At 48.8% G+C, this 70,721-nt stretch overlaps 2 protein-coding genes and 1 long non-coding RNA gene across 3 annotated transcripts in view; 2 read left to right on the top strand and 1 right to left on the bottom strand.

Annotated features, from left to right (window-relative positions):
* The first annotated feature begins 25,796 nt into the window (after window positions 1-25,796).
* On the top strand, window positions 25,797-48,439 carry SLC26A9 (solute carrier family 26 member 9). The gene is made up of 20 exons (XM_081492061.1): window positions 25,797-25,921; window positions 29,550-29,689; window positions 29,796-29,906; window positions 30,549-30,724; window positions 32,270-32,434; window positions 33,225-33,377; window positions 33,705-33,787; window positions 34,771-34,918; window positions 35,172-35,285; window positions 35,481-35,558; window positions 36,101-36,196; window positions 38,335-38,441; window positions 39,182-39,251; window positions 39,370-39,462; window positions 39,601-39,714; window positions 40,374-40,643; window positions 41,694-41,748; window positions 43,426-43,571; window positions 44,961-45,032; window positions 46,205-48,439. Exons 1-20 carry the CDS (start codon window positions 25,797-25,799, stop codon window positions 46,250-46,252), a joined length of 2,364 nt encoding a protein of 787 aa, XP_081348187.1. The 3' UTR covers window positions 46,253-48,439.
* On the bottom strand, window positions 28,100-41,505 carry LOC145506742 (uncharacterized). Its single transcript, XR_014054271.1, has 2 exons — window positions 41,067-41,505; window positions 28,100-32,901 (listed from the first exon to the last, which is right to left on the bottom strand). It is a non-coding gene; the product is annotated as an uncharacterized LOC145506742 (long non-coding RNA).
* A 13,812-nt stretch (window positions 48,440-62,251) lies between the features above and the next one.
* The window catches only part of PM20D1 (peptidase M20 domain containing 1), a 21,446-nt gene continuing 12,976 nt past the window's right edge, over window positions 62,252-70,721 (top strand). The window contains exons 1-8 of the mRNA XM_081492062.1: window positions 62,252-62,517; window positions 64,823-64,909; window positions 66,438-66,670; window positions 67,342-67,428; window positions 68,552-68,685; window positions 69,081-69,200; window positions 70,006-70,081; window positions 70,447-70,508. Of these exons, the coding sequence (XP_081348188.1) occupies window positions 62,349-62,517; window positions 64,823-64,909; window positions 66,438-66,670; window positions 67,342-67,428; window positions 68,552-68,685; window positions 69,081-69,200; window positions 70,006-70,081; window positions 70,447-70,508 (968 nt within the window). The 5' untranslated portion in view covers window positions 62,252-62,348. The remainder of the gene's footprint in view (window positions 62,518-64,822; window positions 64,910-66,437; window positions 66,671-67,341; window positions 67,429-68,551; window positions 68,686-69,080; window positions 69,201-70,005; window positions 70,082-70,446; window positions 70,509-70,721) is intronic.

Below are 70,721 nucleotides of genomic sequence, written 5' to 3' on the forward strand. Positions count from 1 at the left end.
TGGGCATCCTGGTTGATTTAGAGTTGAGCAAGGGCAGCCTCCAGGCATTTCTGAGCCCCAGTTTCTTCATTTGTAAAGTGGGGCTAATAATCCCACCTCCAGAGTGCCCTTGAGGCTGCTATGAATGCTTGATCAGTCAAACGCATGTACTGTTGACTCAATATCCCTGTCTCAGCTGGCCTGGCCATGTCCTCAGCTGGCTTGTCCTCAGACACCCTGTCCTCCACATCACCCCCACATGTTCCCTCTACACACCCAAACCCTGATCATCTCTCTAAGCCCACAGACTTCAGCCTGCTCCCCGCATCAGGGCCACTTGTCAGTCTTCTCTCATCACCTAGACCCCATGCACCCCAAGAGCAAACTCTACAATTTACCTGTTTGATCCCAGCCTTAAATAATCAGGTTCCAAAGTAGCCAAATGTCATAAAAGACACATCACACACACCATTCCCAAATCCATCCCTCTCTAGGAACTTGGAGACTAGCTGAGGATTTTCTAGTACCAGGTGATATCATGGTGGCCCAGCACAGAGATTCAGGGTTGGGGGCATTCCAGTTAATGGTCTGCCAATCAGTGTTCACCAGATCGAACCGGGGTCTCCTGCATTGCAGGCAGATTCTTTCCCAGCTGAGCTACCAGGGAAGCCCTTCAAAATTCCTATTCAGGCACTTTGGTGAAAGAAAGAGACCCTCCCTGGCCGTGCTGGCCACCGGCAGAGACCTTTGTGCTCACATCCAAATGGCGGCATGAGGACCCAGGGCATTTGACTTTTCAGAGCATATAGAGTTCTAGAGTTGGAAGCGGTCTTAGGGACCATCTGGTCCCATGCCCCTTCCCACCTGCACATCACAGAAAGTCCCAACGTCACCTCAGGAGACAAGGACAGAGCTAAAAATTCTCGATTTCCTAGCACTCTGATCTTACTCTGAACTCCACTGGGAGGGATAAAGGCTAAAGAGCTACAAAATGTACAAGGCACTCTAACATTCATATTTCATTTCGTCTCCTCTAACCTTTGAGATAGAGCTTCCCAGGTGGTGCTAGTGGTAAAGAATCCACCTGCCAATACAGGAGACATGAGAGATACAGATTCAATCTCTGGGTGGGGACGATCCCCTGGAGGAGGGCATGGTAACCCACCCCAGTATTCTTGCCTGGAGAATCCCGTGGACAGAGGAGCCTGGTGGGCTACAGTACACGGGGTTCCAAAGAGTCAGACACGACTGAAATGACTTAGTATGCACGCGTGCAACCTGTGAGGTAGGTATAATTAGTAGCATTCTAATTTTAATATTGTGGAGAGAGGCTCAGAGGGATTAGGGTACTTGCCTGAGGGCATACAGCTGACACATCTGGAGCTCTGGCCTTGGAGCCCATCACACCAGGCTCTGTTAGAGACCCAAGCTCTCTGTGTCTCATTGGGCTTAAGGGAAAAGGGCCCTTGGCCTCCTAAGTGGGAGTCAGAGAGTGGCCACTGTAGGCGGTGGGAGGAAACCTCACTCCTTGAATTTGTAACCCTCACAATATCTTGAGAAGACTGTTTCTAGAGTTATACAACCACTGTAAACTAGTGGTAGCTCTTGGAAGCAGGCAACATAGAGATCTGCTGTACTTGGCTGGTTTCTGCAGGCTTCCACCTGTGCATAAAAGTCCCAAGGTGAGGACAGCTGCTCTGACCCAGAACCACTGATTCATTCACTCACTTATTCAACAAACAACTACTGAGCACCAACCACAGGCCAGGCAGGGTGCTAGGCACTGAGGCTGCTTGAGCGACAAGGGCAATTAGCAGAGCCAAAAGGGACAGGGCTGCTAGTGGGGCTAGGGTCCTCCCTGGCCTTCCCCTCTTGGCCACTAACCTGTATAACCTATATTCTGGTTTGGGGGTGGGGGGCGGGGAATAGACACATCAACTAGGACTCGAATATTCACCATGGTAGGTGCTCTGATAAGGCTCGCAGGGGCACCCAGGTAGGGGCAGCTGGTCCAGGCTAGGGGATGACAGGTGAAGAAAGCGGGCTGAGTTCAGAAGTATGTACAGAGGTGGCCTGGTAAGAGAGAAGAAAGGGCGCTCTGGGAAGCAGGTGTAGACAGCATGAGCAAAGGTGTGGAAACATGATAGCACAGAGTGTGTAAGCTGTTTGTACACGCTCAGAGAAAGATCTGGAAGGGTGTACCCTCAGCTGCTAGGCTGGTTATCTCAGAAAATTAGATTATGGAAGCTTTTGCTTTCTTATTTGCACATTGTTTCACTTGAAATTTTTACAATGAGGAGGAATTATTTTCATTAGCAGAAAAAAGAATAATACACAAAGCGAGAATGTTTTGTGTATGACAGAACTGAAAAAGCATAATGTTTGACGAGTGTAAAACTGAAGGAGAAATGCAAGGAGCTCTCAAAAGTCCCCAGGCCTGGAGCAGTAGAGGGTTTGACTCTAGCCCGCAGGCAGTGGCTGGAGTGCTCAGTCATTGGGCGAGTCCTTTCCTGGGAAGGCTCAGGGCAGCTGGAGCTGATGCCTTCCAGCTAGAGCTCCTTGGGGCTAAGTTAAAGCTCCCACTTTCCTTTAGGCTGGGAACCGTGCTGAGGTCAGGCAGAGAGGTGATTCCGCTAGCAGCATCAGGGGGTTCTAGTAGTTGGGGTATTTCTCTTGGCTCCCATCTCTGTTCCACTACCTCACTCCCTAGCCTGGAACTGGGCTAGACCAGTGAAGGACAAAATGCCTGAAGCTCCTTAAACAAGGTCGTTTACAAAAAAAATATTTTGATCTTATTGACCTTTCGAAGGAGTTCTCTATAGACGTCATTTTTTTTTTTAACAATCTCAGTATTAGTAGGCTCTTTCTCTATTTGTCCTTTGCCAGAGAAGGAGGAAGTAGCTTGCAAGCTGTAACATTTAAACACACACACACACACACACACTTACTTTGTTCATCCATTCAGCAGGACCTATAGGAAGTGGCTGCAACAACGAGTCCAATCCAATCCAATCCAATCTCCTTCACTCGTGTTTGGAATTTTATTTTAGAGTTAGACACTGCTCATCCTCTTCCTAAAGCTTCTATCTTCCCCCGCCCCCCACTACAAATGCTAGGATCAGGTTAGAGCTCAAAAATTTAATGCAGGTTTGTTGGTGGTGCATATTTTTCTCAGCAGAGATTTCAGATCAAATTGGTATTATTGGTTCCACTATTTAGAAAGCTCAGAAAGGGGACAGTGCCTGGGAACAAATCGGGGGTATGTTCTTGGTGTGCCTTATCCATGCCCTCCTCCCACTGGGGACTGTGAAGAGTCTCCCAAGAAAAGAACGGGAGAAGGCGGCTTTCAGAGGAGGAGCTTGGTTCAGAGCCAATCCCCAGTCTGACCACTTCTCTTCTGGTTAGAACTAGGTGGAACCGCTCTCTCTCCCCTGAGGGAGGTGTGCCTTCCCAGCCTCAGCAGATGAGGAACCCTCCAGAAGAAAGGGACGTGTCTCATTCAGTGATACTGCTGGTGGCAGAGGTGACAGGTGTCAGTACCAGGATGGAAGCCGCACAGGAGACAGAGGGACATTTCAGAGAATTGTTCATTTTAAAAGTGATGATGTGAAAGATCATCAATGACGGACCAAAATCACATTGTTTGTGCCAGGAAACAAAACACATATTTGGGAATCTAGGGAGGGAAGAAGGCAGGGTTAGGGGTATGGTGGGGCTTCCCTTAACTAGCTGAGTATTTAAATAGTTTACAGAATACTCATGACCAGGTCCCTGGAAACACAGTGAATCGGAGTATCTAGGGACAAGGCCTAAGAATCTATACATCTATTTTTTGAACCCTCCAGGTGTTTCTAAAGTATAGACAAGTTCAGTTCAGTTCAGTTCAGTCACTCAGTCGTGTCTGACTCTTTGTGACCCCACGCAGCACGCCATGCTTACCTGTCCATCACCAACTCCCGGAGTTGACTCAAACTCACAGACAAGTTGGAGAAACCTAACTGTGGTTAAGATGAGGATGGAGGCTGGGGGAAAGAACCACTGTGCTAGGGCAGGAGGGGGCAGGGAGCCCAGCTCTGAGAAGGGAAGAACTGGAGGGAAGGTGTTCTGTGCCCATTCTGAGGTGGCCTCCTGACGCTGAGAGCCTGTCAAGAATGAACCAGACTTGTTTCAAAAAGAAGCACCCACAGCTCACTCAGTCTCCCCAGAAGCAGAGGCTCTGGCAGGGAGGGGTGGGGATGGGAGCAGGGTTTGCAGAGAGGGCTCCAGCCCACTTAGCACCCTCTCCCATAACCAGTGTCCTGCTAAAAGAGACAACTTGGATTTCCCTTTGGTGGCCAGCAGAATGGACTTAGAGTGGTTTTCCAGGTCCCTCAGATCCCATTTCCCAGCAGTGCCTAAAATGCCTTTGCACAAGTCTCATCTCCAGGTCCTGCTGGTGGGGGTGGGGGAGTCAGAGAACCCCCCAGGCAAGGGGAAAACTTGGCAGATCCTAGAACTTCGGTTTACGCAGAGACCCCACAAGGTGTTAGCGGGGCATGGGAAGGGTGGGGGTCATATTAAAAACAAACCCAGACCCAGTGGGTAGTGGGATGCCTCACACACATGCACTTGTGAGAAGATGATTCTTCAGTGACATTTCTCCTGAAACTGTTCGGGTCCCCACTGTCCCCTTTCCTAGTTTTTTTTTTTATTCTGAGTCTTTGGGCAGCCGCCTTTGGATCTCTCAATATGTTTAAACCTTTATTTATTATGATTATTTTTGTGTGTCATCTCTGGATGGTGACCCATCGCCCCCCAGGGAAGAACGCGGGACTGGCCCCCCCAGACAGACCATTCCGCCCCTCCTCTGCCTCCCAGCACAGCGTTGCCTGCATGTCATCACAGCGTTGAGCCTCCTGTGCTGTACCTGTGACTGATTCCAAGAATGACTAAAAACCCATGACGTCAGAGCACAGCAGCTAGGTGGGGGCCGTGGGGCTGCCTGTCCTTAGGGAGCCTCGGTGGAAGTCAGAGAGGCACAGAGCCGGGAGTCTGTTGGCCACGTTGGGAGATAAAAGAGGGAACAAGTCAATACCGGTAGAGGCAGCACCTCGGTGGAAGGCGGTCCAGTTACAGTGTAACCGGACTATCAGTTATCTAGTGTAAATGACTGGTTATCAGATCCTCCTGGTGGGGGTTAGGGAGGAGGGGGGGGCGAGAAGACAGAATTCTCAGTGCCCGGAGTGGGGACAAGATATAAGGGCTGGGGGACCCCGAAAGGCTAGCTCAGTTCGCAGCAGCAGGAGTAGGCTGGGGGTTCAGAAATCTTGCTAGCCTTCCGCCAGCCCCTCACAGATCTCTGGAGCCAGTGGGAGCAGCCCTGTTTACCTTTAGCTGGTCAAGGACACACAGAATGGGCACTGAGATGTTGATCATGCCTTTGTAAATACAGTGTCCCTGCTTGTAATGAAGATTAGATATGGGGACATGTTTTCTGGTGGTTTAAAAAAAAAGTCTAACTTTGGATAAAACAGACTCTTTTCCAAAGAATGCAGGATCCACTATGTCAAGGGAGAGAAGCCTTCCTAAGAAATCCTATTGTATGATTTCATTTATGTGAATAAAGTTACAGAAAGGCCAAACTAATCCATGGGAGAAAGAAATAAATCAGAAGAGATTTTTTTTGGAGGGTGGGACTTCTTAGGAAGAGGTCTGAGGGGACTTTCTGAAGTCATCACCATGTTCTGTAGCTTGATGGGGGTTGAGTTGCACAGGTGTATATGCTTGTCAGAACTCATCCCTGGCACATGAGATTTGTGTGTTTCATTGTGTGTAAAACTTATCACACACACACACAAAATAACTGCAACAAATATTGACCAAGAGGTCAATATATGATATGATGCTGACGTCCTGGCCTAAATGGGTACTGATGACTGCACCTCACTTTTTAAAATTCTATGTTATATTAAACTATAGTAGATTTCCAATATTGTGTTAGTTTCAGGCATGCACCTTGAGATTCTTTTCTATTATAGGTTATTAAGTACAAGATTTAGAATATAGTTCCCTGTGCTATACAATGTGCATCTATTAATCCCAAACTCCTAATTTATGCCTCCCCCTCCCCTTCCCCCTTTGCTAATCATAAATTTGTTTTCTCTGTGAGTCTGTTTTGTAATCGAGTTGTATTATTTTTTTTAGATTCTACATATGGTATTTGTCTTTCTTTGCATGACTTACTTCACTTAGTATGATAATCTCTAGGTCCATCCATGTTACTGCAAATGTCAATATTTCATTCTTTTTAATGACTAATATTTTATTATCTATATCATATATATGATATGTATACATATATCACATTTTCTTTATTCTTCATTTGTTGATAGATGCTTAGGTTGCTTCCATGTCTTGGCTGTTGTGAATATTGCTGCTGTGAACATTGGGGTGAAGGTCTCTTTTTGAATTTGAATTTTTATCTTTTTCAGATATTTGCTCAGGAGTGGGATTGCTGTATCATTGGTAACTCTATTTTTAGTTTTTTAAGGAAACTTCAGACTGTTTTCCATAGCTGTTGTACCAATTTCTATTCCTACCAACAGTGTAGGAGTGTTCCCTTTTCTGCACACTATCTCCAGCATTTATTGTTTGTAGATTTTTTGATAGTGGTCGTTCTGACCGGTGTGAGCTGATTGTAGCTTCAGTTTGCATTTAATAATTAACATTTTTTCAGGGCCTGCACCTCACTTTAAAATGCATCCAGAAATTTGATGGATAGAGGGATGGATAATGGGACATGTGATAAAGCACATATAGCAAATGTTAATGGTGGAATCTAGGTGGTGGGTATATGGTGTTCAATGGAGAAGTCTTTCAACCTTTCTGTATGTTTAAAATCTTTCATAATAAAATGTGGAAATAAAAATAATTAGAGTATCCAGGAATCATCCTACCTCCTTAGGTCCTTCTGAGCCCCTGTCACAGGTCTTGGTTGGTTTGGGTCAGTAGAGCCTGACTGAGTGAGCGGAGGGCCCAGCAACCCTTCTCTAACCCTCCTGGACCCTTTCCTACTTGTTCTGCTCCTTGAATGCACATGCGCAGGCCGATCTGATGACAACTCCAGATGTCCCTGGCCTCCTGAACACAGGGAAATATTCCTTCTCACAGACTCCTCAACATTTCCCTGTTCTAAGGACCAAAGAGTCCTTCTTCTTTGAAAACTTTCTGTCCAGCAGTCAAGCAGTGCCCCCACTGCAGTATTCCAAGCCCCAAATTTCCTCCGTCTCCCATTCCCAGGTACAGAAATAAGCAAGGGGGAGAGTTCTATGCACCTCTTTACTTTGTTCTTTTATTGTTTCTCCTTCTGCCTGGGCTTCAAGGTGTTCACCAGTAGGGCCTGGACATCTTATTCATCTGGTTGTCTCTGGGCAAGTCCAATTTAAGTGTGTCCCTCACCCCTACCCTCACCCCAACAATCAGAGAGATAAACATTTCTTTTCACATTTATAGAGACTCTCAAGCTTCCTTCAGAAGATTCCACACTCCCCAGTCTCTGATCTAATACCCTCACTCCAGGAAGTCCTCCTTTGTGTCTAACTTAAATCCTGCATGCTGCTTTACTATAGAAGCCAGTGGGGCCTGAACCTGGGGTCTGTGGTTCTAGACATGTGGGTGTGCTCATGTTGGGTGCTCAGGACTGTTTGTGTAGTTGGTAGGGCAGCAAAATCAGGAACACTGGGGTCAAACCAACCTTTCTTCTCCACTGGCCTTTACCCTGCACTCCGCCCAAGCACCTGGTGTGGCTGAGCCACTGGAGGTGAAAGAGCGATCCCCGCTCCCCTCCCCCTGAGTCTTCCTAGGCTGAGGACTCTCTCAGTTGACACTTTCCAGGAGCAGCCTAGTGGGATTCACCCCACTGGGACATCTCTCCCCCCTGCCCAGACCCCACCTTCCCCATACAAGCCTAGACCTGCAGACCACTTTGCCTTGCAGTCTTGGAGTAAGGACAGGAATTGGATGGGGACAGGATGTGAGGGAAAAACAACAAACCCTTTATTTGGTCTGGGAACTTCAGGGAAGTCCTGGGGCTTCACGGTGCTCACCAGTAGGGACTGTACATCCTATTCAACTGTTTGTCTCTAGACAAGTCCAGTTTAAGTGTCTCCCTTGCCCCTACCTTCACATCAAGGAAGTCCTTCCCCTTTCAGAAGAAATGCAGGCCTCATACTTTCTGAGCATAAGTCAAAACATATCATTTTTTCAGCCTGGCAGGGTGGAGACATGAGAGCACAAAGCTAGAGAGTCGGGAACCCTGGGATCTGATGCAAGCTTGGGCATTTCCCAGGCTTGGGTAACTTATCCTTAGTTTCCACATATGCAAACAGTGATGAATAGCCCCTGCCCGTGCCACAGGGCTGTGGCCAACAATTAGATGAGATGGTGCATGTGGAAAGCACCCTATAAATTGTAAGTGCTCTACAAATACAAAGCACCATTTTTCCTTAACCTCAGTTAGTAACACAACTCCACTTTTCATCTACTTGCTAATCCCAGGGAGACCCTAGCAGACTAGAAACCACCAATTCATGAAGTTCTTTCCCAACCCTAAGACCCCCAGCCCTTCCAGTATCTTTTCATTCTAAGCAGGAGACAGAGGTGAACTAAGCAGGAGGGTAGAGCCCTCATCCAGGAAGGCTCACCTTAACCGGGGGCATCAATTATAAAGATTTTGCTGTTGGAGACAGAGAACAGACTTCCGGTTGCCAAGGAGTCAGGGTAGGGGAAGGAAGGATTGGGAGTTTGAAATTAGCAAATACAAGCTACTTTATATAAAACTGATAAACAGCAAGTTCTTACTGTATAGCACAGAGAATTACATTCAATATCTCGCAATAAGCCAAAATAGAAAAGAAAATGAAAAATGTATATATATATATATATAGAGAGAGAGAGAGAGAGAGAACTGAATCACTTTGCTGTACAGCAGAAATTAACACAACATTATAAGTCAATAATTCAATAAAATCTTTTTTAAAAAAGAGAGAAAGGGAATGGAAAAAAAAATTATTCTGCTGTTGGAGAAGCACAGGGCTAGGAGTCCCAGCTGACCCAAATTGGGATCCAGAGACTGGGTGTGTCTGATAAGCCGGTGAATCAGAGGTCCTCCAGGCTTCTATTTACAGGAGAGGACGAGTTCCTGTGGTCAAGTCTCTGGGGCAGAGAAGGAGAACCCAGGAAATGGGCGTCTACATTCTCTCTCCCGAGCCAAGCCATGGTGACTACAAGCAAAAGCTGAAGGGGCAGTGTTCTCATCATACTCAGGGCCCATGTGTGGGTTAAAGACTAAACTGCAATGGAGAGAACCCCAGCACAGTGGGCTGCAGAATAAAGTTGTTCTTTTTTCCTACAGCAGTCTCAAGGCTACTGGAGCCCTCGGCTTCATAAGGTCATTCACGCGTTCAGAGCCTTTCCATTTATTGTTTCCTATTTGCCAGGGCATTGTCGTTGTGCACGGTTGATGCTGGGTCATCAGCATGGCAGAAGGGGGAAAGAGTGTGGAGACCACGCAGCATCTCGAGGCCCAGACCTGGAAGGGGCTCCCCTGGCTCTGCGTTGCATTAGTGAGCACTCAGTCACACAGTAAGGGAGGCTGGCACAGCTTGCCACCATGTGCCCCACAGTAATGCTATCGCTGGTGGTAGAGAGCCAGCAGTCTGCAGCATGGCATCTCCAGGGCTGGGCCACCACAGTGTCACACAGCCTGGAGAGAAGCTCCCAGTGTGCTCCTGTGGGACGCACCGAGTGGCTGCTGGTCACAGGCTGCACTCAGACACTGGACCCTCGAGGGCGGGAGCTCCAGGAGGCAGCAGAGCAGAACTCCCCAGTGGGGCCCTTTCTCCATGGCCGGCGGGCAATAGAGAGCAAGAATGAGCTAAGAGCAGAAAAACCCACCCAGGGATGCCCAGAGGCTCCCAAGCCTATCCACAGGAACCACAGCCCTGGAGGGGAAGTGGGTCTTCAGTCAGAAGAATGGGGCACAAGCAGGCAAAATGGGGGTCAGTCGTGACCCTCGACTGGGTCTCATCAGCTGCTGGGATGTGGCTGCAAATGAAGCACCTTCTGGAAAGCTTGGACCCTCACAGAGCAAGGCTGAAATCACAATAAACGATGGTTCTTCTATAATCGCCCTGAGGCAGGACCCAGGATGGGCTCTCAGTCGGTAGGTAAGCACTCGTGTTAATAAGCTTAGGACATTTTGGAGGACACAATAGAAGCAAAACACCCAAATCCTATGATCCAGGAAGGGAGTCCCTTGTAAACCATTAAAGCCAAATTCCTAAGAGCACATGATCGAGTGTCTAGTTGCGGTTATCACCTGAGAGAACTACAGGAATCTGAATGCAGTCAGAGCAAACAGGGCTGGCTTCACGGAGAACATGCGGCTTGAGCTGAAGGACTTGGAGAACTGGGAAGGAAGGGAGAGCATTTCAAGCTGGATGGGGACAGGGTAGAAGAGAAAGGACAAGGTGGGTGGGGTGGGCCCCCTGGAAACTGCCAGATCTTGTGATAAATGTTTTTCATGAATTGTTGTTGTTCAGTTGCTAAGGTGTGTCTGAGCTGACTCTGTGACCTCTTGGACTGCAGCACACCAGGCTTCCCTGTCCTTCACTATCTCCCTGAGTTTGCTCAAACTCACATCCATTGAGTCATGGGTGCCATCCTACCATCTCATCCTCTGTCGTCCCCTTCTCCTGCATTTAATCTTTCCCAGCATCAGGGTCTTTTTCAATGAGTCGGCTCTTCACATCAGGTGGCCAAAGTATTGGAGTTTCACCATCAGTCCTTCCAATGAATATTCAGGGTTGATTTCCTTGAGGGTTGACTGGTTTGATATCCTTGCTGCCCAAGGGTTTCATGAATTACCTCATTTAATCTTCCTAATATCACTCTGAGGTAGGTGTTGTTATCACTCTTCTTTTGGAGATGAGGAAACCGAGAGCTCAGAGCGGTTCAGTAACTTGCCCATAATCACACAGCTTGCTCCTTGGGAGCCAGAGCCAGTCGCAGGACACGCTGGCAGTGGAGTCTGCTCTCAGCCTCCTTGCAGGGCCAGCAGTGGCATCAGAACTTCCCAGGCAGACTTACCACTGCCCTTGGCAAACAGTCCCAAGGATCACATTGAAGGCTGGTGAGCGTCCCTTCTCCCAGCTCCCGGCTCAACGGAGCAGTCCGGGTCCTGCCCGCAAGCCTGGCTCCCTGCCTGCCTCTGAAGATGTCCTCAGTGGGAATCACAGCCAACGAATGTACCAGCAGGACGAGATGAACTAAACACTCGAGAGGTTCCTGGGGAACAATGCGGCTCTATGAGCGGCCCGGGCCGGAGCTCAGCCCTGGACAGCTGACAGGAACTAGCCCCAGCCGACCGAGTTGTCCTGAGGACTCCTCCAAAGCTGTCCGTGCTGTGGCCTGCTCCCTGCACTCTGGAGTTAGGACATGTGCTTCTCGAGCCTTGGCCCCCAGAGCCTAGCAGCCAGCCTCCATCATACCCTCCTCTGCCTGCTGTGCCAGGAGACCCAGAGAAGCGGCCCCAGCTGAGGACCCAGCACCGTGGCCTAGGTCCCCTCCTGCACCATCCGTCATGCTGGGACCACATTCTCCCACATTCTCGGGGGATTCCATGCATATCTTACGCCCCCACCTCCCAACTCCCAGAGGGAGAATGTGCTGGTCAGGACTGAGGAGCTCTGAGTGTGTCCCGGACTGAAGCCTTGAGCTGGCCCCAGTCCCCTCCCAAGAGTGGACAGCCTCTTCTCTGGGGCTGAAAACATACCCCAGCATGCTCCCTCCTCTGCCTGAGCCTGTGATGGCTGCTTCTGGGTAGGGAGAGGGCAGAATCAGGATGCTAGGTGACCTGACCTTGGGGGGTTGAGAAAACACAGCAAGGAAGGCTTATGTGGGGAATAACTTTCTGGACTTATGGCCCAAACACAGCCCCTGGGGGAAAACTTGGGGAGACACCTTCCCCTCCACCATCCCTCTCTCCGGCATAAGCCGAGGGGAGTCCCAGCTGCGAGGCTCTGTTCTTGCAAGGGCTGCCCACACAGAGTGCAGGTTCAGCTCTCAAGAGTCTGGTGTGTTCCTCAGGCAGCAGGGCACCAGGACCCAGAGGGTGAAGGGACTCACCCCAGCCCACCAGCCCACAGGCTGCAGGGCAAGGCAAAGACCACAGGCAGAAAGTCACTGGGGAGCTCGTGAGGTGTGTTGTGGGGAGCAAAATTAGGGGTGTACACATGCCCTGAGCCCCACTCCCTTTTAGAAAAGCAACTTGTTCAGCACCCACATCGTGCACATGCACACCGACATTCATGCTCATACCCTCTCTGCTTGGCACCTCCCAGAGGTAAGAGGGGAAGGCGGGTAGGGGCTCCAAGGCCCAGGTGTGACTAATGCCCTGATGTTTTGTTGCAGCAACTCAGGAGGAGAGCCTTCTTGAACCCAGTCTGCCACTTGGCTGCATCCCTGGGAGGCCGGGAGGGCAAGGCCTGCGAGTGGGAGCCCGACACTCCTGACTCCTGAGACGAGGGAGCAGGGTCATTGAGGTGCAGGGTGGCAAAGGGTGTCACTGGCTGGGGTGTGGCTGAAGGGCTGAGGGTAGCAGGTATCAGAGAGGTGATGGGCAAAAGGCTAGGCGGTCATGCCCCAAGGAAAGGAACTTGCCTTACAAAAGCATTTCCTTTTTGCCATGTGCCCCCTTTTACAGATGAACAAACTGAGCCTCAAAAATGAACAAACTGGCCCAAGAGCACGTGACCAGCAAAGCCAGAGCCAGAGTCTAGCCTGAAGTCTTTATTCTTCCCACTATGTCCTGAGGCCTCTCACTACCTGGGACATAGTCACTGATTGCATAGAGCTGTTGGGGAGACAGTAACTACAAGACCCAGAACACCTTGCCTTTGGCCAGTCGGGGTTCAGAGAGCACAGCTGTCAACACTCAGAGGAGAGAGGCCTGTGTGGTCAGCAGTGATGGGAAGGAAGAGTTGGGAGGACTTGACTGGCTGGTGAGTGATAGATCCCTTCCAGTTTTATTCTTTCCTGGAAAATGTGGATAAGAAAGGGGAGATGGGGAGGTATCATTTCCATTTTTTTGCTGGGTCAAGTCCATCTTGTGATCAAATTCTCTCACTGCCAAGCTAGACCCTGGAACCATGATTGTCAATGCCTTGTTTCTCCAGCTATCTCAGTTCTCCTAGAATTGGGAGGGGTCTAGGTCCTCTTGCCTGGAGAATTCCAAGGAGGGAGGAGCCTGGTGGCCTACAGTCCATGGGGTCGCAAAGAGTCAGACATGACTGAGCGACTTCACTTTCTTTCTTTCTATAGTTCCTTTTGGAGAAGGAAATGGCAACCCACTCGAGTGTTCTTGCCTGGATAATCCCATGGATGGAGGGGCCTGGTGGGCTGCAGTCCATGGGGTCGCAAAGAGTCGAACACAACTAAGCAATTAACATACACACACACACACACACACACACACAGGTCCTCTTATACCCCAACTTCTCTATCCCTCTTGGAGGCAGCCCCTATACCAGGTTAATACACGCTTGGCTTAAGGGCCCATAGCCAGAATTGTGGTCAATGTGACCAGACTTGGAAATCACCCCCTCCTCACCTCCAGCCTCATTTGCAGGGTTCCCAGGGCAGTGTGAAGTGCCTGGTACACCCTCACCCAGTCCACCAACGTCTGGCCCTGAGCAGAATCATTTCTTCTGTCTGGAAGCTGTACGACCAGCTCACCTTGGAGCCACATTCCCTGGGCTCCCAGGCCCGATGCTGTAAACTTGCTTGTCCCAACCCTCATGACAAAGTGTTTGGGGCCCACAAGCAGGAGAGTCCTCTGCAGCCAGCACTCTGGATACCCAGTGTCTCTGGAGAGCCCCTGGGTGATGCGGAGAAGAGAGGGAGGGTCACAAAGTCACCTCCCTCCCCCTTTGTGGAGAGAAAGGCCAGGCTGGAGGGCCAGGTTGGGGTTCTTGGTCATGTCCAGCCTGGGCTCTGACATGGACTCTCTGGGTGACCGTGGGCAGGTCCCTCCCATCTCTAGAGACTCAGGTCTCTCACCTGTAAACTGAGACCCATTCTTCTGCTCCTCATCCAAGGGTTCAGCGACATTCCCCTTCCTCTGGCCCCAGACGCTTGGGGGTCTTGGCTAGCGCTGATCCGACTCTCTCCAGACGGACCCTGTCCTCACTCAACACCCTTCAGAGCCCCCCTTAGCTTCCTTCCAGCATACTGCCCGCCAGCCCTGGGGCTGTGTGCTCTAGAAAGCCTCCCTCTGCCTGCTCTTCAGGGTCTTGGCCTCACGGGGACTGGCTGTTATCAGTCTCAGTCACCAGCACCTAGCACAGTGCCAGGTGCACAGCAGAAGCTCCGGTTCCCTGAGTTAAAAGACTGGACACAGGTTGACGTCCCTGCCGCTCGCCTTGCCTCCCCTGTCCCCTGACCCAGCTCAGATGCCCACCATACTGTGATCTGGCTTCCCTGGGGAGAGAGGTGAGAGCTGGCTTCTCTGTGGGTACCCCCGCAGACCTGCCAGCTCCCAGGAACTCAGGAAACTGGAGCCCGCAGGGCCAGGTCAGATCCTGCCACCACAGGGCAAGGTGCTGAAGATTTTTCTGACTCCAGCCTTGAGGTGTTTGCTTAAGTCACTGGGCTGCTCTGCCCAAAACATGATCTTGCCTGCACGCTTGGCCCAGGCCCCACACAGGGCACAGGTACAAGAAGCCAGCAGGTGCAGACAAAGCTAGAGGTGGCAGGATTCGTCTCTTTCTTGAGGTCTAGCCTCAGTTTACTAGTGTGGAAACTAGCTGCTCCTTAGCTGGACCAGCTCCAAGGTGACATCGTCAGAAGGGTACTTTGTGACTACTTTGGCTTTACCTCCATAACTCAGTAAATCCCCCAAATCTGTTTGGTATAAGCTAAGCGTATGTGTGTCTGTACACGCACGGCTCTAAGATGTGCTGAAGAATAGAGTGGAAAATAGGGTCAGATGGAAACTCAGGGATAGGCTTTAAAGGGAGAACCTGGGATGGAATCGGGGGTCAGAGGCTTGGAGACACGCTGGGACCCCTGCCCTATGAAAACAGTGCTTCCAGGACAGTCCCTGTCCCCCTTCCTCCTGGGAGTGGCCACCTGGGCTTTAAACCTCAAGTCCTAAGCTCTGGCCATGATAGGCCCTTCTGTGTCCCCTCCTGGGGAAAGCCTTTCCCAACCACCCCCCATCATCCCCACAGCCTCTCCTCCGCATGGCCATGGCACTGTGATTGCATGTGATGAAGGTCTCTTCACCTCACTGTCTTCCCCCCAGAGTAAGATCTTCTCAGGGCAGGGGGTGGGCCTTATGGATCTCAGTATCCCCAGCGCAGCATCCTGGCATTGGGTAATGGTTAAGTTAAGTGAATGAATGGATGGATGAATGAATACAGTTTTCAACTCTAGCAGTAAGATTGTTACCAAAGGAGAATCTGTATGCTCCAGGAAAGTACATGGTTGACACTGAAATGCTTTCACCATAAAAAACAGAAAAAAAAAAACAAAAAACAGACACTGATTTAACAAAAATCAGGACCGTGGGCTGCTGGGATGTTGATGTGCTTGCTCTTTGCCCCTTGCTCTTGGTTTCTGAGTTTGCCTCTTCTCTATGTTGTCATTTCTGCCATCTGTCTCTCCCCACCTTTTTTTTCTCTCTACCTACCTTCTGTCCCACAATTTAACTCTATCCAAGATACCCCCAAGATGTCCTTTTGAGCCGTCTGCCTCTCCCTCCTGTTCTCTGCTTCTCTAGCCTTTGGTCTGGCTTTCCCCAGATTCTGAGGGCCCCGTCTATCTCCTTTGGTGACTTCAGAGAACCCTCTAGGCTCTATGCTTACTGTCACTATTATACTAGATCAGCCTTCCCAGAATTTTGCTAAGATGTTTGGAGAGGGATTAGGGAGGAACATCAACAAGTTGCCAGCCCCATTCTGTAGGCCCCAGACATCTTTATCGAAGTTATCTTGGAAGATATACCTGATGGGGAAGCTGCAAGTGTGTAAAAGGTGGAGTCTTAAAAGGTGGATGTCATCCTTTGCTTTGTAGGTCAACGATTAAAGTGATAAAATGGACTAAGCATAGAATTTGAAGCCATAATATCCAAATTAGATTTCTGCCTCTTCCATCCAAGCCTTTGTGGCTTTGAGCAAGTTATTTCACTTCAGTCAACTTCAGTTTACTCCTCTTAAAAGTGAAAGTAACATGCCCACATCACATGGTTGCTATGAGAATTAAACCAGATAACCTGTGTGAAAGCCCAGTGTCACTATCTAAAGTCAATCAGATTCAGGAGAGACTGACTCACATTAACAAAACTCACACTAGATCAATCAATAGACCAAAATGTCTGTGGGTCATTTAAAAAAGAGAAATGTACCCGCAGGCAGTCCTAGATGCTCCAGACAATTGGACAGTACATTCTCTGCACTAAAAGAACCAAAGTACAACTGAAAGATTTCCCTTGCAGGCATGGTATCCTAGCAAGGGAACTTAACTGTTTGATCTTGGTACTCACTGTCACCTGGCTATAGGGAGAATCTGATAAGGTGGCCCAGACTGAAAAGAATCTGCCTACAATGCAGGAGACCTGGGTTCAATCCCTGGGCCAGGAAGATCCCCTGGAGAAGGGAATGGCTACACACTTTAGTATTCTTGCCTGGAGAATTCCATGGACAGAGGAGCCTGGTAGGCTATAGTCCATGGGGTCTCAGTTGGACACAACTGAGCGACTAACACTGATAACTCATCTGCCCAAAGTTTAGACCAGGTCATGCTACCCATGCCTCTGGGCAATACTGGAGATGCATGCGCCAGTTCTGGACCTCTGGCTCTACTTTGTTTGGAGATTTCATCATACAGTCATTCACTCATTGCACAAATCTATACTGAACTTTTCTAAGTGGAAGGCACTGAGTTACACAGTAGGGTGCAGGAGTGAATGAAACAGGCACTGCCCTACCCTCCTCATGGAGTTCACAGTCCTTGGAGAAAGACTAGTAACTGAACACATAATTTCCATCCATTGTGACCAGTGTATCGTTATTATGATGAAGCAAAGAGAGCTACAGGAACATGACAGCTAAGCCTGTGCAGGGGCCTGGGGAAGGGCTGCTGGAGGAAGTGTTCATGCACATACCCTGCCTTCGGCAAGTGGCAGGGCATACTCGGGCCAGCTTTGTTCAGGCCCCTGGCTACACCCTGACAACTCTGAGTGACCTTGGGTGTTACCCTCATCCCCACGAGCAATGCATCTGCAAACTCTCCCTTGGGCTGGGCTTGCAAACAACTCATTCTTTCATTCATCCAACAAATATTTATTGTGGGACTTCCCTGGCAGTCCAGTGGTTAAGACTCTGTGCTTCCAATGCAGGGGGCATGGGTTCGATTCCCGGTCAAGGAACTAAGATCCCACATGCTGCACAGCAAAAAAACCAAATTTTTTATTGAATCTTTATTATGTGCTGAAGCTAGCTCATTTCACCGTCTCAGTGGGAGTTTCTCCTTAGCTTCCAGGGGGACTTACTGAAACCCCCTGTACTGATTCCAAGCCATCTCAGAGCCTCTGTTGTCTTCTGGAGAGATGAGAGGGCAATTCAGACTAACACAGTACCACCCCAGATATGCAAAAGAAGGGGCTTCTGGCACCAGCTGGGAACTCCCTCTCTCAGGAAATATGTCAAGAAACTCCCCTAACCCAACGTTCTGCCCTTTCTGAGGTTCTCCAACAATGTTCAGTGGGCATGGAGTGGGTAGGCAGCTCTAACCCAAAAGGCACATGGCAACATGACCCGAGCCATGACCGATGGGCATTCATTGATTGAAGTGACAGAGGCCTATGACGGAGATGTGCAAGCCTTCAGGTCACCTTACCTATAATTGCTGTCATTCCAGTTCCTTGAGTGCCTTTACCATATCCCAAACTCCCATGCACCCCGCACACCCTACCTGGGAAGTTAGGAGGGTATCAGTCAAGACACAGAATTACGAGTGACTTAAGGTTGGGGACGGACCTGAGAACCAGGTCTCCACCACTGCCCCAAACCTCTCAAGGGCACTCAGACCTCCCCAAAACACCCTGTGGCCTTCCTCAGGGGTTTTTAGAGCTCTACCATCCCCCTGCAACACCCCGAGTCTCCAACCTTCAAAGCAAGAAGCCCTAGGCCCCCTCCCCTTGGGTGGCCTCAATGCGTCCCCTTGTCCAAGAGGCCATGTGGCTTGACCCCAGAAGCAGCAGGACAGCAAGCTCAGAGAGGGGTCTGCTTCAACCCCTCCTCAGCCACGGCTGGCTGGCCCAGGGGAGCTTGTGGGGCCGGGGCTGCTGAATGTGACCTATTGTCTCTGGGGTGGATTTAGGAAGTGCCAAGCTCCCATCAAACAGCCCTGCTCCTCTGGCAAAACAAAAAAAGGGCTGTTCATTTGGGACCTTTCTTCCCTTATCTCCTTTTCCTATCTCCCCAGGCTTAGCTATGGTGTAGTGTTCAAAACCACTTCCCCTCCGAGCCAATCGGAAGCCGGGGCTCACCCCGCGGCCCTGAGGTAAAGTTATTTATAAACGCCTCCCTGGATTATTTGAGCAGAGCCCTTTCGCACACCTCTGGAACACCTTTCGGCTGCCCGCTCCCCGGACACGCCTGCAGCCCTGCCCAAACGGCTCTGCTCACCCACCGGTAAGCACCAGCCAGGCGCCCCCCTGGGCTGGGGGTCATCCCTGGAGGAGGGCAGGGGCGGGGGTCCATGAGGGGAGGGATGACAGGGACCAGCCGGTCACGGGGCGGCTGTTTGCCAACCTGAGCACCAGAGGGGAGCAGGCTCCGGCCACCCAGGGTCTGAGAACAGCGCCCAGCCCTTCACCCCTGAGAAGCCCATGGGGTCCTCACTTCCATGTGAGGGTCTCAGCTGCAGGGCCGGGGGCCAAGGAAGTGTGCAGGACAAAAGCTCCAGCGGAGAGACCTGCCAGACCCCCAGATGGGGTGAGGAGAAACAGCCGGCTCTTTTGCACGGGTTTCTTTCCTTTGCAGAGGAACAAACAAAAATATTGGACCTTCCTTGGGGCACTGGCCGCCGAGGCTGATGGCTGTACCTCTCCCTTTCTTTGCAAGTCTTGAAAGCAACAAGTTCTTAATGCTTGGCTCTCTGGTCTCTGTGCAACTGTCTCCCTGTCCTTCTGCCCCGAGATGTTCTCTCTCACTTGTTTGCTTCTCCACCTGCTCAAGGCACCTGCACCCTGTCCCCTGTGTCCCCTGAGTCCTGAGAGGTTGGAGGAGGTTGGAGGGCTAAGTGAGGCTTAGACACAGCAAGCAGGGCTCCATCAGGCAGGCAGGCAGCAGCAGGACCCGGTGACCTGACTCCCTGGTGAATGCTTCACTCAGGAGGGTTGGACCAGCTCCTAACTCCTCATCCAACAGCTCGGAGGGGTCCCAAATCACTCTCAGGCAGGACCCCCAGTCCTCATAGCAAGCCCACAGGGTCCTCAGGCTTGGCCAAGCTGATCTGTCATTCGAACACAAGCTCCTCCACTTACACTCGACCACACTGAGTCTGAGGACCAGGAGAAAGACCAGCTTTAAGGTCGTGCCCCTTGGGGAGGCACAGCATGCCAAGTAGGGCAAACCAAGAAAGGCCTCCCCCCGATGGCATCACTCCCACTGACACCCCTCTGGCATGGCCCTCCCAGGCTCCCTCGGCCCTGGCATTCAGAACCTGGCAAGACCCTCCCTGGACAGCACCAGGGCCGACACACACAGCTCCTTCAACACCAGGATGGTCTCTGTGGGCACCTCCCAGAGCCTGGTTGACTGTCCTGAAGGCTCATTTGTATGACAGCCTGGGGGACAGAAGAGGATTCATTTTTATCTCTTGGTGTCCAGAGTCTTTCAAGGGATGGTCACAAAGCAGGTATTTAGTGAATGCATGTTGAGCTAAAAATCAAACAACCCACATCTGATCCCAGGGAAGTCCCCGAGGGAATGAGTGACCAGCTCAGCACTGAGGAAGCTCCAGATTTCTTAAACCAGAGCAGTGGGCCCCTCACTGGAGTCCTTGGACACACAGCTGCTTCCAAGAGGTGCACAAGACTAACCCCAGTCTCCATACAGACCTTCAGGAGCCTGACCTGAAGGGTTTCAGGCACCTATGACCTTGGTCAGGTCTCACTGCTGGGAAGTGCCTTCCTGCTGGAGCTGATTCCTCAGCCCAGCAGCTGTCTCGGGCAGAGAAAGCAGAGAGGGGGCTCGCGGGCTTAGAGATAAACAGTGGGATGGGGGCGGGTAGCAGGGATTTTCCCCCGCCAGGGATGCCAGGCCCTAGAACAGCCAGAGAGCAAGAAGACAATGCAGGGAGATTTCATGCTCTCCTCTCACATTACCAGTGAGGGAATTGGACTGGGGTTAAGAGGGGGCAGGAAATTTGCCCAAGAAACATGGAGGCAGTAGCGATAAAAAGAGTGTTGATAAAAGGTCTTGGAAACTCAGAGGCCTCTCCACATTCACTCCTCCATGCCAGAGACGCGGTCACCAGCTGAGACCCCAGCCCTCCTCTCCCGTCCCCACCTCCCACCCCACACCCCGGCACTCACCCTTTGCCTCTGGCTCCCACCCTGGATGAGACGGGGAGGAACCAGCAGCTAGAGCAAAGGGGAAGCCTGAAAGTGACCTTTCCTCTGCCCAGGACACAGTGATCGCCCGGGTAGGGACCAGTGATAAGAAGACCGAGGTGGGTTGGCTGAGCCGGGGTTGCTCCCGTGCCTGGCACGTGTGCACATCAAAGGACTCCCCCCACAGTCTCACACACACACAGCAGGGCTGAGGATGAAGTCAGCCTGGGCCACAATGACGGGATCACCCCCAGACCACTGACACCCCACAGACGGACTCTGCAGCTCTCTGCTCCCCAGGTGTCCTGCCCCTTCTGAAATGACTTCTCATTCCTCCTCTCACCAGTCCTGGAAACTTTTGGAGGAACAAGGGCATGGGGAAGGGTGGGTGGGAGGCAAGTAAGAGCAGAGTGGAAAAAGAAGCCCAAGAAAGGCAGAATGACCTGCCCAAGGTTACAAAGGAGCGATGAAGAGACCCCTTCTAGGGTAATCGGAGTAATAATAATCACAGTGCAAATTTGTTGCTCACATACCGTGGCCAGGCACCATTCCAAGCCTTTCTATGCATTCACTTGGGCACAATGCCCGAGCCCATCTTTGCCCACAATATTCTCATGGGCATTGCAGACAGACCTTGTCAGAAATACAACTGGGAGGAGATTGCAGTGGGCTTTCTTTCGAATGAGCTCACTGCGGGGGGGATTAAGATTCTGACGAAGAACCCCAGAGGAGTGTCTCCTCTTGTCTGCACCCTCCCCACGGAGTCCATTTCCCCCTGTCCCCACCCCCAGCTCCTTAGCTTTGCAAAACCCCTGGCCTCCCCTCCCCCAGATGTGACCCCAGTCCCCTGCCAAGACTTGGGGACTGTCCAGACACCCACCTCTCCTGCCCTCTCCCTTCTCTTCTCACCTTCCGCTGCCCTTAAACCCCACGCCCCCGCTCTAGGTCTCTCCAGCAACTCAGGACCTGCCCTCCTTGCCTCCACACTGGGGGAGGGGTGGGGCACCCTTTTGTTCCTCCATGTTGTCACATGGCACCTGCTGTTTGTCCCTGATCCAGTGGGGGATGGGGGCTCTGGAGGGGCCCACACCGTTTGATGGGAGGCAGGCTGGGTGATACACGCCTATGGCAATAGAGCACTTGACTTTTTTCAGCCATGCTGACATCATTTGGCAGGGCTGTGTGTTTGTTTAACCAGGGATCAAGTCTTCGTGCTCACTACACTCCTCCCTTTCTTGCTCCCTCTTTCACCTTCGCACCCCTAACAGGGCATTGTAGGAGCCCTTTCTGGGGGTCCCTGGGAGGCCCTGGCCTCTCTGAGAACCCCGGGAGCCATCTAGGAGAGGCAGTGCCTCCCACCACGCTGCCAGCTCACCCGTTTTCCGCTTCTCCCTCCCATCCCCCTCTCCTCCAGGCCTGAAGGACTGGCTGGGGATGAAGTAACCTCCCCTCTGAAGCCCCACCCAGCCTCAACCCCTAGTCTTGGAATTAGGAAATATGACCGGGGCACCTCCTCACCGGGAGCTGGGGCAGCTCGTGTGGTTGCAGGTTTGTCACTCTGTCCGTCCCTGTCCTGGGAAAGTCCAGGCCCGGGGAGGAACCAGAACCTCCCATAGAACCCTCAGGAGGAAAAGCAGAACCTGGACATCCTGTATCAGTGGCTGGCATGGAAGGTCACAGGGTGTCCGATGCCACTCAGGGATGCCAGAGAGCAGAAGCAGAGTCATCTCTGGGAGGTCTGGGACCTTTTCAACAGGAGCCCTTGAGTTGGAGTCAAAGGCCAGGCTCGAATTCCCGCCTCTGAGACTCAGTTTCCTCGTCCACAAAATGAGAGATTTGGACCTGCCTGGTCCTCAGGTTCCCTTCTGAACAAAGCTTTCTGAGGCTGAGGGGCTTCTGGGCTCTCACTTTTATACATAGTGCACACTCAGGATTGGGAAAGCTCCCAGAACCTTCTTCTCTTCAACACCCATGTCTAGAATAAGACAGGCAACTTATGGGGAGAGAGACAGATTTTACATTCCAGTGGAGGGAGGGATCTTTTCTCCTCTGTCAGTGGGAACTCCCCTAGCATCTAAGCCCCATCTGTATAAAGCCTGCCCACAAGGGCAGAAACAGTCCCGTGTCATCCAAATTCATCTGTGTTCTCAAAAGGATTTCCAGCACCATTGCCCCCTTTCCTGTCTCCCTTTGCCAGAAGCCAACAGTGGTATGCAGGCTGGAGAGGTCCAAAGAAAGGAGTTGTGAGGAGAAAGAGATCCCAGGCCAGGGTGATCAGGAAAGGCATCAGAGAAAAGGAGGAGGAGGGCAGGGAGAAGGAAGAGAGGGAGAAGGAGGAACCTAGCAGGTCTTAAGACTGGGCAGGGCTGAGTGAGGGCAGAATGAGTCAGGGCATCTCAGGTAAGGTGGAAAGTATGGACAGAGCCCCAGAGGGAAAACTGAGGAAACTTGCTCAGGGAGGGTGAGTGGACAGCCCGGATACAGAGGGCAGATGCAACCTACAGATCTACTGAGTCTACCAAAACAGGGTCTGGTGGTGCAAGGACAAACATGCTAAAATAAGGAGTCTGGACTTGATCCTCTCCTGGACACGAGGAAGCTGAGAGTTTCTGAGCTGGGGGTGTGGGCTAGGGAATCGGTCAGAAAGCTAATGCAATAGTCCAGGTGTGAGATAAGACCTGGAAGTGACACCAGAAGGAACTAGCAATGGGATTTGATGGACTGCTGAATGTGGAGGCTGCAGGAAGGAAAGGGCAGGGATAAGTTTGCTGGGTAGCAAAAGGTGCCACTGAGGACATGAGGGAGCCAAGCAGGGGAGCCGGGTTAGTTGGTTCTGTAGGATCAGACATAGACCACCCTCTCCCCTCGCCACACACCCATACCCCTAGAATGCAGAGCCTCTGGTATCGCTGCGTGCTGCTTGGCATGGAAACACAATCTTCCATTGCCTCCTCTTCCCTCTCCTGGTGCAGCCCCCTTGAAAATCCCGGCTATTCCTTTATAAGTGGTCCGGTTGGTAGCCAGGCATAGATTCCCCAAGTCCATGAGTCTTCCTCTGAAGCCAGGCTGGAGTTTGGGGTCCCTCCAGAGGGTCATGATCCCCACTCATTTCTCCCATAGAGCCCACCAGGCAAAGCACTGGGAAGGTCGGACCCTTCCAGACCCAATGAGAGGGTGGGGCAGGGAAGGGGGAGCGAGGCCACCCTGCCTCATTGGAGGTGAAGGGCTGGAAGCCTCTGAACAGTCTCTCCCAAGAGGAAGGGAGCACCCTCCCACCTTAATCATAGTAATCATCGCCGTTACCATTCACTGGGTGTCCGTGGAAGACCAGACTTCACACTCATGATCTCATTTAGTCCTCATGGAAAATGCCTGGGACTGTTATTATCCCCATTTATAGATGAAGAAACCGACTCTTTGAACCCAGGTCATCCTGGCTCCAAACCCTGTGCTGTTTTCCTTATGCCACTCAGTCTCTCACTTGTCCCACTGAAATGTCTTACAGGCCTTTACTCTTATTCAATTCAACGCATGTGTTCTCCAAAAAGAACATTGATTGATTCACTCAACAAGCATTTGTTGGGTGCGCACTAAGCACCAGGTAAAGGACTGGGTGGGCCCAGGCACTGTGGACAGGCTCACCCCACAACTGCCCTGCCAGCTGAGTAGCATCTGGGGGGTTTTGCGGGGAACCATGCTTACAGGTCCCGGTGGAACTCAGGGCCCTGTGACCCGGTGAATGGGACGCACCAGCCTGACCTTCATCTACCTGGAGGCAGTCTTATCCACAATAGCAACTTACATTTATATCACTCTTACATTTTACACAAGCCTTTCTTGTCCATTTACTCATCTTATCCTCAAACAACCTTGTGAGGTATCTGTGGTCCCCCAGTTTTGCTGATGAGGAATCTGAGGTTCAGAAAGGAATGTTGCCCCTTCCACCTCACCAATAAAGCCAGCATTAGAACCCAAGTTTCTGGGCCCTTAGTTAACGCATTTCCCTCCTCTCCCCCAGGGTGCTCTTCCACAAAAAGCATCAACCAGCCTGCTCCCCTCTGACAGCCGGCCACTCACCCAGGTTCTCCTGTAGGAAGCCTGTGGATGAGCATCTTGAGTCCCCCATGTGGTTTCTCACTTTAAACTCTTCTCTCGAATCTTTTGCCAGACTGGCTACAGCCATCCCACACTCTCCACCTGGGAGACATCATCTCCCTCTAAGCTTATCCCATCTCTTTCCTCTCTCTCCTTCTTCCTCTGAGGTCCTCCAGGCAGGCTTCTCCCAGCTCGGGGAGGCGGGGGAGGGGGGGGGGCGGCGGCGGACAGGACGATGGACCAGCAGTTGGAGGATGGGAGAGAAAAGATCTCTACTGGGAGGTCCTCTGGGCTTCGGGGGCCCTGGCACTTAGCTCTGCCCTGCTCAGTTCCTGGAACGTGAGCAAGTTTGCGCAAAAAGCAAGGAGGAGAGAAACATCAGTATACAGGGTGGGGGAAAGGTTAGACACAGGAAGCCGTGGGAGAGCCAGCCAGCGCAGACCATCTTGATTTCCCCAAACACCACTGTCCCCCTGGGAAAACCTGTTGGTGAAGTCCTAGGCGGCTCCTTTAAGAAGGGTCCTCCCAAGGTCACCTTGGCCATCCCCCTGCCTCCAGGCAGCCTGCTTTCTTTCTTCCAAGCTGACTGACAGGATGGTATGAGCCTTTCTGCCAGGGAAACTGAGGTCTGGGGGGGGAAAGGAGCTTGCGAGGATACCAGGGGCCAGCGTGGGTTGGGCGGAGGATGGCAAGGAAAGGAGGGAGTGGATCAACCCACTGAATCCCAGCTGTGACTCCTGCCCTTGCACTCCCGCCTACTTGTTGCCTGGTGTTCAGCAGGGGTGACAGTGATATCATAGATGCGGAGTGCCAGCCATGTGCTGAGTGCCAAGCAAAACAGCCAGGGCAAGTATATGCATCACCTGTGCCTGGGAAGGAAGGCCACCAGAAGCAGTGAGTCTGGAAAGAGGGAAGGGAGGCACCTTGCTGGCTGGGGGCGGGGAAGACAGCATAAAACCCTGCTGAGCTAGGACCAGAGAGAGATGGCCCAGGCCGGCACTGAGAAGGGATGCCCCTCATCCTCCCTACTCTGTTTCTTCCAAAGCTCGTAAATGCCCCAGACATGAGCCAGCCCAGGCCCCGCTACGTGGTAGACAGAGCCGCATACTCCCTCACCCTCTTCGATGACGAGTTTGAGAAGAAGGACCGGACGTACTCACTGGGAGAGAAACTTTGCAACACTTTCAGGTAACATGGCTGGAAGCCCAGACTCCCCTCTCCTCTGCTCCCCACCAATCCTTCCCTGCACCAGGGCATGTCTCCTATACTGGTGTCCCTCAGACAGGGCTTGGGAAGCCTTGGGGAGGTAAGGTTCTGAACCCTGAATCTGAGATTCTACACTTCATCTTTACTGAGACCCTCGAGGAAATGGGGAACGGGAACAAGGACCACTCATGGGTCCAGAGGAGCTGGCGGGCATCCTCAACTCCTGCATGAGGTCTCACCATGCTCTCAGCCCACGCGAGTCCCTCCTGGGTTCTCAAGTGTGCTGGGGATGGGAGCATCGTCACAGCAGGTCAGAGCCCTTACTTCTGCTGTCCCTTCTCCTGTCCTTTCCTCATCAAGGAAAATCTGAAGCCTCTCCCACCCCATGTACTTTGTCCTCTTTCTCTCCTGGATGCTCTTTCCCTTCCCAGGTCCAGACAATGCTCAAAGGTAGCCCCTAAATTCCTGGGCTCCCCTAAAGAATACTTACCAGAACGTGGTCTCACCAGCTTGTTCCACTCTCAGATCCCTGGAACTGTTCTGGTGGGCAGTGAAACCACACCTATAAGGAGGGAACTCTGCGAGGTGACCTATACCCACACTCCAAGAGCCTGAGGCTATGAGCTTTACCTTCCCCCTTCACAGACATCTGGTAGACCTCCCTCAGGCCTCACTGTGGTCCGTGGCAGAAGTCACTTCCCCACTCCCCTGGGGAAACAGCTGATTCAGTTACCTGAATTGAGGTCACTGTCAATGGCTGAAGTGGAGATGCAGGTGGAACTGGTTCAGGCTGGGGGATCACCCACTTGAGTATTCACTAAAAGCACCAGCCCAACCCTACCTCTCCTGGGAGGCTCCGTCTCTACCTGGTTATATAAAGACCTTGACAGCATTTGTGCCAAGGAGTTTAAATCTGTGTTGTTTCTATACTGGAGGGATGAGGGTATCTGCTGTTGTCCAAAAGATGAGGATGACGGAAACCATAAAAAGATGTAGAAAGCTAACAATTCCCACGTGGCTGGCAGGAGAGCCTTGAACAGTGCCTGGCACACAGAAGGTACTCCAATAAATTTTTGTTTAATGAATGAATGAATGTCTAGAAAACTAATCCCTCTACCACTTCCCACTTGGCTTCTGGAACCTCTCTTAGCATCTGTTTCCAGATCTTCTCTCAGACTTCAGAGAAGTCAGAGTGCTTTGCTCAACTATGGTAGGCTTGCAAGTAAGGCTAGACATGTACAAGGCTTTGAGAGGGTTGCTTTTCTTCCCCAGTCAGCTCTCCATTCATGAGTCCAGTTTTCCCTGCCATGAACAAACCTGAGAGAGTTCCTGGGGGCCTGGTTCTCTCTTAGGACAAGCCTTTAGAAATGCTTTAAGCTATTTACTACCAGTCCAACTCCCTGTCCATCATCCCAGGGGTGCAAAAGGCAGAGGGGACTGGAGAGTCCAAGGGCGATGGCGATGCTGTTCCATAAAGTGCTGGTTGGGACAGGAAATCTACCCAGATTTTAAAGGGTACAAAGCATTGTCTGTGTTGATTTCAATTTTGGGTGACATCCAGGGGACCCAGTGTCAGGGAAACTATTGTTGAGCAACAGTAAAGAACAGAAATCAGTGCTGGGCAGGAAAGGAGGCCTAATCACAGCAAGCCAGTGAGTCACCAGATGGGCCCTGGGTATTTGAATTCCCTCAGCTGGGAGAAGAAAAGCAAAGGCCTCCCTCCCTCTCCTGGTCATCAATTCACCAGCTGTCATCCTTGAGATTGAAGGCCCTTGTTTTTACCGCTTCTGAGTTTCTGATGAAAGGACCTCAAGGTGTTCAGCAAACAGGGGAGGGATCAGTGCTCCCCACCCTGTGCTGACCAACAAATAGTTTCCCCATTCTTCCCTCTTTGATGAATTAACAGGGGAAAGAACTCCAGCATTGGAATCATCACACACAAAGAACGGTGGGTCAGCAGAGGCACACCTTGCAGGGACAAAGGAGCCTTCCTTTAGGGGGAGGTTCCAAAAAATACGGCAGCAGCCCCCATTCAGACTGAGTTTTGACTCAGGCCCATTCTTTCACTTATTCATTCATTCATTTTTTCAACAGATATTCACTAAGCATCCCAGTGTGATGCATGAGGTATACAAAACTGGACAAGAGACCAGACTTCTCTTCCTGGTGGTTTCACTGTGTAGTGGGGGAGATAGATGAAAAGCAAGAAATTACAGCACGAGGTACACACACTGCTACAGGAGCCCAGGTGAGGGTGCCTAGGCCTGTGTTCAGTCAGATCAGAGAACAGCCATCTGAGATGAGGGCTGGACTTGACACCTCAGAATGCTAGGCATCCACAAAAATCCATGCCTTTAAGACAAGTCTTGCAGACTTCCCAGGTTCAGTTCAGTTCAGTCCCTCAGTCGTGTCCGACTCTTTGTGATCCCCTGAATCGCAGCACGCCAGGCCTCCCTGTCCATCACCAACTCCTAGAGTTTACCCAAACTCATGTCCATTGAGTCAGTGATGCCATCCCACCACCTCATCCTCTGTTGTCCCCTTCTCCTCCTGCCCTCAATCTTTCCCAGCATCAGGGTCTTTTCCAATGAGTCAGCTCTTTGCATCAGGTGGCCAAAGTATTGGAGTTTCAGCTTCAGCATCAGTCCTTCCAATGAACACCCAGGACTGATCTCCTTTAGAATGGACTGGTTTGATCTCCTTGCAGTGCAAGGGACTCTCAAGAGTCTTCTCCAACACCACAGTTCAAAAGCATCAATTCTTTGGCGCTCAGCTTTCTTTATAGACCAACTCTCACATCCATACATGACTACTGGAAAAACCATAGCTTTGACTAGACAGACCTTTGTTGACAAAGTAATGTCTCTGCTTTTAATATGCTGTCTAGGTTGGTCATAACTTTCCTTCCAAGGAGTAAGCGTCTTTTAATTTCATGGCTGCAATCACCATCTGCAGTGATTTTGGAGCCCCCAAAAATAAAGTCTGAGACTGTTTCCACTGTGTTCCCATCTATTTCCCATGAAGTGATGGGGCTGGATGCCATGATCTTAGTTTTCTGAATGTTGAGCTTTAAGCCAACTTTTTCACTCTCTTCTTTCACTTTCATCAAGAGGCTCTTTAGTTTTTCTTCACTTTCTGCCATAAGGGTGGTGTCATCTGCATATCTGAGGTTATTGATAGTTCTCCCAGCAATCTTGATTCCAGCTTGTGTTTCTTCCAGCCCAGCGTTTCTCATGATGTACTCTGCATATAAGTTAAATAAGCAGGGTGACAATATGCAGCCTTGATGCACTCCTTTTCCTATTTGGAACCAGTCTGTTGTTCCATGTCCAGTTCTAACTGTTGCTCTCTGACCTGCATACAGGGTTCTCAAGAGACAGGTCAGGTGGTCTGGTATTCCCATCTCAGGTTAGCAGTAGGCAATCAGAAGACCTCCAACCAGTGCCCAGAGCAAGGTGATGGCTCTCAAGAGAAAAGTCTCTGCCACATAGTGTATGTGCTCACTGAATTTTGCATGAATGAGTGAGTGAATGACCAAGAACAGGATATTATAATCAATTCCCAACTCTGAATGCAGTGTTAACTGAAAACCTGCCCTCTTCCCTTCCAGATGTTCCTCAGCCAAGATCAAAACTACAGTGTTCGGGCTGCTCCCCATTCTCTCTTGGCTCCCCAAATACAAGATCAAAGACTACATCGTCCCTGACCTTCTTGGCGGCCTCAGCGGTGGATGCATCCAGGTCCCACAAGGTCAGGGGGTCCCCTAAGCCAAGCCTATTCCCCTTCCCACTCCATCTTCTGTGACCTCCATCACCCAACTGTGCCCCAGGGCCTTGACTCTCTGTGTCCTGTGCAGGCATGGCATTCGCTCTGCTGGCCAACCTTCCTGCAGTCAACGGCCTCTACTCCTCTTTCTTCCCCCTCCTGACCTACTTCTTCCTGGGGGGTATCCACCAGATGGTGCCAGGTAAGGCCCCTCCCCTCTTAACAGCCAGGTGACTTGGACCACGAGGATGGGTGGTGGGTAGCAAAGAGGATTCGGGGGATTTCCCATGTGTATTCTAGCTGGTGCTGCTTGGCCCCAGAGGTACCATCACTGTGAGCGTCAATCCCAGGTCTTCTGTGACCTTGGAGAAGCCATTTAGCTTCCGTGAGCTCAGTTAGCATGACCCATTGAGTCTCCCTCCCTGGAATGTGGGGAAGACTTGGCAGAACAAGATAGGCCATAAAGGGCAGAACAGATGGGAGAAATGGCCATCCAACAGCCATCATCTATCAGGCCACTTCAGGGACATTTGGAGTTCCCTCGTGCTAAGTGAGACGGAGGAAAAAGCCCTGGTCATAAAGCCTATTTCTGATGCAGGCTCTGCTTATATTTCCAAGCATATTTCCTCATGTGTCCAATAAAGTAATATTAACAGCTGGGGTGACAGCACCTGGAAGAGTATAGATCATGATCAGATACGAATGGTTACTATGATGCCGGAGAGGACCCTGAAGGCCTGGAGCGCCATCCCTATGCGGGCTGGGGAGCACTCCGGGCCCCTTTCTGGTTTCCATGGGTGTGGTCCAAACCTCTGACTTTTGCTGGCTGGGTGGGGCACCACAGGTACCTTTGCCGTTATCAGCATCCTGGTGGGTAACATCTGTCTGCAGCTGGCCCCAGAGTCGAAATTCCGGGTCTTCAACAATGCCACCAATGAAAGCTATGTGGACATGGGGGCCATGGAGGCTGAAAGGCTGCATGTGTCGGCAACGCTAGCCTGCCTGACGGCCATCATCCAGGTGAGGGGCTCAGCTTCCATCTCTGCCAGGGCCTCCCCTTAGTAAGGCATCAGCTCACGTCGCCCCTCCCACAGAGGCCTAGCCTCTACCTTAAAACTGATTTAGGGCTCTCCATCCGCCCTCTTCCCCATTTGGAGGCTACAAATGACGTTAATAATTCAGAGTATCTCACCTGCCCTCAGCAGGTGCATAAGACCAGCATCCACACTTAATAAGTGTCCTGAGCTAATGACTGTCTCAAGGACTCATGGCCTCCCTCCGATACCCTTTCCAGTGTCCAGATCTCTGCCAGCAATTTTCCATTTCTGTAACATTCCTTATCCCCCTCCAGCCGCCTCTGCTCCAAGCCACAGCACCTCCTGCATGAGATAAATTGCATTTCCGCCACATGCAAAGGACTCTGCTAGGTTTCATGAAGGCAAATGCAGCAGGACAGAATGTAAGAGCAGGAAGGGGCCTCAGAAGTTTCACTCATTGATTCATTCAGTTAATGTTTTTTGGTTGTTTCAACATGCCAGGAACTGGGCTAGGCTCTGGGGATAAAAGATAAGCAAGAAAGAGGCCCAGTTCTCCAGAAGCTCATGGCCCAGTGGAGGAAGTAGCCATATCAACAAATAAATGTGTAGGCAGTAAGATAAGCAGCAGAATAGAGCTATATACAAGTAGCTTTGGGAACATCAAAGAGAAAGTCAGGGAAGGCCTCTCCTCAAAGAGAAGTGACATTTGACCTCAGACTAAAAGGATGAGTAGAAGTTGACCGGTAACCAAAGGAAAGAGGCACAGAAGGACAGTCCAGTCAGAGGGAATAGCACCCAAAGCACTGAGGCCTAACAGAGTGTGAACTGACCAGGGATGGAAAAACAAGGCATTTGGTGTGGCTGGAGGGCAGGAGGCCTTGGGAGAATGAGCCAGAGAAGAGGCCAGAGAAGTAGGCAGGGCCCAGACAGTGAAGTCTGAGGTCTGTCCCCTAAGCAGCAAATTTGGTTCCTATTGGCAGTCAGATTGGATCACTCAGACTCTGGAGAAGATGATGGATGGAACATAGATTAGAATCAAAGCATGGGACCAGTTGGGAGACTGTGAAGAGGCCCACGCAAGAATGATAAGGGCCTAGACCAGGGTGGCGGTCAAGGAGACGGGGGCGGGGGGGGTTGGGCGGTAGACTGGAAGAATGTTTGCCAGGGACAAAATAGACAGGACTTGGGATATTAGAAATGAAGGGTGAGGGAGAATGACTTCCAAGTTTTGAGTTGGCCAACTGGGCGGACAGGGGTGTCAATTACCGAGAGGGCAAACACTGGTGAGTATCAGGTTCGTTTCACAGTCGAGGAAACTGGAGCCAATGAGGTCAAGTGTCAGAGGCCTGTGCCCTGAGGAACTAACTTTCTTCCGTCAGTACAAGGCAGGACAAGGTCACAAGGGACTCATTTTCCTAGAGCTACTACTATCTCAGGGCTGCATGAACTCCAGTCCTGGGTTTGGGCCAGGCAGGTGTGAGAGCGGCTGGCCCATCGTGGTCTAACCTCACCACCCCTCTGCTTTCAGATGGGCCTGGGCTTCATGCAGTTTGGCTTTGTGGCCATCTACCTCTCTGAGTCCTTCATCCGGGGCTTCATGACGGCTGCTGGCCTGCAGATCCTGATCTCCGTGCTCAAGTATATCTTCGGACTGACCGTCCCCTCCTACGCAGGCCCAGGGTCCATCGTCTTTGTGAGTCTATGAGGGCAACCCTGCGAGAGGGTCTTGAGCAGATGCGTGAGCCAAGGTCACTGTCTTAAGAAGTTGTGAGCACCTTGTTATGAGATGTTCTCAAGCAAAGGCCGTCTGACCCATTGTTCAGAGTGGATTTCAAGAGGTTTCCATTTGGGGAGAGAGGGTCAAACACATGAACTTGAAGGTTGGCTGAGGTTCTCTGTGGTTGTTGTTCAGTCGCTCAGTCATGTTTGAATCTTTGCGACCCCATGGACTGCAGGACGCCAGGCTTCTCTCTCCATCACTAACTCCCAGAGCTTGCTCAAACTCATGTCCACTGAGTCAGTGATGTCATCCAATCATCTCATCCTCTGTCGCCCCCTTATCCTCCTGCCTTCAATCTTTCCCTGCATCAGGGTCTTCTTCAATGAGTCAGCACTTCGTATCAGGTAGCCAAAGTATGGTTGAATCTCTGCGGTTAATTCCTGCAGAAAAGGAGATGTACACTCTCCATCAGTTCCCCATTCCAGTGCCTCAACCCCTCCCTACCTGGAAAGTCCTTCCTTATGTCTAATCTCCATCTCTCCTCCATTAGCTTGAACTCTTCCTAGAGGAAAAGGAAGGGAATCAGCCCTCCTGTCCTAGCATGGAGACAGGCATGGGAAGTGGGACCATGAGTAGGGTCTGGATTCTGCTTTGCTGTGCCTCTCAGAGCACTGACAACATCCCTCTACTGGCTCAGATGCTGGGTGGTGGTGGTACAAGAGGAAGGAGTGGGAGCGCATGAGCATGATGCTCTCTCCCCCAGACCTTCATTGACATTTGCAAAAACCTCGCCCACACCAACATCGCCTCGCTCATCTTCGCGCTCATCAGCGGTGTGGTCCTAGTGCTGGTAAAGGAGCTCAATGCCCGCTACATGCACAAGATCCGCTTCCCCATCCCAACAGAGATGATTGTGGTAAGGACCTTGCCCAGGGGTGGGGTGTTGGGGTCCAGGCAAGAGGCTGTTGAAAAGGAATTCAGCTCCAGCCAGAACCAAGACAGCTCCTCTACCCATCCCTCCCTGACTCATTCATCCCCTGTGAGCCAGTAGGACAGAAGGTCTGGGGTGAATCCACTCCATTCCCCTTTTGTGGCTCCCACTCTTCCTGATTCTCAGGTTGTTCCCCCTCAAGGAGTCAGGGGAGTGGGATTTGGGGTCCCCAGACAAATGGAGGCTTGGGAGGGACACCTGCCCTGGCCCCAACTTAGAGCTAATCCCCGTTCTCCACTCTGGGTTTTGCAGGTAGTGGTGGCAACAGCTATCTCCGGGAGCTACAAGATGCCCAAAAAGTACCACATGCAGATCGTGGGAGAGATCCAACCTGGGTGAGTCCAGGTGGCTGGGAAGCCTGGCTTCACCCCCACTCTCCTCCCCAACTAGCTTCAGAGTCAGAGATGGGATGAACTCTATAAAGTGTATTATAAACTCTATGACACTGAACAGCTATGAAATATTACTATCATTTACTATGGAGAAGAGCCACACAATGCTGGCTGTTTCATGAACAGTGAGTCTTAACAGTCATATGCGTGCATGCTAAGTTGCTTCGGTCGTGTCCAACTCTCTGTGACCCCATGGACTGTAGCCCACCAGGCTCCTCTGTCCATGGGATTCTCCAGGCAAAAATACTGGAGTGGGTTTCCATGCCCTCCTCCAGGGGATCTTCCTAACCCAGGGATCGAACCCACGTCTCTTATGTCTTCTGCATTGGCAGGCTGGTTCTTTGCCACTAGCACCACCTGGGAAGCCCCCTTAACTGCCACACTCCCCTCAAAAGTTTCATCTGATGGGTGAAGCCTCTCTGATCAGCCCTTCTCTGGTTCTTTGCCTTGCTTTAATGCATTGGCTCTTCTGTCCACATGGAAGAAAAGCTATTAGGATCAACAGAATTCACTGAGTGTCTACTCTGTGCCAGGGACTGTGCTAGGCCCTAGGAGGAGAGGACCACTGTTTATACGGCAGAGCTGAAGCAAACAATGGAGAAAAGGCCTCATAGCACTGGGGGCTGTGGCTCTGTGGACCAGGAAGAGTGAAGAGTCCAAATTCTGGATGTGAACAAATGAGGCCCTACCACTTACTAGCATGGTGACCTCAGACAAGCTGTGTTCTCTAAGCCTCGAATTTTTGCTGTTTCAAGGGGAGTGATGGTAGCTGCCCTGCAGCATGACACTGAGCACCCAGTTTGGAGGTGGTGATTCACGCAGAGGCCCTGGCACCGAGCAGGGCCCTGCAGGGCCCCATGGGTGCTGAAGGACTCAGTGCCCTCCTCACACCCTTGGGCCCTGCCTCCTTTCTGGCTCCCTGACAGTTTCCCCACTCCTGTGTCGCCTGTGGTTTCGCAGTGGAAGGACATGCTTGGCACAGCCTTCTCCCTGGCCATCGTGGGCTATGTCATCAACCTGGCTATGGGCCGGACCCTGGCCAACAAGCACGGCTATGATGTGGATGCTAACCAGGTAAGTCCAGCCACTCCCAGCAGGGCTGAGCAGGATGGGCCAGGGCCCACGGAGGCCTGACAAGGGATGTCCAGGGGCTGTTTGGCTGACTTCCACTTGGTTGGGAGTGTATGGCTTTATAGCAGCTGGGTCATTTTCAAGTTCAAGATCCAGCTAGCTTGAACGACGATGTTTGGTTTGTACCGTGTGACACCCCCCCCCCCACCAGCCACACACACACACCCAGCTTCCAATCCGGCCCTTGTGCCCACAGGAGATGATTGCCCTGGGCTGCAGCAACTTCTTCGGCTCCTTCTTTAAGATCCATGTCATTTGCTGTGCTCTGTCTGTCACTCTGGCCGTGGACGGAGCTGGAGGAAAATCCCAGGTGAGCATTGGATCAGGGGAGTGGGAAAGGGATTGGATGTAACAGAACAGTTGTCCCAGAGAAGCCAGGTCAGCTAGTCTCCAGCCTGCCTCTCCTCTCCTCAGTCTCCATCCCACCAAAGGCATTTATTGGGGAAAAAAATCAATAGCAAGAATTTCACACCTACGCCCTGTTTCCAACTCTTTCTCTGGATAGGTGTCAAGCCTGTGTGTGTCCCTGGTGGTAATGATCACCATGCTGGTCCTGGGGTCCTATCTCTACGCTCTCCCCAAGGTAAGAACACATCATGAGAGCAGAAGCCAGCAAGAGACTCTGGTAAGAGCAGGCCTTAAGAGCTGTGTGATGCCTCACAGATTACAAAGTACCATCACTGTCACACTTGGTCCTAGCCACAACCTGCGAAGTAGTTAACGTAGGTTTTACTCTTGCCATTTTACAGGTAAGGGAAACTGAGGCTGAGAAGTGGTGACAAGACTCACAAGTGCAGGGCTGGTCTCAAACTCCAGCGTTCTGACCTCAAGGTCCACACCCAAGTCAGTGTTTACAGCGTCTGTGGGCACCTGGCTCAGAGAGCCCTAGGCACAGGCTGTCTGGGGATGAAGGAAGAGCAGGGGAGGGCAAAATTCAGGCCCAAGGGCCCTCTGGCTCCAGCACCTGCACTTTCCAACCCTAAGGTTGAGTGTAAAGTTTTGGGGGCTCTGCCAGTTCTAGAACTGCAACTCTGTCCTGCCAGGCTCCAGGGTCAGGTGTTTGTAGGAAGGGCAGGAAGAAGGGAACACACCCCAGGTGACAGGGAACATGTTCTGCTTCCCTAGTCTGTGCTAGGAGCCCTGATTGCTGTCAACCTCAAGAATTCTCTCAAGCAACTCGCCGACCCCTACTACCTGTGGAAGAAGAGCAAGCTGGACTGTGTAAGTAGCAGGCAGCCTCTGAGTACCTGTCGTGACTGGTACCCCCAGGTACTGCCTCCTCCAGCCCCACAGCCCTGTCAGTTCTTCTGTCAGTGACCCCTCTGGTCAGTTGCTCCCTAATTAGCATGCACTCAGTTGCTAAGTTGTATCAAACTCTTTGCGACCCTATGGACCATAGCTTAACAGGCTCCTCTGTCCATGGGATTTTTCAGACAAGAATACCAGAGTGGGTTGCCATTTCCTCCTCCAGGGGATCTTCCCGACCCAGGTATTGAATGAGCATCTCCTGTGTCTCCTGCATTGGCAGGCAGATTCTTTACCACTGAGCCACCTGGGAAGCCCTAATTAGCATAGCCGAGTGTTAACAGCTCAGGTTTTGGAGTGAGACATCTTATGTTCAAATCCTAACTCAACTGTTCACTGGATCTGTGTCCAATGGCAAGTCCCTTAACCTGTCCGAGTCTCGGCTTTCTCATCTGTGATCACAGGTATTTTATACTCTCCAACCCCCCACCCCCATCCCCAGGAATGCTTATGAAATGAGATAATACAAGTAAGGAACACATTGTCTGAATTGTATCTTGTGTTCAATAAAACTTAGCTATTATTATTTGCATAGTTCCAAAAAGCAAAATGAAGTCATTTTAAAAAACAAAAAACCTAGAACATAAAGCCAGTGGACCAGGATCTTGGGCAGGTTAAGACTTTTGTGGAGTTCTATTTCCCCATCTGTGATGGGGGTGATATTCATGGCTGCACCATACACTAGTTCTGAGGATTACATGAGATCAGGATTGGAAAGCAGCATGTAACTGTGAAACACTTAGCAAACACGACTTATCGCTTTGATTAGTCACGTTCCCAGCATATCTCCCACCGGACAATAGAAATGAGGCTACTGTGTACCGACGACACTGCTTACTCCCACTCGAGCACCAGCGTAAGCTGTGAGAGAGGTTTTCCTTTCAAGATGAGGACACCAAGGCTCAGAGAGGTTAAGTAACTCATCAAAGGCCACAGAAGTAGTTAGTGGTAGAGGCAGGACTGGAACCCCAAGTGTGACTTCAAACTTCTGAGCTGTACTGTCTTCTGGGGGAGGAAGCACACTTACATGGTAAGGAAGGAAATCCTTAAAGTCTGAGAAGTGAGTGGTCCATCTGGGGTCCCCCTGAATAAAGGACGAGGATGGGGAGAAAAGCGAGGCGCCAGTTCCCACCCCAAAGGTCTGCTTTTGCCACATCCCAGCCATCACCCCACAACAACAATAATCCTGGTATTTACATTGTGCTTTGGGTTTCCATCTTACTCTCCCTCCCTCCACCCCCCACCCTCCTCCCTTGCACACACAACCCAGCCCCAGGCCATCAGGTCAGGAAGCACAGCTGAGCCTCAGTCAAGTGCACAGCTTACTATCAGATGGAGGAATGGAACTTATATTATTGCGCCCATCACTAGGCTTGGCAGGACCCTGTCTTCATTAATTCTTCAATCCTTTCATGAAGCTAGTATTATTATTCACATAGCTGCATGCACGCTAACTCACTTCAGTCGTGTCTGACTCTGTGACCCCCTTGGACTGTAGCCCACCAGGCTCCTCTGTCCATGGGTTTCTCCAGGCAAGAAGCCTGGAGTGGGCTGCCATAACCTTCTCCAGGATTCACATAGCTGCTGCTGCTGCTAAGTCGCTTCGTCGTGTCCGACTCTGTGCAATCCCATAGATGGCAGTCCACCAGGCTCCCCTTTCCCTGGGATTCTCCAGGCAAGATTACTGGAGTGGGTTGCCATTGCCTTCTTCATTCACATAGCTAGTAAGTGAATATTCACAAGTAGGACAATGAAACTTGGAGCCCAGGCATATCTGTCCCAAGACTCACAGCCTCTGACTGTGCCACGCCACATCCCAGTGGGTGCAGGGGTCGACTACTAACAGCCAGACAAGACCAGAGAGCCACCCTCAGTCCACTGGAAATGGGCGAGTGTCACCAAAGCTCGCCTACGTGAAACAACGCAAAACTCCCATGCAAAGGGAAGGGTGGTCTGAGGTTGGGCTAGCAGAGAAGGGCCTTGGCTGACCCTGGAAGACTTCCCCAGTGGGGCAGACTTCCCCCAGGCCTGCTCTGATGTCTTTCTCCTCACAGTGCATCTGGGTGGTGAGCTTCCTCTCCGCCTTCTTCCTGAGCCTGCCGTATGGTGTGGCGGTGGGGGTCGCCTTCTCCGCCCTGGTTGTGGTCTTCCAGACCCAGTTGTAAGTACTGGCTCCTCTCCTAAGGCATGGCCGTGAGGCCCGGGCTGGGCTGCAGGGGCTGCCATGGGGGGCCTGGCCCAGCTCCTGGGCCCCGCTGCCTGCGGGGTCTGGCTCTGGAGGGGCTGCCAGGCCTGAGGAGAGCCCGGCCCAGCCGAGACCATTGGCACAGGCTGGGCTGTCTGACTCCCACGTCCTGAAAACCCAGGGGAACCCATCACAGTCGTAGAGGGCTGGGGGCCCAGAGGAAGCTGAGTCTAGCAGGCGGGTGAGTCTCCATGTCCTTCCAAGAGTGTGCCAGACCGCAGATCAGATGGGATCCCACCCTGAGGGAGCCAGAGGACAGCTAAGTCTCTCCCATAAACACATTAAGTGAAGCAGACAGGGAGGCCAGTCCAGGGCAGGAAGGATACTGAATGTCAGGGACCTGTTTTGTCCTCTTGAGAACTCAGAGCCAGCAAGTGGTGACTTTGGGGCCACTTACTCTTGTGTACTACACCTTTCTCCCTGCTGAGCCCCTGCCTGGGAGCTATGTCAGGGAGCTCCCTGCCATCTCTCTAATTATAGCCCAGCCACAGGCCACCAGGCATGTGTCTCCAATGCAAAAAGACAAACAGAGAAAGCCCAGGATCAGGACAGGACACTCTCCTGCCCTACCTCTGCCCAGCCCCAAGCCCAAGCGTCCCTCCAGGCCTGTCTGCTAATAGCATTCTCTTGTGTTTGTCTTTTTCTTCTTCATCCAGTCGTAATGGCTATGCTTTGGCCCAGGTCACAGACACTGACATTTACGTGAATCCCAAGGCCTACAACAGGGTGGGTAATCCAAGCTCATGACCGCCCTCTTTCACCCTGTTCTACCCCCACATAAAAGGGTTTTGTGAAAAGCCGATAAAGATACTGCTACTGAGTGAGCTGAGTCTCCCTGCCACAGGTCCAAGAAATCCAAGGTATAAAGATCGTCACTTACTGCTCTCCTCTCTACTTCGCCAACTCAGAGATCTTCAGGCAAAAAGTCATTGCCAAGGTAAAACACAGTCCTCTGGTGACCAGAGGCAGTAGACAGAGAGTGCCTGGCAGAGGCAAGAAAGGGAGCTGGGGGCCAAGAGCCTGCCACCTCCAGAGAGGGCAGAGTTAAAGACTGCTCTCCGCCCTCTTCCTCCAGACAGGTGTGGACCCCCAGAAAGTGTTGCTGGCCAAGCAAAAGCACCTCAAGAAGCAGGAGAAGGGGAAAACGATGCCCACGCAACAGAGGAAGTCTCTGTTCATGAAAACCAAGGTGAACTGAGGCTAGAAACAGCCCACCCCCTCTCCCTTGCCCTCTCTGACCTTGCCACCTGGTGCCCCACCTCCAAGCACCCTTGAAGGCAAGGACAGTGAGCCTCTGTGACCACTGCCTGGTGGACGTTGTCTGGTGGGCATCTTCTCCTTGGATGAGGAGCCGTCAGCTCCCAGGGTAACCACTTAACTCCCATGGCCCCCTCCTCATTTTCTGGCTAAGATGAGATACGCCCATGGACTTATGAGCAACCCCAGATGGGGAGTCGCAGTGAATTTTCTGGGGTCCCTAGCCAACCTAGAACTAGCAAGGTGGGTGTGGATGTGGGAATTCTGCAGAGAAAAAGGTAAACACTGGTAAATGCAAAAAGGGTCTCAGTTGTTTCCAAAGGGGCTTCCTCCCAGAGCAGAGTGGGCTGAAGCTTCAGTGCCTCTCCTAGAGGGTCCTCTAACTTAGCCTGCGTTACGAAGACCAAATGTGCAGACCTGCCCAAGGAGGAGGCTTTGGGAGGCACCAGTCCTCAGGGATTAGAGGGGCTTGGATTCCTCACCACGAAGTCCGGTTATTTACTTCCACCTGCACGCACCTTGCCCCAGCTTCAGCCGCAGCGAAGTCTGATTGAGCCCAATGACCCTGACTGTGCCCTCCCCCTCCTCCAGACTGTCTCCCTGCAGGAGCTCCAGCAGGACTTTGAGAACGGCTCCCCAACCGACCCCAACAACAACCAGACTCCTGCTAACGGCTCCAGCGTGTCCTACATCACCTTCAGCCCTGACAGCTCCACCGTTACCCACTGCGAGCCCCCAGCCTCTGCTAAGCCCAGTGACATGCTGGCCGGCGTCCCACCCTTTGTCACCTTCCACACCCTCATCCTTGACATGAGTGGGGTCAGCTTTGTGGATCTGATGGGCATCAAAGCCCTGGCCAAGGTGAGGGAGCCCCAAGGTGGAGGGAGCCCCAGCCCACCCCCACCCCGACTACCTCCCCGCTACCCTCCCATTCTCCCTTTCCTTGGAGCCTTCATTTCAACCAACTGAGTGAGGAAGCTCACCAAGGAGCCTAACATCTCCTAAAATCCCTTTTCCCAGATGCCACCAGGACAGGATGCTGCCAGACAGCACAGAACAATGCGTGCCCGGGGAGGGACATCAAGACCAGGCCCCACTGGTCCACCCTGTCCTAGCACCCCTTTCTAGTAGACGCAGAAACCCACCCTGGGGTCCTCCGAGTAGAGCTTGTTTTGGCCCAGGTTCACGGTCTACTGCTCCTTCCCACACTCACCCAGACACTCCAGCATCAGCCGGGTCTAGCCAACTGAGGGAAGAAAAAGAAATAGTATCAGTGGCCCTCACCTTGAGGCCGAACAGATGGCTCACAGGACAGCTTGAATAAATGCGTCCGTCTGTTAGCTTTTCAGCGGCCACTTCTGATGGCAGAGTCATCTCAGAGACTGGCCCAGAGAGAGGCAGCATAGTGAAACCGAGGAACAGAGAGAGCACAGAGGCTGATGGCCCCGTCAACCGGTGCACAGCTGGCTGCATCCCCAGACAAGGGCTCAGCCTGCTCCCGCAGCCTGGATCTAGCTGGGATCCGGGTGGCTGAGGCATTAGCAGCTCCGGGCCGTGGTCCTCCCCAGCGGCTTCTGCCTAAGCCACAAAGGCAGGCACAAGGTGGGGTCTGGGATTCTAAGCAGCGAAAGAAAAGATCTGGCCCCATAAGAAGGGGCCACGGGGACACTAAGTGGCTGCCTTGTTGGCAAAGCCCCACGTCTGCCCCACTTTTCAAAGGAGCAGTCAGCCAACACTCCAGGGAGGAGTGGTGTGCTTTGCTGCTATTTTTATCTTTGGCTGCCAGGGCTCTCGTGGTTGCTTATTTGTTTGGTTTCCCTCTGAAGTGCATTTTGTGAATCACTTTGGAGGCCCACTCAGAACATTCCTTTCCTTCTGTCTCCCTACCCAACACGCTCCCAACTACTCTAGCTGAGCTCCACCTATGAGAAGATCGGGGTGAAAGTCTTCTTGGTGAACATTCATGGTAAGAGAAGAAGGATGTTTAGGGGATTGAAAGGCTGGCGAGGGGCTAGGGTGGAAATAGGTGGGTGGGAGGCTGAATAGGGAGGGAGGTAGAAATGAGAACAGCACCTGTTCCCCTAAACTACTGCCTGCTCACAAGAACTTCAGGCACATGTCAGAAGAGACCGCGGCCAGGTTATATAACATCCCGTATGCTGTGCTATGCTAAGTCACTTCAGTCATGTCCGACTCTGTGTGACCCTATGGGTTATAGTCTCCCAGGCTCCTCTGACCATGGGATTCTCCATGGGATTCTCTCCAGGCAAGAATACTGGAGTGGGTTGCTATGCCCTCCTCCAAGGTATCTTCCCCACCCAGGGATCAAACCCACGTCTACTGCACTGGCAGGCAGGTTCTTTACCACTAGGGGTCCCAATAAAAGAGTTGGCGAGGGGGTGAGGGGGATTGTGGAGTTAAGGAGAGGCAACTAGGATTCTGATTTGCCCACTACTAATTAGCCATGTTTAGCTCAGTTGGTGAAGAATCTGCCTGCAATGCAGGAGACCCCGGTTTGATTCCTGGGTCGGATAGATTTCCTGGAGAAGGGATAGGCTACCTACTCCAGTATTCTTGGGCTTCCCTTAGTGGCTCAGCTGGTAAAGAATCTGCCTGCAATGCAAGAGACCCCGGTTCTATCCTTGGGTTGGGAAGATCCACTGGAGAATGGAAAGACTACCCACTCCAGTATTCTGGCCTAGAGAATTCCATGGACTGTATAGTCCATGGGGTCGCAAAGAGTTGGACACAACGGAGCAACTTTCACTTTCAAATTGCCATGTATCCTTGGCCAAGTCACTTCATCTGCCTAGGGATCGATTGCCACCTACATAACATGAAGAGGTTGACTAGATGACCCAGGGAATCTTTTCCAAATTCCAAAGTCCACAAATAAGCAGAAAGCACAGATATACCATAACTCTCCAGGGAAGATACACACGCAGTTTTATATGGACTCAGTCTCGAAGGGGCCTACAAACACAGCCTCCAGTCCCTGTCTACATGGCAGAGGACATCTCATCAGCATATGTGCGGAGTACAGGGATGTGGACACACCGCAAGAGCACACAGACACACAGGAGAAAGGGAAAGGCACATGTTTGCACACCCCGCTTCCCTCGGAGGGTCAGTGCCTTCCAGCAGGAGCAGCCAGCCTCGGCACTGGCCTGAGCATGGCACAGGCTCTGTGCAAGCTCCGCTCAGGTAGAGTCCACACAGCTTCTGCTCTGTGTGTGTGTGTGTGTGCACCTGCTCTGTGTGTGCCCCAGAGCTAGAATCAGAGGCTCCCCACCCAACCTCTCTGGACATGTCTCAGGAAATCATCCCCAGGGTTGAGGAGGAGTAAGGGCTCTGCCACACACCGGACTCTGCAGGAAAGGTCTGGGTGAACAGGAGGAAGAACGGACCCTCAAGGGACAGAACTGGCCCACATTTTGGGCTTTCCCTCACCACCAAGTGCCGACTCCCTGAATCAAGCTATTTCCTTCTGCCTGGGCTTGAAGGTTCAGCATCCTCAAGCTCACGTTGCCCTCTGCTGTCCAGAACTGATACTGCAAGGCCAAGGCCAAGGCCCTGCGACGCAGCAAGGGCACAGTTTCGGCCTCTCCACCTCCCCTCACCCCTGACCTTTCCCTCCTTGCAGCCCAGGTGTACAATGACATCAGCCACGGAGGCCTCTTTGAAGACGGGTGTCTAGAGCGCAGTCACGTCTTTCCCAGCATACACGATGCGGTCCTCTTTGCCCAGGCACAGGCCAGAGAAGTGACCCCAGGACATGACTTCCAAGGGGTAAGGTCTCTGCACCTGGGGAATCCTAGGCCCCAGGGCATTGAAATAGCAGGATGGTTTGGGTTCCAACACCTATTCTATCAATTAACTTTCCTGAATCTCTGTTTTCTTATCTGTGGAATGGGTGCCTTAAGGTAACATTATCTATCTCACAGGATCTTTCTTTTGTTTTGGTTTTAGGATTAACTGATAATTATATCTTTTGTGTCACTTGAAAGAGTTTTGTATATTACAAAATCTTTATTATTATCAGTTTTGAGATCAGACAAACACACACAAAAGCACAGTAGATTATGCCTGGTACTCTGACATGGCTCAACCATCCTATTCCTTCACTCTTTTGACAAGACGTTTTAGAGAAGGGAGGGGAGTAAGCCTGTCTGTTTTAATTTAGCCAAGCTTAGAGATTTCAGGCTGGTAATGGATGAAGAGTGTGCCTCAGAGTTTTGTCTCAGCTTCTTGACATTTAATTTACTAGCTCAGTAAGTGGTATGCAAATGAGCTACAAATAACAGTGTCTACAAATAACATTCCAAAAAGCTGGGGAAGCAGAAAAAGCCCATCCTGTCGGGGTCCCTGCCCAGGCCTCCCCAGACAGCTCCATCTTCCAGGTTGCCCTGCCGGCTCATCTTCGGCCCTCGGCCTGCCAAGCCTCTGTGCCCTAGTCCATGATACAAACTCTTTCTACCCTCTGGGGATCATAAGAAAGGCTTTTCTGGCCCTAGAGCAACCATTTGCTCTTTGCTTTTTGAGACTGATGAAGCTGGAGCCATCTGTTCTGGGTGCAGAAAGCCTGTCCAGGAAAACAGGGCCAGGCACCCGCCTGCCACACACAGAGGCAAACTGTGAGAGCAGTGGCCTTCCTGACCTCATGCCCTTTGCCAGCAGAGCAAAGAGAGGGAAATTCTGGAAAAACCCTCATCATCATAACTGTACAAATAATGCCCAGTTTTTACAGTTTAAGTATTCTTAAAGATGTATATTATACCAATTGTATATTTACATATTACAGAATATATATTCATGTCTGTAAATTGTGCACACACACACTGTTTTCAACAGTGTGGTAAGGCAGAGAGCCAGCAAAGTGAGTGTGATCATCCTACTTTTACAGAGAAGGGAGATGGATTCCCCGGGTCAGGCAGCTAGGTAAGCTAGGTAAACCTTTCCTGCTTCTGAAGTGCCCACCTAGGGAGCTGACCCGATGCACACCTGTCTACAGGGAAGAGCGGCTGTGCTGTGTTTTGAAAGGCAAATGAGGGAGGGGCAGGAAAGAACAAGAGGCCACGTTACACATCAGAAGACATGTTGCCGCCCCCACCCCCCACTTTTGTGCCAGACCATCATTCAGTTGCTGCAGCTCACTCTGCACCGGTTTCCCCCACCCAGGCGCCCGTGGACCCTGAGCTTTCTCTGTACGAGCCGGAGGAAGACAGCCCCAGCTACTGGGATTTAGAGCAGGTAAGCTGACTAGCGGGGGTCAGAAGGGGAAGGAAGGAGACCCTCTCCCACACAAAGGGTTGGCTGGGCTCTCCCTCCAGAAGCCAGAGCAGTCACCTTGAAGGCAAGAATGTTTCTTTCTCACCTTTCTTTTAATAGCAGATCTTAATTTTTCTCACTCCCTGAAAGGCATCATGGGGGAAGGGAGAGTCACTGGATCAAGTCCTAGAGAAACAACATCTATTCTTAACTCTTTCCAACGCACTGGTCACATGATCTTGGGCAAGCCACGTGACACCACCAGGCCCCCAGTGTTTATCAATGTAAAATTAGGGAAATACGAGGAATAACTGTCCATCTACCTAACAAGATTAGTGGGGCTGCTTTTGTTCTTTTGTTAATTCAACTGGTATTGATGGTGTGTTTTCTACTTGCCTGACACTGTCCCAGGGTGGGCACACATCCGATCAGATGAATTCCAGGGGTACAAATACTACTGCAGGTGGACAAGCCTTCAGAGCCATGTAGATGTGGTGTGTCCTTCATATAGAACTCTATGGTCCCGATATGAAAAGTAGTCCTACCCCAATGCCCTGAGTTAAAAGAAACCAAACCTTTAGAGAAATCCAGCTCTGGGTCTATTAGAAAGAACAACTCACTTTGTGCCTCTTCCCATTCTTTTTGGGTGTGAGTTCCAATGGTCTTCTGAGCCCTTCTCTGGAAGTGCTGATGGCATGCAGCAGGCATTAAGGAACAGAGCCAGGGCTGCAAAAACCTGGCACACTGATTTCTGGGCCCCCACAGAATCTCCAGCACATTCCAAACACCTGGCTAGGACAAAATAGCTTATTGGAGCAAGAAAAGACTTTAGAGCTTATCTGATCTCAGTCCTCACCTGACCTAATGAAGAAAGGAGAGCAAAAACGGAGGGAGGGAACTATGACGGTCACACGGCACAGCAGAGATGATTCAAAACTAGATTTCAAGCTTCTTCTCTCGTCACCTCTATACCAATTCACCTCTTGGGCTGACTCTGCCTCCCCACTGTTCACACACACACATGCATGCACACACTCACACTCACTTCCTCATAACACCTCTAACTGGCACGGGTTTCGTAGGGTCACCTGGCAGTTGTGACTACTCAGATCTAATGCTCTCTCTCCCACCCCTTCTTCCTGTGCCTGCTGCAGGAGATGTTTGGAAGCATGTTTCATGCAGAGACCCTGACTGCCCTGTGAGGGCCCAGGCCGCCTCCAGAGTACCTGGCCCCTAGGATGCCCGTGAAGGATGAGCCTGGGATCTCAGGGAGTGGTGGGTAGAGGAGAACACCTCCATCAGAACTCCTGTACCTCTCGTCCTCCTCGTCTCTCACTCTCTTACATCCCCCCAGGCATCTCTAGAGCTAGCCAAGCTCAGCAGCAGGAAGAGACACCTCTTCACCCTCCTACTGACCCGCGGGGCCCCAAGCCGCAATGAGCACGCCTCCTGCTCGCTGCACTGCACCCACCCACACCCTGCCTGTGGCAACTGAGGAGGCCCTTGACTGAGGCTCCAAGAGTGACTCAGGAATGGAGGGAAAGCTTGTGCTGACGTAGAGTGCAAGCTTCGAGAATGCCCTGAGACCCACGTGCCTTGGTGTCAGGCGGCGTGAAGCTGTCACAGGACACAGGGATGAAGTGGCCCACGACTCTGTGGCTCATCCCCTCCTGCTGCCCCAAGTCTGTCTCCAGCAACTCTGTACCCCTGGGCCCATGGGCTCCAACCACCCAGGAATCTCCATCTTGGTGACTATGCCCCCTTCCTCATCCTCTCAAGGCTGCCAAGACCCCCACTGCTATTTGGCACATCAGACTCTAGCCTGGGGAGTGGCCACCAGAACTACCTCCCCAGGGGCATCTTCCTGAAACGTTATCACTCCCGCTGCCCTCAAGGGCTGCTCCCTTCTACTTGAGACCATGTAGAAACCCAGAAGAAACAGGGGATAGCTGGCAGAATCCTCTGGCAGCTTAGCAACAGATACCAGTTATTCCACACAAAAGCTTGGGCAGTCCCTGTACTGGAGACATGGAGAGAAAGGAATGCTCCATCAATCCAGGGCCAACTGGTGCGACCCAAGCCCTGACAGCCCCCTTGACCTTAGAAATGCCTCCCCCACCTGGGAAGTCTGCCTGTTCTCTTCTCTGGCAAAGACTCAATGATTTTAACTCTCCCTTATCAGTTCAGGGCATGAGTGATTCAGTCAGGTGAGAGAAGATGCCTCCAGGGGCATATCCCAACTGGGTGCCCAATGTGGAGAAGAGCTGATGCAGACTGAGTCTTCCTCCACAGGGATCCCGTAACAAATTCAGGATCTGAGGCCATCTTCTTCTAGGAAAGATGAGAAGAGGGGTTAAGTTCTCCATATTTATAAAAAAAATGTAAAAGAAACCCACCATTGACTTGAAAATAAATAGGTTCCATGTGCAGGTGTTTGGGGAAATTTTCCATGGAATTGCACAGAAAACACTTTGGCCTCACCCCACTGCGTCTCCCGAGCTCCTTTAATGAATGATCCCTGCCCAAAGGGTTGGGTTGGCCCAGCCTGGAAAAATGTAAGAGTTCCTAATTTCAGCCTGACCTGCATTGTGTGTCTGTTAAGCGTGAGCTGGTCAGCTAGCAAGTCTTCATAGAGTTAAAGGAGGGGGTGCTGGTGAAGAGCCAACAGATTCTTGGCCTACAAGCATTGCTTCTCTGTGAATTCATTATGCCATCTGGCTGCCAATGGAATTCAAAACTTGGAAGGCAGAGGACAATGTTATCTGGGATTCACCGTGCCCAGCACCAGAAGTGCCAATTTTCCAGAGGACAAGAACAGTAGCCAGTGAAAACTCAACCTGCCCTGCTCCACCTCCTGCAAAGTCCAGCTCAGGCCCAAGAGGTGGGGGAAAGATCACAGAGTCTCAGGACATCCCTAGTCACAAGTGCTTTGGGAACCAAGTGTCTAGAACCCTTGAGGACTTGCTGAAGTGACTGCAAATCCCCAGGCCAGCCCCAGACCTAAAGGGGATTACTGGCTCACAGTGGCCTTGAGTGGGGGCTCAGGGAGGGGTCCTGCACCACATCCAAGGGTGTAAGTACTACCAGAGTCCACGGCGGAGGTAAGGTGGGAAACACCCGGGGTGGAGAGAGACAACCGGAGGAGAACTCACTGCTGGGATGCCTTAGCGAGAACACAAGCTCACACAGACTCCTTACCAAACGTGACTGAGGCAGGGAAGGAGGGAAGGTAGTGAAAGCATCCAGGATTTCAAAACCTCTGAATGTTCTTAGTGATACTGATGTGGTTCCCGGGAACCAGGACTCTTGAAATATTTGTGTAATTTATTTAATTTAAATGCCATTCTCCTTTTGTTCATTTTGCTAATAAAGTGGTTTTGAACTGTGAATGAATGCATGTGTTCAGGTGGTTTTACAGAGAGACAAACAAGTCACCTCCAGGAAGAGGTGGCCTTGTTTTGCCCAATCCCCTGGAGGAAAGGAACAGAAAGCTAAGGCTCCTCCTTGAGTCTCCCAGATCCTCTCGAGGGCCTGGTTTTCCACTCCCGGGAATGAATAAACTTACATGATACAGCTGAAGAGCAGAGATAGGGTGAAACACCTGGTCCAAGGGATCCTTCAACTCAAGACCAGTTCCCAGAGCCAACTTTGTGATTTCTGTGGCTATCAGAGAAGTCGAACTTCCACTGTTTCATGTGCTAATTCTTCAGCACTCATGAGATGTCTCTCGAATGGGCCAATTCTATCAATACTCAGCAAATCTTTCAGAATCCCTAGTTTTGGGGAGCACACAGCCTAATCCCACATTTCCCTCCCCTGTTTGTGAGACAATGCAGGGAGCAAAAGGCCAAAAGACTCAAGTGTCCAATAAGTTTGGCTGATCCTCAATTTTGTTTGCTAACTGTAGGAAATATGAGGAATCACAGAAAAAGAGCAAAGACTCCTTCTGTCTGAAGGAGACAGAAATAGGATGAAGTGGCAAGAGATGGAGGACTAGAGAAAAACAGGCAAAGAAGGAAGGAAGATCAGCAGGGTAGACGTATGGAAACAAAGACATCTAGAAACAAAGACATCTAGACGTATGGAAACAAAGACATCTAGACGTATGGAAACAAAGCACTAGAAAAGGGAGAAACGGGGTGAAGGAGGAAGAGGATACGTTGCAGAGGCAGAGAAGCCATTGAGTTCCAAAACAACAATGTATCTAAAATAAATTAATCTTGCCTCACCAAGCTATTTAAATGCCCTTCAAGATCTGAGTAAGCTGGCAATGGGCATCCCTCCCTTTTGAATTTTATATGTATTTTTAATGATACCGTCTTAGCCTGACCGTCTTAAAAGGAGAACATGAGACAAAAGCTTCCACACAGGTGTTTGAGAAGTGACCCCAGGGAGGAGGAGTGAAAGGCAGGAGTGAAACAGGCAGGGAGGGAAAACCAACAAAAAAATGAGTTACTGTGATAGCCCCTACGGAGGGCAACTGAAGCGCCAACCTCCTGGAGCCCTGCAAAGTGCACCTCCAAACTGACCTGGAGAAACACTTAACCGTCTTTCCCATCTTCTCTTGGTCAAGGGTGATCTATATGGGTTGCATGGCCGTGAGCACAGAGCAGTTCCCGAAGGGCCCTTTGCTGTGGCATCAGGGAAGCCCCCCAGGGCAGGAAGGAAGAGATGTGCTTGGCTCCAGGAGAGGCCGGCAGGTAAGACTGCTCAGAACTATTACCTCTCAAGAGGCTTCATAGGAGAGTTTTGAGTGGCATATAAGCAGCATCTAAATCAGATGCATTTCTTTAACCTATCTTTAAAACCCATTTTTACCATTACTTGTAAAACTACAACATGGCTTTAGCAGTCTCTGGGGAGGAAGTGTCAAAACTTCTATGTTAACTAGACTTATTGTGGTTATTATTTCACAATGTAAACAAATATCAAACCATTATACTGTATACTTAAAACTAATAAGTTGTTATATGTCAATTATATCTCAATTTTTTAATTCAATAAGATGATCTCCCAATTCTACCATGGAATGGAGTATTTTAAGACTATGCATTCCTAAACATGGTCTCAAATACAATTCATTATTAAGAGGGACCAGGGCCCCTCAGAGCAATGACTGGTTACAGGGCCAGGGCAGGGTAGGGATGAAATGAATCTGAAGCAACTTTTTAGGCCAGAAGGCAAGAAATTGTTCCCCCAAAATGATGGAGGCATATCACAAGGACACAGGAATCACATTCAAGCACCTTCTACTAACCAAATGTAGGGTAACTGGGGAACCAAAATAAACACAATGATGGATTTTAAACCCACTAAAAACAATAATTGTGACTATACCAATACCAGATAGATAGATCTCAGGTGCTCTTGCCAGTGATTCAGTCATGTCCATCACTCTTTGTGATCCTATGGATTGTAGCCTGCCAGGCTTCTTTGTTTAAGGGAGTTTCCAGGAAAGAATCCTGGAGTGGGTTGCCATTTCCTCTAGACAGATAGATAGAAGATAATTACAGAGGATTTGTAGTAATTTTTTAACATATGGAAATGTTAGTCCCCACCTACAACATTTTTATGATATAGTTTTCTTATTTAAGGATGTAATATTCTTTCCTATTTAGATCTCCTTTTGATAATTTAAGTAGTGTTTTCTCATATAGACTTACACATTTCTCAAGTTTATTCCTAGTTTTTTTTTTTACCTTTTTGCTATATAATGTAATCTTATATTTTCTAACTGGTTGATGTTTGCTATTGATTTTTGTATATTAACTTTGTACCCAGAGTACCTGCTGAAGTCTTACAATATTAATAGTTCTGCAGTAGTTTGGCTATTGAATATTTCAAGTTTTCCAGGGATACATACTATGTCTACAAATAATTATAATTTTATCTCTTTTTCAAATCTTTATAGCTCTAATCTCTTTCTCTTGTTTATTTGTCTTGACTAGTTCTTGCAAAAATGATATTAAATAATAGTGGTGAAAGTAGACATCCTTCTCCTATTCTCTGACTTTAATGCTAAAATTTCTACTTTTTATCATTAAACATAATTCTGGCTTTAGTATTGGAAAATATACTTTATTGTTTTTTTCACATTTTTATCACGAAAGAATTGAGAAAAATCAATGTCTGTCATGACAGTGTGAGGCAATACATTGACCAGCTCCCCAGTGAAACTGGTAACATTTTTTTAAATTTAAGCCTCTATAAATGGTCCTAAAAGGGAAAACAGCAAATTAGAAATACCTATTCAAGAAATAGCTATTAAAAGAATATAGATATAAGAGGTAAATTTTCATAACCTAGGATTTGGCAAAATATTCTTAGATATGACACCAAATGCACAATAAAAGAACAATAGAAGAAAAACATGAGTACATTGAATTCATCACCATTTAAAACTTTGTGCTTCAAAAGACACCATCAAGAAAGTAAAAAGACAACCCACAGAACGGGATAAAATATTTGCAAATCATACATCTGATAGCAGGAACTTGTATCTCAAACATTAAAAAACACTTACAACTCAAAATATTCTAATAGATATTTCTCCAGGGAAGATATACAAATGGCCAATAAGTACATGTCAACATCATCAACATCATTTGTCACCTGGGAAATGCAAATCAAACCCACAATGAATTATACACATATATACATTCTTAATATTCTTTTCCATTATGGTTTATCACAGGATATTGACTATAATTCCCTGTGCTATACATTAGGATCTTGTTGTTCACACATGTATAACTGAGTCACTTCACTGTACGGCAGAGATTGGCACAATATTGTAAATCAACTATTCTTTAATATGCTTGAAGGTTTATACTAACATTATTCATAATAATCAAACAGTGAAAATCCAAATGTACACCCATATATTAAAAGATGAATAAATGAAATGTTGTATACTCATATAATGTAATATTATTTGGACAGAAAAAGGAATGAAGTACTAATACAGGCTATAACGCAGGTGAACCTCGAAAAATACGTTGAATGAAAGAAACCAGACACAAAAGATCACATATTATATGGTTCCATTTACCTGAAATGTCCAGAATAGGCATGTATATAGAGACAGAAAGTACATTAATGATTGCTTAGATCTAGGGGGAGGAAGGTGAACGAAATTAGGGGATGATGGTTAAAAGGTACAGGGTTTCTTTAGGGGGTGATGAAAATGTTCTAAAATTGACTGTGGTAATGGTTGCACAACTCTGAATATATTGAATTTTACACTTAAAAAAAAAGAAATTTGACATCTAGACACCTTGTGGTGAAACTTAAGAACAATAAAAACAAAGAGAAGTCCTTAAAATGAGCCAGAGAGAAAACAGTTCACTACAAAACATCAATAATTACATTGTCAGCCAACTTCTCAACAGAAAAAAATGGAAGCCAGAAAACAGTAAATTAATGTCTTCAAGGAGCTAAAACAACCATCAACTTAAAATTGTATCCTCAAGAAAATTATCTTGCAAGAATGAGTATAAAATAAAGATATTTTCAAATAGACAACAATTGAGAGAGTTGACTGTCACGACTTTCAACAAAGTAGCTTCAAAAGGATGAATATTGGGAAAAATAAAAATAATTCCAGAAGTAAGGTTTGAGATTCAAGAAGAAAGATTAAACAAGGAAACTGGTAAACATATTGGTAAATATAAAGAAATGTCTATATAATAATAATAGCAATAACTATGTTATTTTTTAAAATAAATTTAAAAATTAAAATAACGAACTACAAGAGCATAAAAAGAGAAAGCAACCAGAGTTAAAGTGTTCAAATGTCTTCTTATTTTTCAGAGGAAAAGGGTTACAGTATTAAATTCAAATTTATTAAGTATGAATATAAAATTTCAATAGTAAATCATAAGATAGTAAAGAATATAGTTTCCAAACCAGTGAGGCAGAGGAGAATAGGATAATAAAAAAACCCACATGATGAAAATTTAATTAGCTGTTTAAAAAGGCAGTACATGGGGGGAAAGGAGCATAGAAAAAGTGGTGCAAATAAAAAAAAGATAGAAATAAGCCCAAATACATAAGAAATCACAAAAAATATAACTAATCTCACTAGTAAATGAAATTGTCTGATTAGATTAAAATTTAAATTCAGAGACCCTGTAAAATATAGGGACACAAAAATGGGAAAAAACATATACAAGACAAATATTAACCAAAAGAATGAGGTAGCTATATTAATTGCAAAAAACTGGCTTTAAGACAAGAAGACCATGAAGCATAAAGAAGACCACTATGTCATGGTCTTCAAATTAAAATTTTCAACAGTTCTAAATTTGAATGCACCCAATAAAAGTTCAAAATAAATAGAGCAAAATTGATATTTTAAAAACTGGAAAAAATGGCAAATCCTGCAACACAATGGAAGATTTCAATATGCTATTGGTAACTCATACAGATTTTTTAAAAAGTTAGGTATGAAAAAGTTGAACAATAAAATAAACAATCTTGATTTAGTGAACATATATAGAATTCTGCACACAACAACTAAAATTTACACTTCTTAAATACATATGAAATATTTACAAAAATTGTTCACATACTAGGCCCTACAGCAATTCTCAACAAATTTCAAACATAGGTATCACTCCACATTTTGTGACACTGCACTGTAGTTAAAAATCAGTTACAAAAAAGGAACAAAAAGGTATGCATTTTTAAAAATTTTAAAAACACTTCTGAAAAACTCATAGTCAAAGAAGAAATTATATGGAAACTTTAAAACACTTAGGATAAGGAAGCTGTGGTACATATACACAATGGAATATTACTCAGCCATTAAAAAAAATACATTTGAATCGGTTCTACTGAGATGGATGAAACTGGAGCCCATTATACAGAGTGAAGTAAGCCAGAAAGAAAAACAACAATACAGTATACTAATGCATATATATGGAATTTGAAAGATGGTAACGATAACCCTATATGCGAGACAGAATAAGAGACACAGATGCATAGAACAATTTTATGGACTCTGAGGGAGAAGGTGAGGGTGGGACATTCTGGGAGAATAGCATTGAAACATGTATATTATCATATGTGAAACAGAACACCATTCCATGTTCGATGCATGAGACAAGGGCTCAGGGCCGGGGCAATGGGATGACCCAGAGGGATGGGATGGGGAGGGAAGTGGGTGGGGGGTCCAGGAAGGGGAACACATGTAAACCCATGGCTGATTCATGTCAATGTATGGCAAAAACTATTACAATACTGTAAAGTAATTAGCCCCCAACTAAAATAAATAAATTTATTAAAAAAAAAAAAAACACTTAGACCTAAGCAATAATGAAAATGCTACATATCACAACTCATGGTACACAGGGAAGAGTACATCAAAGTAAATTTATAGCTCTAAATGCTTTTATCAGAAAAGAAAAAAGACAAAAATTAATGAAGTCAAATATTCAACTACGGCAGTTGGAAAACAAACAAATGCAAAGAAAACAAAAGAAAGGAGACAGTAAGAACTGCTAACATCCATTCAACGATTACTATATGCCATGTGCTCTTCTAAGTCCTTCATGTACATAAACTAATTTAATCTTCCCAACAACTCTAAGAGGTACATACTGTTAGTATCTCCATTTTACAGATGAGGAAACTGAGGCTCAGAAAGGTTAAGTGAATTTCCCAAGATCATTCAGCACAACTCAATGAATGTGGAAGGCCTAGGAATTTAACTCAGACAATCTGGCTCCAGAGTTTAAACTCTCAGCTAATATAAAGTTGAAAACTTAAATGAAATGAATAAATTGCTAGTAAATATAATGTACCAAAAATAGAATCAAGAAAGCAGTAGAAAGCTGAAAAGTCCTGTAAATATTAAGTGAAATCATCAGTTTAAAATCTTCCCACAGAGAAAACACCAGGTTCAAATTATTCTATTTTTTAGAATTATTAGAAAAATATCTTAGATATTTGATCCTACTTTATATACACTCTTCCAGAAAATGCAAAAAACAAACAAATAAAACAAATGGGAGGAAGGTCAAGCTCAGATTTCTCTTTGTTTCCCCTTCCCTTCCCTTCTTCTCCTTCTTTCTCCGCCGCACCGCCCTGCCCCGCCCACCGCCACCGACTCTCTCCCTCTCTCTCTCCACCTCCTTCCCTCCCCATAAAAGCAGATCCTCATGGTCCAGCATGCCTGCTAGAGCTGCCAGCCATCACATATGAAACTGGAGAAAGTGATTTAAGCAGAGAATATCTACTTATCCTTCATACTCCAAATTTAGTCACATGCAAACCTAGCTACAAGGGTGGGTCTGGGAAATTTGCTCTTTTATCTGGGTATCAATGTGTTGAGCTCAAACTCAGGGTTCTTATTACTTAGAAAGAAGGAGGAATGAATATTGGGGTAGCTAGAAATCACTACAATATCCTCTAACTAGATTTCTACTATACACTTGATACCAAATCCAAAAAAGAAAAATTACAGGCCAATCACACTTAAAAACAGAATTGCAAAAATCCTAAAAGAAGATCCAGCAATGGGTTTATCCAAGTTGAGTTTATCCTACAAATGTCAGGGTGGTTTACATTTTTCAACTTATTAATATAATTCATTACATTAACAGGCTAAAGGAGAAACATGCTCCACCAGATGTTGAAACATATTTTAAAGTTATAGTAATTAAAACAGTCATAGTAGCATAGGAATAAACAAAGCCAATGGAACAATATAGAAAGCCCAGTAATGGGCTCATTCATACTGAAAACTTAGTAAATGGGAAAGTTGTCCTTGTAGATCACTGAGGAAAGGACAGACTGTTATATGAATGGTCCTGGGAAAACTGCTATCTAGTTGGAGAAAAATGAAATTGGACCTGACCTCATACCATTTATAGAAAAGCAATTCCAGATGGATTAAGATCTTTGATGTAAAAGGCAAAAGTTTAAAAAGATAGCATATCAAAATATATTTATAACCTTAAATAGAAAATGACATTAAACAAGACAACAAAAGATTGATAAATTCACCTCCATTAAAATTAGACTTCATCAAAAGAACAAAAAGAAAGTGAAAATACAAGACACAAATGGACATAAATATTGGCAACATAAATATAACCAACAGAATATTACTATCCACAATATTTAGATACCCTGAAGTGTCACTAAGCCTGAAGAGTCACTAAGAAGGAAAACAACTCAAAACAAAAATGGGCAAAAGAAGTAAACAGCCATTTTATTGGGAAATCACAAATAGCAAATAAACATATGAACAGATGCTTAAACTCCTTAATAAACTGGGAAGTACAAATTAATACCATAATGAGATATCATTTTCTCATAAATGAGAAATTTATGAGCCACAAAATAGGCAAAATTATTTATCTGAAGTGTCTCGTGCTGGCGAGAAAGTGAAGCAACAGGAACTTGCATACTATGCACAACTCAATGATGGGAATATAAACTGATTCAGTAGCCTTGGAAAATGATTCAGAATTTCAAGTTGAATACTCTCATACAGTACAACCCAACATTTCCACTTTGGGGTATACACCAGAGAATCTCTTTCACCTGTAGCCCAAGAGACAAATACAATAGATGTTTATATATTCACAGAATGCAATATCATGCATAGTGAATGTGAATAGACCACAGATAGATATAACAGTATGAATAAATGCCACAAACAAAATTTTGAGTGAAAAATAATTTCATAGGACTATGGATAGCATGCTATCATTTTTATGAAACAAGCAAAACCAAACTCTCCTCTCATATATATACATATATGTCAGGGATCACACATATGTGGTAGAACTATTTAAAGCACACACATAGACACATATGATTTCAGATAGTGGTTACTTGGGCAGGAATTGAAGGATAGAGGCAATGGGTTACATACACATCTTCAGTGTTATTGATCATTGAGGGGGGTCACAGTTTTTGTTTGCTTTTGTTATTATTTGCTTTACATAGCGGAGAAGGCAATGGCACCCCACTCCAGTACTCGTGCCTGGGAAACCCCATGGACGGAGGGGCCTGGTAGGCTACAGCCCATGGGGTCGTGAAGAGTCAGACACGACTGAGCGACTTCACTTTCACTTTTCACTTTCATGCACTGGAGAAGGAAATGGCAACCCACTCCAATATTCTTGCCTGGAGAATCCCGGGGACGAAGGAGCCTGGTGGGCTGCCGTCTATGGGGTCGCACAGAGTCGGACACGACTAAAGCGACTTAGCAGCAGCAGCAGCAGCAGCTTTACATAGTCATTGCATATACTCATTAACTTTTAAATATTACATGATAAGGGAATTTAAAGAATATTTAAGGACAGGGTACTACTTATGATAATGCCAAAAGAAAGAAGCAGAATATAGAACCCTGTGTATCGTATGCATCTGTTTCATTTTAAAACAGATACATACTTCACGTGTGAGTATTTGTGAGCATAGGAAAAAATTGGGCAACATCAAAATATTATGAGTGAATATCTTTGGATATTGGGATGGCACCTGATTTTTTTTCTTTCTCTTTCCTGTGTTTTCCAAATAGTTCACAGCAGCATAAATGTATATTAAGTTGATAATTAGAATTTTTAAGTTTGGGGGGAGTTCCCTGCTGGCCTGGTGGTCAGGATTCTGGGCTTTCACTGCCATGGCCCAGGGTTCAATCCTTGGTTGCGGACCTGAGATCCAACAAACCCAGCAGCTTGGTCAAAAAATAATAATAATAAGTTTGGTAAGAATTAAACAGTAAAGCATCTGCCTGCAATGCTGGAGACCCGGCTTCAATTCCTGGGTCCGCGTTCGATCCCTGGGTGGGGAAGATCCCCTGGAGGGGAAAATGGCAACCCACTCCAGTATTCTTGCTTGGAAAATCCCATGGACTGAGGAGCCTGGTAGGCTACAGTCCGTGGGGTCGGAAAGAGTTGGACACACCTGAGCGACTTCACTTTCACTTTTTCAAACTACTTTTAATAAAAATTCGGTCAATGTCCACTTTTAAAAAATCATTTCAACTCTATTTTTTTTTTCACATTCAGAAATCTCATCTAATTTGTGGTGCAGAAAATGGACACATCATTAGGACCTTGTACTTCCACAGAGTAGTTTTGCTAGAGGGATGACAGGAGAGGTGATAAGACCCCACAGTGAATGGACAGATGTTAACATGGCATGAGGGGGGAGCCGCTGAGACTATGACCCAGATTGGGGCACAGGTATACCCACAGCCCTGCTGCATCCCTGCCCCAACCCACTGCCTAACTTCAGGGCAGACTCTGGCCAACAAGCAACTTCAGTTCAGTTCAGTTCAGTCGCTCAGTTGTATCCAACTCTTTGCGACCCCATGGACTGCAGCACACCAGGCCTCCCTGTCCATCACCAACTCCTGGAGTTTACCCAAACTCATGTCCATTGAGTCGGCAATGCCATCCAACCATCTCATCCTCTGTCGTCCCCTTCTCCTCCTGCCTTCAATCTTTCCCAGCATCAGGGTCTTTTCCAAGGAGTCAGCTCTTCGCATGAGGTGGCCAAAGTATTGGAGTTTCAGCTTCAACATCAGTCTTTCCAATGAACATTCAGGACTGATTTCCTTTAAGATCGACTGGTTTGATCTCCTTGCAGTACAAGGGACGCTCAACAGTCTTCTCCAACACCACAGTTCAAAAGGATCAATTCTTCCGCGCTCAGCTTTCTTTATAGACCAACTCTCACATCTATACATGACTACTGGAAAAACCATAGCTTTGACTACACAGAACTTTGTCGGCAAAGTAATGTCTCTGCTTTTTAATATGCTGTCTAGGTTGGTCATAACTTTTCTTCCAAGGAGCAAGTGTCTTTTTTAATTTCATGGCTGCAGTCACCATTTACAGTGATTTTGGAGCGCAAAAAAATAAAGTCTGACACTGTTTCCCCATCTATTTGCCATGAGGTGTGAGACCGGATGCCATGATCTTAGTTTTCTGAATATTGAGCTTTAAGCCAACTTTTTCACTCTCCTCTTTCACTTTCATCAAGAGGCTCTTTAGTTCTTCTTCACTTCTGTAATAAGGGTGGTGTCATCTGCACATCTGAGGTTATTGATATTTCTCCTGGCAATCTTGATTCCAGCTTGTGCTTCTTCCAGCCCAGCATTTCTCATAATGTACTCTGCATATAAGTCAAATAAGCAAGGTGACAATATATAGCCTTGATGTACTCCTTTTCCTATTTGGAACCAGTCTGTTGTCCCATGCCCAGTTCTAACTGTTGCTTCCTGACCTGCATGCAGATTTCTTGGGAGGCAGGTCAGGTGGTCTGGTATTCCCATCTCTTTCAGAATTTTCCATAGTTTGTGGTGATCCACACAGTCAAAGGCTTTGGCATAGTCAATAAAGCAGAAATAGATGTTTTTCTGAAACTCTCTTGCTTTTTCAATGATCCAGCAGATGTTGGCAATTTGATCTGTGGTTCCTCTGCCTTTTCTAAAACCAGCTTGAACATCTGGAAGTTCACGGTTCACATATTGTTGAAGCCTGGCTTGGAGAATTTTGAGCATTACTTTGCTAGTGTGTGAGATAAGTGCAATTGTGCGGTAATTTGAGCATTCTTTGGCATTGCCTTTCTTACAGATTGGAATGAAAACTGACCTTTTCCAGTCCTGTGGCCACTGCTGAGCTTTCCAAATTTGCTGGCATATTGAGTGCAGCATTTTCACAGCATCATCTTTCAGTATTTGAAATAGCTCAACTAGAATTCTATCACCTCCTCTAGCTTAGTTCGTAGTGATGCTTCTAGTTCTTTTCGGTGAGAAATGGCAACAAGTATGTGGAACGAGTATAGTACGTGGTGAAGGTCCACTTTACAGACCACAGAGAGCCGGAGCAGGGGAGGCTGGCGGGAGAGCAGAGGTCAACCTTGCGGGAACCCGGAGGGAGGGAGTACAGAGCTGGGAGCAGTGGGCCAAGGTAGCCAGAAATCCACACATCTAGGGTCTGTGCTGATCTGGGCGGTGGTGTTCAGAAGACGCTGGAACTTCCTCACTTGTGTTTTGTCATCATCTTCAGAGTAGCACAGACTTGGGTCTTGGTGTGCTTGAGCCTTGAGAATGGAGGGGTGGGGAACCCTACAAACAGGACCACACACCCTACCGGGGGTGTGAACAGAGGGCCAGCGCCATTAGCTGCCCTTTGCACAAAGGGCATGTTCAGGGCAGGAGGCGGAATGCATTCCCTGGCCCCATCCCAGCAGGGAGACTTGGGAGGACTGTGGTCCCCCTTGAGCCCACTCCCAGCGGCAGGCAAAACAGGGAGGGGGTGAGGAGGGACCTCCTAAAGCAGCTGAGTCTCCCTGGCCCACCAGCCAGGGCCCGGCCCTACTGCCAAACTTGAGTGTGGCCATGTTAGACCATCCAGCCTCAAGCCGGCTTCCAGCTGACCATGGCCGCAGTGTGATCTCAGGCAAGACTGGCAGAACTCCCCAGCTGAGCCCAGCCCAAATAACTGACCCACAGATCATGAGACATGAAGTTGTTTAAGCCACTAAGATTTGGGCATCTTGTTCTGTCATGCATGGTTGGTTCCCTGAAATCAGAGCTGGGGGCAAATATTTCACAGGAGAGACACAATCCCAAAGGGTAGTGAGTGTGGGTAGAGGGTGGACCCTGGCTCACCAGGAGTCACACAGTTGGCCCTGCAGCAGATGTGACCACACCCCCAGGACAGCTGAAGAAAGAGGAAGGAGGGGACTTGACCACTTTCCATCTAGTCTCCCTCTTTCCATTAGCCAAGATTTGCCCCTTGGGGAGTGAGCTTCCACACTGTCAAAGGGCACCCCAGCCCCTTTGGCAGCCATTCAGAAACCCAGGGGCCTCGTAGTCCACCCACAGCCGGAAATGGCAGAAGAAGCAGCTGAAAGAGACTGCGCCCTCCCCAAGCCCTAGGCGGGCGGCCGGAGGGGGCTAAGCTGGACCCCAGGTCAATTCCATCTTTAATATTCTAGGGGTTAAGCTGTGTAGTAAATACAGAAATGTTCATTTTATTATTCTTTACATCTTTCTACATGTGTGAAGTTTTCATAATATTGTTTCAAAATTCTATTCAAAAACACGTACACGATTGCACGGGTTTTTTTTATTTTAGTTTTTCAAGTAGAATAAGTGAAAGAGTTGGAGCAAAGCACTCCCTTTCTGAGCTTTTGCAAACACCAAGAGTGTGAATTTGCAAGTTTGGTCATGACTAGTTACTGACCGTAGAGCACGTTTTTTAGAGAGAGAGAATTGTAAAATGTGAGAGTGGTACCATATTAAATTGCATCAAGGGATCTGAAAGGAAAAGTGTTTTTGGTTCCAGGAAATCTAATTTTAAGTGTCTGTATTCTACGAGATTTTTTTTTTTTTCAGAATGACCCTCTCCTCTGAAAGCTATCACATTTCAGTTTGTTGGACACACTGAAGTTAGTAATACATGAAAGTGAAAGTTTAGTCGCTCAGTCATGTTCGACTCATTTGCGACCTCATGGACTGTAGCCCACCAGGCTCCTCCGTCCATGGGATTTTCCAGGCAAGAGTATTGGAGTGGGTTGCCATTTCCTCCTGTGGAGGATCTTCCCGACCCAGGGCTTGAACCCGGGTCTCCCACATTGTAGGCAGACACTTTACCGTCTGAGCCACAGGGAAGTCTAATAATACATAATCTTTCTAAAAATCCTTCAGTCTTAATGCATTTGCCTAGAATTGCAAAAAAAAAAATGCAATTTAACGTTGATATCAAAAACACTTCAGCGAATTCCTCAGCAGAAGCAATTCCTCTTCTCCAAAATACTCTAGAACAATGTCCATGGACAAATGAAACCGAGCCGAGGGTTGGAGAGCTTCCCTCAAGGAACCTAGGAGAACGGTCAAACCCTAAGCTTCAGAGGAAGCGAGAAGAAGATCAAGGTCTGATAAGCTTGGTTCATTTACTGCCTCTTCCCCCTTTTATCTGATTTGTTGTCACGAAGAAAGGGATTGACTAGTATGTCAAAGCAGAAGGTGACACGCACGCAAGACCTGCCGGTTAACTAACCCGGTTCCCCACTATAGCTCAGCTCCACAGCGACCCGCTACCCTGCGAGAGGCCACAAGCCCCGAAAGGCCTTGCGGGCCTGGGGCGGGGCCGCCCGTGGATTGGTGGGCCTGCCTCTCCAGGAGAGCGGCGACTGGCCAGCCCTGGGAATGGGGCGGGGCTAAGGCTGTTGCGGGAACTGGAGCAGTGACAGGGGGAAGAACTCAGTCTGTGCTTTTAGGTCCAAACTCCAGCCGCCGGCTGGCAGCGAGGACGTGAGAGGAGCATGGCTCGCCCGTCCGTCTGCCTGCTGGCCTCGCTGTCTGCGCTGCTCGTAGGTATCGCCGCCGTCTCCAGATCGAAGGGCCTGCGGGGCACGGAGCGTCAAAGGGAGCAGCGAATCCCTTCTCAGTTCAGCCAAGAGCAGCGCATCGCCATGAAGGAAGCGCTGAAAGGTGAATCCGAGTCCCCTTCAACGCTTATTTTCAGATAAAGGTCCCTGTCTCCTCGGGCCAACCCATGACTCCCTTCCCCCGCCGCAGAGGTCCGCCCCTCGAGCTTGAGCTCCGCAACACCCCACCACCAACACCCCACCACCAAGCCCCAGCCTCATTTCCGGCCTCTGGGGACCCCACTCTGCTCCTAGACCTGCCTTCTGGGGACTTCAGGGCGTTCCTTGCCTACCCTGGAAGCTTCAACTTCGCCCGGGTTGACCAGGCTGTCATCCACCCCACCCCACCCCCACGCCCACCTCCGCTTGCCTGGAGCATTACAGCCTTTAACCTTTGGTAGTCTTCACTTATTAAGTCTCTTAAGACTAAACTATCTGAACCTTATGAACAGATGAGGGAAACTGAAGTTTAGGTTAACTGAACCATCTTCCCCAGGACCCTACATCTTGGAGTAAGCACTGGGTGACGGCCTCTATTGCCTGTAGGATCCTGCGGGTTCTAGATGGCTCCATAAAGAAGTATGGGGCTGTTGCTGATGTGTGAGATGTTCCTAATTTCCTCTACCAATTAAAGGACGTCTTTCCCCTAGACCTCAAACCTAGCTAAAAACTTACTTACCTTCTCAGTCTGCATTATCCAGGAGAAAAGAGGTGGTGGCTCAACAGTGAAAGGATGCAAAAGACAGGTTCAATCCCTAGGTCGGGAAGATCATTTGGAGAAGGAAATGACAACCCACTCCAGTACTCTTGCCTGGGAAATCGCATGGACAGAGGAACCTGACAGGCTGCAGGCTTCAGTCCATGGGGTCGCAAAAGAGTCAAGACACGACTTAGGGAATAAACAACAATGAAAACAATGAGATCCTTCCTCACCGTTGGGCTTATCTTCAGTCTTTTCCCTTCCATTAAGTAATGGATTAAAAGAAACTGCCTAAATAAATGTGCAGGCAAATGCAAAAGCTAGCCCTTGTTGTTAAATATAAACTGTTTTGTGCTGAAGTGATAGGCCTGGGAGGCAGAGCAGGGCTTTCCCAAAGCATCCTAGTGTAAAGAGTTCTCTGAAAGGCATTGGGCAGCCACTCACCAGAGTCTCTTTGCACAAAAGAAAGCAAAAGCTAGATAAGAAACTAAAATGCGGACCTCATAGCACCATGACTTAGAACCCCAAGCCGAGGGCAAAACATCTGAGTTCAGATCTTGAGTCTGCCTCTCAATCTCACATAGGCAGTTCGTTTAGTCTTTTCGAACCTTGGCTTCCCCACCTTTGTGGTAGGCTATGATGCAGGGTTGATTCTTAGCAACAAGCTGCTCTGGGTGCTTTTGTTCCATTTTTTAGATAGCCATCTAATCAAATTATCTCATGACACCACCCCCACCCCCACCCCCTACTGTTTGCATTTGACAGTGGAACTCTTTAAGAATATAAAACCTTCACCAAGGAATGAACCTAGTGGCAACTCAAGGACTGGACTTCTGGGTAGAGTGGATTAGATCGTTTATGACAAAGGAGCTTGTTTAGGAGCTTCTAAATATCCCCCATTCCCATGCATCATGTGCCCCCAAAGCTGACCTGGGCTAAGATCAGTGACACTCTGGATTAACCAGTCTATGAGGAATAAGCCTACTCTCTGTACACAAAGAGTACTTCCCTTGTGGCTTCCCTTGTGGCCAACTGGTAAAGAATCTGCCTGCAATGTGGGAGACCTGGGGTCAATCCCTGGGTTGGGAAGATCCCCTAGAGAAGGGAAATGCTACCCACTCCAGTATTCTGGACTGGAGAAGTCCATGGACTGTATAGTCCACGGGATCACAGAGAGTCAGACACAACTGAGAGACTTTCACACACTCACTGTACACAAAAAGATACAAAGCTTTGTTCGCAAAGAGACTCAGGACAGTGGGCTCCTTGGATTCATCAAAGGGTGGTGGTTTCAGAGGCAGAGTGAGGCCTTAGCAGCAATTTATAGCAGCTTCCCACTTAGGATCAGGATACAAAATTCACTCCTGTCTGACCTCCGCCACCCCATCCTGTCTTGGACTTTATCTTCCTTTAAAAACCATATTAGCCTAAACAAAGGACTTGAGTTTAAATCCCAGTTCTACTGCTGGTTTCTGGACAATCCTGAGCAACTCACCTAATGCTTCTAAGCTTGTTTCCTCACCTTTGAATTAGGGAAAACAACAATGCCTACCTGGAATGATTGTTTTGCCCTCCACAATAAGATAATGAGTGCAAGAGAACTTTTTATGTACACAGGGCTGTGGAAAAATCAGTGGTTGTTATCATCTTCCATCTCTGACTCCAACAGGTGCCATCCAGATTCCAACAGTGTCTTTCAGCCCCAAGGAGCTCAACACAACAGCCCTGGCTGAGTTTGGAGAATACATTCGTAAAGGTCAGCCACAAACTGTGGGAAAGGGGTAGGAGAGGTAGCACTGGAGACACAGTGCTTTTACAAAGTGATAAAGAAGTTTATCTTGTGAGTGACCAGAGGGCAACCTAATGTGCTTGGGCCTCTTTGGACATGTTTGTATACAGGGGGGAGGGATAGAAGGGAGAGTTCAGGAGTTAGAGCAGACACAGAGTAGAGACTAGATTTACCCTTTGAAGAACCAAGGCACATAGCCATTGGGTTGGAGTTTGAACCCTGTTAATTTTTGCCCTTTAACGTCAGTCAATAAAATAAAAGGATAGGACTGGGAATTCCTTCTTCATTTGCAAGTTTTCAGAACTGCACCACATGTTCCTCCCCTCCTTACCTCCACACACACACCTACAGCCTACACACAGGCACACTCCACCTACCCAGGCCCTGCTCCAGATTCATTACTAACACGTGTCTGAGGTGCTAGGCAGTCAAAAACTGTAAACTATCACATAATTGCTCTCTTCTCACCCCACTGCCCATGAGCTAAAGGATGGGTCAAGGGGAAAAAGGAGGCTTGGCGCTCCGCCTCCCCATAGAAAAATCTCATGCAGAGTAGTGAGTCCACTTTACTAAATCAAATAAAAAACAGCCCCCTCTCAAGTCATCAGGAGTGGGAGAGGCTGGCACAGCACAGCAAGCAGTCCCTTCTCTAACACTCTGGGATGGGTGGTAGGGGTGGGGTGGGAATCTGGGATCAATCCCCAGTGGCCAGGCTCAAAGTCTTCACTAAATAGGAAATAAAAATTGGGAAAGAAATGTCCAGTAATAGTAGACTAGATAAGCAGGCTGACAAGAAAGAAAATATATTCTTCTTCAGTTTTTTGTTTGTTTGCCTGCTTGCTTGTTTTCAGTTATCCACAGAGGCATGTATGGATTCTTCCAACACAGCACAAAGGGAGATCAAAGTTCTTTCTCCCATGTATCTAAAGCCACCTGTGTTATTACCTATCTGTAACGAGCATAGTTGACCCTGAGAACACTTGAACACGGAAGAATGGCCATGTGCTCGACAGGATCATCTTTTATCTCCATATAACACAAACATTAGGAGTATTGTTTTGCAAAGGAAAAATATCTCTGATTTTTTTAATATACATAGATAAGGGTCACGTTTGGTTCCAAATAATTTGGATACTGGGGCCTATTATATTTAAAATCTAATGTAATCCTAGTCTGCATCACTCTGTAACTTGTATTTGTGACAACATTAGAGGTCAGGTCAGTCCAGATCTTGAGCTCTTATCTGTCATAAATGATGCGGTCTTGATATGCATGTTATTACACAGTAATAGCACATTATAATATGAGGAAGAGATATTTCAGAGATTGTCTGGGCTAATCAGGAATCAGACTAGCTTTGTCCTGGTGGGCTTCCTAAAGGAGGCTGCCTGTTTTAAAGAGGAGGAAAAAGGCAGGGAGAATTAAGTAGTAAGAAAAGCAAAGGCAACTGTTGAATCTGGCTTTCTCTCATTGCTTTACCTCTCTTTGCTTCTAGTCTTTCCTACTGTGTTCCACACCAGCTTTATCCGGCATGAGGTCATAGGAAATTACAGCCACCTGTTCACTATCCAAGGCTCAGACCCCAGCATGCAGCCCTACATGCTCCTCGCTCACATTGACGTGGTGCCTGCCCCGGACAAAGGCTGGGACGTGCCCCCCTTCTCTGGGTTGGAGCGTGATGGCTTCATCTACGGTCGAGGCACATTGGACAACAAGAACTCTCTTATGGTCTGAAATGCTGTGCTCCCTCTGCCTTAGAGTCCTGAAGATCCATCCAGGGTGGGAGTGCTCCGCTAACCCCCGGGAGGTGGGAGGTTCTGGGAGAGAAAACCTTGCTTCCAGGAGATCTGAGTTCCAGTCATCAGATGGTCACTTCTCTGGGTCCTGATTTCTCAACTGTGAAATAGGGATCAGAGTAGATGATCCCAGGTACCCTTTCAGTTCTGACATTGATAAATTTATGCTTTTCTCCAGGTGGGAATGGTTTTATGTGAGCTCTGTTTCCCTAAAGAAATTCCCAGGTGGCTCAGTGGTAAAGAATCCACCTGTCAATGCAGGAGATGCAGGAGTTGCAGGTTCAATCCCTGGGTCAGGAAGATCCCCCGAAAGAGGAAATGGCAATCCACTCCAGTATTCTTGCCGGGAAAATCCCATTGACAGAGGAGCCTGGTGGGCTACAGTCTGTGGTCACAAAGAGCCAGACAGAACTGAGTGATTGACCATGCATATACCCACTGTTTCCCTCCATTCCATTCCCTGGGGCCATTTTAATGTGTTCTCTCTAAAAGGAATCCATCATATCCTAGCCCTGTTGCCAGCTGCTGAATATCTCTGATGCCTTGGTACCACCACTTAGATAATAAGCCTTTCTCTTCTTCCATTGTCCTTCTGTCCCCCAGGCAATCCTGCAGGCCTTGGAGCTTCTGCTGATCAGAAACTACATCCCCCGAAGATCTTTCTTCATTGCTCTGGGCCATGATGAGGAGGTAGAATGCCTTCATCCTAAACCTATCTCTGGGTCCCCTCCTGGGAGAGGGAGTATGCTTCACTGTGGTCTGGTTTGCTCCCTGGCTGCACAGTTCGCCAACTTCTCTGTGAATGTGTCTTCTTGCCTGGAAAATTCCATGGACGGGGAGCCTGGCGGGTCACAGTCCAGGGGGCTGCAAAGAGTTGGACATGACTGAGTACACACACACTGTGCATATGTCACCAGAAATATCTAAGGACTTTGACCAAAATGTAGATGCCTGGGCTCTGTGCCATAGATCCGACGTTTGTTTTTTGTTTTTTTTTTATTTTTAAGAGCAGTTTTAGGTTCAGGGCAAAAATGAGAAGATACAGAGATTTCCTTTCTTCTCCAACCCACACACATGGACAGCCTGACCCAATATCAAAGTCTCCCACCAGAGTCATACATTTGTGACAACTGATGAACCTACACAGACACATCATAGTCACCCAAAGCTATTGTTTACATTAGGGTTCACTCTTGGTGTTGTACGTTATAATGGTGTATCATTATGGTATCATACAGAGTATTTTCACTGCTTTAAGAAACCTCTGTGTTCTGCCCATCATCCCTCTCTCCTTCCCCAGACCCTGGCAACCACTGATTTTTGACTATCTCCATAATTTTGTCTTGTCTAGAACGTTATATAGTTGGGACTATACAGAATGTAGTCTTTTCAGATTTGCTTCTTTCACTCAGTGATATTCACAGATCTGAATGTTTAACAAACTCCCTGGTAACATCTGCAGCAGGCACGTAGTCCATCAACTATACCTTGAGAAACACCAGTGTGATGGGAAGAGAGATAACAGGCAGATGAATGAATGTGTTTTGTTTCCAATGATGCCACTTACTTTGACCTTGGGCAAATCACTTCACATTCTGGGTCCCAGTTTCTTCATTTGGGAAATGAGGGGGTGGGGCCCTTCCGGCTCTGACATTCCAGATTCCATGAGGCAGGATTGTTGAGGGCCCTGTCCCCCATGAAGGAGCCTGGATGGGGAGGCTCTGGAGTGCCCAGCTATGCTGAGTGGGTCTCTGTGAGCTATCTCTGGAGGTCTGGCTGAGGAGGACTGTGGCTCTGGGTTCATTATCTACAGGTATCAGGGATAAACGGGGCTCAGAAGATCTCAGCCCTGCTACAGGCAAGGGGCGTCCAGCTAGCCTTCGTGGTGGATGAGGGGAGCTTCATCTTGGATGGTTTCTTTCCCAACCTCAACAAGCCCTTTGCCATGTGAGTATAGCACCCCATCCACCACCTCAGAAGAGGTGGGAGCCAACCTCAGTCTGGTTATCGATAAGCCTACTCCTCTTGCTTTAATCAACCCGCTCCAGGATTCTTGCCTGGAAAATCCCGTGGACAGAGGAGCCTAGTGGGCTACAGTCGATGTGGTCACAAAGCATCGGACACGACTGAGCATATACACAGGCACGCACTTGCTTTAATCACCCCGAGCTTTGACCAAGTCTGAGCTCACCTTTCCCTATTTCTTCTAAAGTAAAAATCGTTAAGCAGTATGAAACAGACCTCCTGGCTTACAAGACCACTGTACAGATGGGCCTGGGGGCCAAAGGGGTCATTCAGGGTGGGAAGAGGTCAGGAGGGCCCTCTCGGATCCTCTCTTACAGGGTTTCAGTTTCCGAGAAGGGCGCAATTAACCTCATGCTGCAAGTCAACATGACTCCAGGCCACTCTTCAGCTCCTCCAAAAGAAACAAGCATAGGCATTCTCGCAGCCGCGGTCAGCCGGTAAGCAATTCCCGGCCCTGCTACCCCGACCAGACTCTGGCTAGAAGATCTGGCACTTTCCCACTTTGAGTTGAGGAGGCTAAGCTTCCTGTCCTGATGCTGGGCTGAGAAGCCATGATGGAGGCTACAGGGAGGACAGAGCTAGCAGTACCCAGGCAAGGGTTATAGGTCAGAAAAGGACCTATCCATAAGGCAAGCAAGGGCCTGCAGACAAAAGCTAGGTTAGGTAGCCGGAATAGTCCAAAGTCCAGGCCAAAAATTATAGATCACAAGCTGAAAAAGAACCGTCTAAATTCTCCACTTGCCCGGCAAATGACTTCAAGATAAGCAAAGGCTGCTGTCTGTGGGTGAGGACAGCAGGGTTTGTAACAGCAGAGCTTACCTCTGGCTGGTTTTCTTGCAGAGTAGGAAGAAAAGCTATATTCTTTCAGCTAAATATTTAACTATCTACCATGCTTGAGACTTCGTGTCCAGTAATGGGCATGCGGTGGTGGAAGAAACAGACAGTCCCTTTCCTCCAGGAACCCAACAGTTAGTGGAAGAGGCTGACGACTTTGCTACAGTGTGGTAGGTGCAATGAGACTGGGGTGCGCTATTTCAGACTTGGCATTCGGGGACAGCTCCTGTAAGTGGAGTAGGAGTAGCCCCACTTGTGCTTGGAAATCTGGAACGGTGGAGGTGATGGGGAAGTGAGCAGGAGACCTCCTGGCCAGGCCTGTGGAAATGTCCTGTCTCCCATCTTCTCCTTGGACTGCTGATCTTAGACTGAGTTGGGTGAGTCTTGAGAGTTCCATTTCTCTTCCAGACTGGAGCAGACACCAATGCCGAACATGTTTGGAGGTGGGCCGTTGAGGATGGCACTGGAGCAACTGGCAAATGAGGTGTGAGGAGTCTCACAGGCTCTGGTCAGCTGTGGAAGGGGCAGAAAGGGTGGTGGAGAAGTTGCCTTTAGAGTAATAAAGGGGCCCGACTGCTGACCAGTGCTCTGCCCATTCTCACCTATTTCCAGCTGCTGGCTGGGGCAAAACACAGGGACCCAGCTTGTTCACTGGGGCTGTTGGTGCTCAGGCTGAGAACCTGAGACCCAACACCAGCCACTCTGAGGGAGGTGGCTCCCACTCACCCTTGAGGCTACTGCCAAGGGCCCTCGAGGCAGAGCTAAAGTAAGGAGAGGCCCAGGTTCCAGACAGTGACCCTGTTCTGCTGATCCCTCTGAAATCCTCTGACCTGTTGCTTTCCCTTTCAGTTTCCCTTCCCTACCAATATAGTCTTGAACAACCTGTGGCTATTTCGGCCCCTTGTAAGCAGGTAAAGTTTTATCTTTCCATTCCTCACATCCCCACCCCAAACCTACCCACTTCCCCATCTCCTCTCTTTGGCTTAACCAGCCCTGACTAACCATCCCTCAGCCACCAGACACTACAACTAACTGGTACACAGGACATCCCTCCTAGTCTTAAAGATCTCCAAGGTTCAGGAAAGCAGGTATCCTACAACCCTCTCTTTCCAGTAGACAGTGTC

Source organism: Giraffa tippelskirchi, chromosome 5 (assembly GCF_054371585.1).
Source record: "Giraffa tippelskirchi isolate mGirTip1 chromosome 5, T2T-mGirTip1v1.2.pri, whole genome shotgun sequence".
NCBI lineage: Eukaryota > Metazoa > Chordata > Mammalia > Artiodactyla > Giraffidae > Giraffa > Giraffa tippelskirchi.

What these genes read in the sequence shown, in the direction of transcription:
- SLC26A9 (XM_081492061.1), top strand. Translation starts at nt 25,797, where the DNA reads ATGAGCCAGCCCAGGCCCCGCTACGTGGTAGACAGAGCCGCATACTCC. An exon ending in AAACTTTGCAACACTTTCAG is followed by an intron (nt 25,922 to 29,549) that starts GTAACATGGCTG and finishes CTTCCCTTCCAG; the next exon opens with ATGTTCCTCAGCCAAGATCA. An exon ending in GCCCAGGGTCCATCGTCTTT is followed by an intron (nt 32,435 to 33,224) that starts GTGAGTCTATGA and finishes TCTCTCCCCCAG; the next exon opens with ACCTTCATTGACATTTGCAA.